The sequence below is a fragment of the Colias eurytheme genome, chromosome 10 (assembly GCF_061535395.1).
Source record: "Colias eurytheme isolate Ceu_HAF_F1 chromosome 10, ilColEury1 Martin Lab GWU primary, whole genome shotgun sequence".
Classification (NCBI taxonomy): domain Eukaryota; kingdom Metazoa; phylum Arthropoda; class Insecta; order Lepidoptera; family Pieridae; genus Colias; species Colias eurytheme.
This window is the reverse complement of record NC_142989.1, coordinates 1983482-2049577: the sequence shown is the minus strand read 5'-3', so window position 1 is coordinate 2049577 and position 66096 is coordinate 1983482. Positions and strand designations below refer to the sequence as shown.

The 66096-nt window shown below is 35.5% G+C and overlaps 1 protein-coding gene across 1 annotated transcript; it reads left to right on the top strand.

Annotated features, from left to right (window-relative positions):
• The first annotated feature begins 5600 nt into the window (after window positions 1-5600).
• Window positions 5601-64558, top strand: LOC149905023 (acetylcholinesterase-like). The gene is made up of 7 exons (XM_090106145.1): window positions 5601-5753; window positions 29627-30942; window positions 49832-49974; window positions 51363-51515; window positions 60793-60956; window positions 61426-61583; window positions 63117-64558. Exons 2-7 carry the CDS (start codon window positions 29757-29759, stop codon window positions 63227-63229), a joined length of 1917 nt encoding a protein of 638 aa, XP_089962271.1. The 5' UTR covers window positions 5601-5753; window positions 29627-29756; the 3' UTR covers window positions 63230-64558.
• Window positions 64559-66096: the final 1538 nt, after the last annotated feature.

The window sequence follows — 66096 nt, the reverse complement described above, 5'->3', positions numbered from 1 at the left end:
TAAAAGCGTTCATTTTTTCCACATGTTGACATAAAACATTTAATAAGCGCACAGTTTTTAATCACGTCTCCGTCCGTACAGATTATTCAATTTTGTAACCACTCAATTAATTCCTTGTTTTTTTCTTAATTTCATTTATTGGGTTGAAGATTTTATAATGACAATTATTCAAATTTTTTTGGTAATTTTTGGGCTCGGAAACTAGAAAAGAGTTTTACGCGAGATAATGATTAAAATGCCTCTCTTTCAATTCACAGTGACACTTCTATGATCCTTGTATTGTGGAATATTTGATACATATTTATTTCTGAATGACAACGTATAATATGAAATACAGAGTGTTATCTACATTACCCCATTATATTGTAAGAATGTTTTAAAGGAAAGCGAAGGTTTGACAATTGTTATTATTGTGATATTACTATAAGTTGAGACCGTTAAATAGAAACTGAAGTCTCCGCGAAGATAGACAACAACGATTGAATCTAGACTGATTTTCGGGTAGAGGTGTAGGCCAGAAAGATCACAGGTAATCAATAATTAATATACATAATGATTGATTTATTAAAAAGCCAAACGCAGTCTCAATAGTATTTTACATAAATCACTAAGAGAGTTTATTTAATTTTAAACGTAACTTATATCTACAGAAAGTTTTATATACCGATCTTAAATTATTTTTCAGATGTATTGATTTTTATACTTGTCCATATTATACAACGTGAATAGTGGTAAGTGTAGTTAACGTAGATGGGTCTATTAACCGCGTGGTGCTACAATGTGTAAAGATATGTGATAGATATTGTTCTTCAGAGACATTTTATTTATCGAAGCTTCCATAGATAATTGTGACACTCCTAACATAATAATGACGTCAGCAATAATTTTGTTTAGGTTAATATTGTGCGTTTAAGACTATTTTTATTTTGTAATGTATATAATGTTCAGTGCAATGCGGTGTAAGTCAGTCGTTTAGTTACTTCGAAAGGTTTAGTTTAAGTTGAAAAGTTGACCAAATACATTCGTCTGAGCAACAAAATCATATACATAGTCTGGCTTTGGAACTTGTGTAATTATCGATGTCGATATAAATTTGTAAATGTAACAATGGAGTGGCTAGGTAGTAAATATTTATTTGGATTTAATACGTTTTGATGGCTCATTGTATTTATTATTTGTTAACTTGTTTTACGGCTTTATAGGAAAGGGATGTGAGTAGCCACGTTATCCAATAATAATTATAATTATTAATATTTATAACCATTGTAAAATTTTCTTATAAGAAAGCATATTTTCATGTGAAGTTAGTGATAATCTCTTCAGTCCTCCAAGGTACTATGAGAGTTTGTTGACAAGGTTCGTTTTAACAATCATTTTTATATGAAAGTCCACCTTGACGCTGAAGAATCATATTTTACCAAATCGTTTCATTTTTGTTTTTCAGTTGAATTTTATCCTTAGATTTTTTACCTATTATTTTGTTGATAAACTTTTCTTAGTTTAGACTCGCCAAAAATGCATTTGTTTTTATTCTTTTTAAAGTTTTATCACATTGAGTTCTGTCAGTAATGGGTGAACTTTCACTATTTTAACCAACTTATATAAACACATTGTTACATTATATGATATATTTTTTTTACTGGTATATTTCAGATAATTATTACTGTTAACCAAATAAGCCCGTTTTATAGTTTTAACGTGAAGTTATTAACTTTTTATATAGGTATTTTAAAGATTTTTATGTTAAGTACGTGAATCCATCTATACAATGAAACAGTCCATTAATAAAATCTCTTGTCCATTGTCCAAATAACGTAGGCATAGTTTCAAATTTTGTATGTGTTTAATTCACACCTAAATTAATATTGCTAATGTGTAACTTAATTTAAATATTGATGTGCAAAATTATAGTAAATGTCTTGGATCTCTAAAATTAAAAAAAAAGACAAAAACACTTTACGAAATTTCTAAATGTGACATAAATGTGTGTGTTGTAGTGTTATTAGGCGTAAAAATTACTATGAAATATGGTTACTCAATAATATGAGCGACTGTCGATTTGCTCATTTTGTGCGTTTTTGTATAACCATGATCTCATTAGCGGTAACCATATTTTCTAGTGTGTTATATAAATATTTGGCACTTTAAAAAAGGCACATTTTTCTTATTATTGTAATTGAAAAATGGTTTGAAAACGTGTTGAAATGGATTTGTTGAGTACATTAATTTCATAATGAAATATATTTGTTTCATTAATAGAAGTTCTTTTATTTACTCTTTCCCCTCATTTATGATTTAAGATTAAATTTAAGTCATATTAATGAAAGATATTTCGTGGTGTAGGTACCTACTTTTGCTTTAATCGTTGGCTTTAATGGATCAAAATTAGCTAATCATAATTTAAAAGGGAATTTTATCTTATGTCAATTGAAAATTCAAATCATATGAATAATATAATCGGCTCTATTACCATCATAGCATGCGCAGATAAATTTTAAATCAATTTATTTCCTGAGACGCTCGTCTGGTTTTGAACCCCCGACTTATCGATTTGAAGTCTGAGGCCTTCACCACTGAGCCACCTCTGCGCACGGTTATTACATATTGAGTAGGTAAACTCACTACATAATATTTATGACTTATGAGACTTCGTATGCATCGAAAAAGAGGTAACATTCATAAAACAATTAAATCAAGTGCGTAGTTAATCACACTCAATACTTATAATTAGAAACCTTGGCTTCTACAAATACGGAAAACAATGAAGTTTTTAAAAAAAATATCAGGTGATACCATAGTATACATCTATTTTTACTATGTATGTACTATGGCACCTGGTAGGAATTGTGGTATCGTATAATATCAGTATTTTCAGTCTAAATGTACCTATGTGTATTGATAAAATAGAGAATTTTTGCTCTCTAGATAATAGTAATACTCTATAATATTTTAAATATTGAAAATAGTAACACCAATGACTGAAGTAATCAGCGGTTAATAGTTTACAATCCAATGGGTCGATAATACGTTACTACAAGCAAAGATAATAATAGGTACTAGACTATTAGATACCTACTACAAGCGAGAAATAAATAATTTATAAAATAATCTGTCAATAATTTGTATCACTACGTATTGCTTTAACGCTAATAATAGGTTAAAGAACGTATTGAGATTTGAAATGTTAATGTTACTAAGTGTTAATTGACGTGTAAAAATTATCGCACGCCACTTAGAAGACCCAACCGAGTTTTTGTAAAAACATAAATAGTTTTATCGAAATTAGGTGTTAACTTTTAACCACTTGTATACGTTATGATTGATTTATATTGTGAACATTTTTTATACTTTATATTGTAAACATTTTGTAACCTTATATAGCGACACTTTATATATACCCCTTTGTTTATTGTTTAATTTTATTGTAAGATGTTTTTACTTGTATACCCTTTTTATTTTAAGGGGGGAATGATGTAGCGACGACAAGCCAATTTACGAGTTACTGAAATATTTTAAGTGTAGTACCTACTAAGAAAGTTCCCACCATAGGTTCACACGGTAACTCGTATATAAACAGTTCGTGCGCTATGTATGAGCAGTTAAGGGCTTGTCGGGACGCGGGTTGGTCGCATAGGTCGAATATTAATTACATACGAATAAATATATGTATTATGTAGTTAACGAAATATAACCTTTGCGTAGTTATTTCATCTTTTATTACACCCGCACATAACAAGCCCCTACAATAGTATGTGTCCTAGGAGCTTTCAAACACAGCTAGCATTCATTATGAGCCGAGGAAGAAAGGAATTGATTATTACGAAGAAAACTAAATACAATTTTCTAATGTAAAAAATTAATACTTAGTCTGATTAAATAAGCAAACTTTGAAGGTAAAGTAATTTTGAAGGTCTTCAAAGTAATTATTATTTCATATAAAATTTAACGATGTTAGGTAAGAGCCTATAGTAAGTTAGATATTTATGTAATTAGGAGAAAATAATTTTGCGTTAAATTTTTCTAAACAAAAATATTATGATGCTCTTCATTTTGCTCTACCTAACGATGATTAACAAAAATTATTGTAATTATTTATTGAAATTTGTATATTTAAAATCAGCAGTACCTACATCTTTTATATGAAGGTACACTATTTAGAAAAAATATTTCATGCTAATTTGCCTATGTATGCTATACATTACTGGTTTTGCTCGTACTCGTAACGTATAACACGGTATAATCGCTAAAGAACGCAGCAATGTATGACGTTTTACAATTTTTTTCACTTTGTGAGGGCCGTGTGAGGAAGGGGTCATCGCAATAGGGTGCCCGGGCACGCTACCTGTAGGGAGGAGTGATCATCTACGTATTGGGATACCAGTGCAATAAAAATCACAGATTTTACGGGGAAATTAAAAAAAAAGTTTATTTATTTATTTATTTATTCTTTATTGTACATTAGGTTTAATCTTATTTTATAATATCTTAATGGATTTAAATGTACAAAAGGCGGCCTTATGGCTCTAAGCCATCTCTGCCAGGCAACCTTCAGGTAAAGGACAGAGCATAATATTATACCAAAGGCTAGGAAGCCAAATAACTAATAAATTTAAAATAATTAATTTGAAGAAAAAAAAATAATAATAATAAAATAAAAATAAAGCACAACGTCACACATAATTTATAAATACAACATAAATTTATATATAAAAATTACTTATATTTATATACATATAAAATGCATAAACATAATTATACATAAGATTACAATATATAAATACTTCACTATAAATAGATAACATACATACTATATATACATACTATACAAAATATACAATATACATATAATATTTATATAGATAGATAGTAGTCTTTAAGCATTTTTTTAAAGGATCTTATCGTCTGGGCGCCACCAATCGTTTCAGGAAGGGCATTCCATAAACGGATACCCGATACAGTAAACGATGTACCGAATAATTTACTACCATGCACAGGAAAACGGAGTAGAAAGTTATTAGAGGATCGGAGAGTATAGGATTCAGAAGCAAGGTAATGGAAATTGGATTTCAAGTAGGAGGGAGTACTGGGATGAAAAAGAATGGAATAGAGGAGATGGAGAGTGTGAGCATTCCGACGCAGGCGTATAGGTAGCCACTTATATTCTTATGTAAGATGATTTTTCTAGTTCAGTTAATATCATGTGATGTATTATTTTTTATCTCAATCCTTTCGCTCGTGATAACTTAATCTAGAATCTAGATAGCTAGAAAGACTATCTTATTGACAGCGACCAAGAAAATCGACCAAGAAAATTATTAAAACTTGTTTATATTTAAAATGCTTTTATATGATTTTTTTAATGAAACATGTCGATTGTAATGTGTTGTTTTATTCTTTTAATTCAAATTTTATTTTTATTTTTCATATTAGTTATTTCCGTAGTTCAGATCGCTCCTGCATGATCATATTGTCCATGTGACAGAATCATAATCGATGTATTCAATATTCATACAAAAATTAATATTTTTTGGGTAAATAAAGATGTCATCTGGCAACCCCTGTCACCGTCCGCTAAATTCCCTTAGTCTGCTCAGAGACGCAGCTGAATCACATCGTGTCGGTTGTCCTGGGTGACTAGTTCACATAATATTCTTAAAACGCGAGTGTTGCAAGTGAATTACGATTTAAGTTTACCCCAGATTAAAGGTCATCCTGCAGGAGTTGTCCACCTGTTGTTTTTTATATTTGGCACGGTATGTATTTATTAATTATAGATTTGTATACTTATGTCATATTTATTTGTTTATTTGATATGTAAATAAATATTGATGGAGCGTAACCAATGTCCTTATAATATTTTTAAAATAGCTTTGCTCTATAAAATGTCATATTATTATCATCACAATTTGATTAAATAATATTTTGATAGAATAAAAGCTCCACTTGCATGCAAATTGCATTTTTTTGTAAAGTTTGTTATTTTGTTTAAAAAATATATCCTAATTAATTTATAGCGATAGAAAAAACAATTGACGATCAAATCCGTATAAAACATTGAAAAACAAATTCAAATGCAATCAGTTATCTCGATTGCGTCCGATAAAAGTCATTCACTTGTCACAAAATGCTATAAACAACTAGAAATAGTCATATTTTGTTTTCCAACGGCAATTGATATATCCTGCACAGTCGAGAGCTGCTATGGGGCGGCGGAAGCGTCGGATTCATTCAAATAATTCAATTAAATCTCGCAGTGAGCAGAGGGCAACCAGTTTCACAGCTGCAAATCAAAATAGGGACGCGATCTGTCAACGATATGAATATTTTCAAATATATTTTTTACACGAAATACAATTTTTAATCAGATTATTATTATATAGAGACGCCATTTGTGCGTAGAGATTATAATGATATATAAATATGTCATTTGGAGTTTTAGCGTCTTGACTGTCAAATTGACATTACACGCATATCGGTCCACCATGTTTTTTATTGATCTGCGATTGAAATTGATATGTAGAGTTACTCTGAGTCGTTATGGGTAGTATGGTTTGAAAGTGAGGATCCTTCTAAAAAGATCAGCAACGCATTTATTTGTTCCATAATATAATAAAGACGCGTACACTTATAAGAAAAACAATATTCAAATGTCCAAGTAATATAGGTACAGTACTCGCAGCTCATCTCTACATTTCCGTTTTACTTAAAAAAATAGCAAACATTTTACCGTATTAATTTATCGACGTCCGTACAACCCTAGTCATTATGCAAATAATGACACTCCAATTCAAAGCGTCGCTCGGATAATTTTTTCATATTAAATCATATTTCCTTAACGCCCTGTATATTTTCAATTCTGTAACATCATGTACTTCTCTTTCCCTATCCTACCTTCTCATCAAAACCCATTTACGAGTCGTATAACGTCATGAATGCTTAATAGTTTCGTATTTGAGCTGTCAGTATCAGGTTATATGCCAATCTATGCTAATATTGTTTCTATAGTATCATTGAAAATTGAACATATAACATTTTTAAACTATAGTAGTTTTTTCACAGGAATTGAATAATGATAATATTTCTATCTATGATATAAATCGGGTGTATAACAATATTTCTCCTTTTTAATATGTTCCAATAAATCATGCATAGGGATAACGTCTATAACGTCATGAGCAGACTGCAGCTGCTGTTATCCCACGACATATTAAAACTCTCTATATTGACTGCACGTTGGACGTATGTGAAGTGTTCCAAAAGAATTGCCTTTCCTCCTGCTGGTATAAGTCTGGTACAGAATAAGTTCAAATATTTGCAACAGAAGATTAAATTCGTAAAAAAAGGAAAAGAAAATGAAACAAAACTTTACCTAATAATATCTTAGTGGGACTAAAATTTGATTGCAATTATATTACAATGTTGAGCAGCTAGGTATATTTGTTTACAACTTGACCTTCACATTGCTCCAGAAGTTTTCATATAAATGAATAATAATATGTGATATCCTTCTTATTTCTTGATTAATCGTAGGACGAAGTAATTCGCTCAAATATGTGTAGCATAGTGGACCTTCGGAATGAATGGAATGCATTTATTCCTTAACTAGATTTCCGCCCGCGGCTTCGCCCGCATTTTCAAAGGAAAACCCGCATAGTTCCCGTTCCCGTGAGATTTCCGGGATAAAACCTATCCTATGTGTTAATCCAAGTTACCCTCTATATGTGTGCTAAATTTCATTGTAATCGGTTCAGTAGTTTTTACGTGAAAGAGTAACAAACATCCATACATCCATACATCCATACAAACTTTCGCCTTTATAATAGTATTAAGATTAAGATGGAATGTTAGATTAAAATGTTTCCTTCATTATTGACTCTAATGTATTGGGATAATATAAATTGGTATGGGGATGTAGAGTAATAGAGCATATTATAGAGTATTGACGCTAATGTATTTCGATAATAGAAATTGTTATTGGGCCTTCTACATGTAGAGAAATAGAGCATATCATAGAGCTGCTTATATAATTATCCCAAATGAGTATAGGGTGTCTCTACATTTCTTGTACTTCTTGTTTTTTTTTATATTTTCAGCAACCACTAATGATCTGTTGTCTGATCAGTACTAGGTTACATGAAAATTGATAGCTTATATCTGAAATGAGAATTATACTGTCCTGCAGTTTTATAAATTGCAGCTATGCATGAAAAATGTGAAACACTTTCTGCCGGATAAACGATTTTAAAAATAAGTTAACTAGATTGTACGTTACAAACATTATTCGGGTTAAAAATGCAGGATTTATGATTTTGGACTCTTGCTTCGCTGTTCCATTTTTGTTTTTATTTGATGTTGCAATATACATTACATTAGGTATGGTATGTATTATAAAGAGGAAAAGTTTGTAATTATGTATGTATGTATGGTTTTCACGCATAAACCTCTCAACCGATTTTGATGAAATTTGGCACAGACAATCTTTACAAACCCTGAGGAAGAACATAGGCTACCTTTTATTGCGAAATATGTACCACGGGCGAAGGCGGGGCGGACCGCTAGTGTTATATATAACAAAATACTTTATTTATTATATAAGATATTAAATTATATCTCATACATTACAAATGTCATTTTATTAAGTCTCAAAAGCTTCTACTAAAAAAATGGCGGAATATTAAATATGATTTTAATCAAATAATTCTTATGATTTCGTGACCTTTTCCACAATAATTATAATCTTAACGGGCAGTAATATGCTTGGTGAGAGCTATTGTTGAACATAATTAGGGTAATTTCTATCTTATTTTAGTCTTGACCACAGTCGTACTTATCGCAAACAGGATCACTTTAATACGAAAATTAATTATCTAAATATAATCAAACAACACACTTTCTTACAGAAAATGGCATCTCAAATATAACACAATAAGCTTTTACGTTAACAAGCTCGACAAGACATCAAAATTAACTAATATTGAATCTACACTATTTTATTTTTAGACTTTATTATATTTTAAATATGTTGAATCTATACTAATATTATAAATGCGAAAGTAACTCTGTCTATCTGTCTGTTACTCAATCACGCCTAAACTACTGAACCAATTTGCATGAAATTTGGTACGGAGATATTTTGATACCCGAGAAAGGACATAGGCTACCTTTTATTGCGAAACATGTACCACGGGCGAAGCCGGGGCGGACCGCTAGTATTATTATAAAATAAGAGAGAAACATTAATAATTACAATTGTTACTGATCAAGTAAGGATATGAAGACTGTGTAAACGTCTTATAAAAAAAGCGTGTGTGGCGAGCATACGTGTCAGAAGTGAAACTTCTTTGGGAAGATTCAATGATACCAAAATCGTCGCATGACGTGAAAGTTCGTATAAAAAATTAAACCATGGTTAATTCAAAGTCACTTTAAAATCCATAACAAAACCAAAGTAAACATCATAATAATTTAAGTTAAAACTGCGACATTATGTACTGAGCTACTAATTATATGAGGCACTTATACTGCTATGATTTAACAAAAGGTGAGGCGGTTCGCTTGAGCGCCTTTCACGGGATTTAATTTTTCCCTTATTTTCCTTTTGTTGCTACGGAAAATATATAATAGGAAAATAAACAAATTTGAGGTGTGATGATATTTTGTTAGGAAATTGTTTAACTGATTTTATACTTTGAATAATGTTTTCAAAATTGTTATGTAAGTAGATACTTACTATGTATTAAATATGTACCTATTAGCTTTCTTACCGCGACTTTGCTCGTACTTTATCATGCAACAGCTATTTTCCGTGTAAACTAAGATTCTTATTACCCCACCCACATTATTTATTTTCACTACAAGTATCACATACTTTATTTTTTCACAGTATTTCATACAGATAGATAGTAATTGTGAAGCTGTTGTAATTTTTTTTTATTCTAAGAAATTATAGAAGAAGAATATTTTATTTTCAAATACAACAGCCCTTGCAAAAGAAAAACAACATAGTTAACCAAAAATAACACCTCAAAAATGAGGTTAAAATTCCATCCCACACTGAAACAGCTCTCGTTTTACATTAAGAATTTCTCTTTAATCCCATTTCACGAATGCTCGCGGCGTGTTGACATAATTGTTATGATGCCACATATAACAGCTAAATCATTTTGGCTTCACACATATTATAATACTCGATAAAGCCACAATATACAGATACAAACAGTAGGGAAACTTCATAGAACACGTTCGAAATGGCTCACGCACACAAGCAAGCATGTTTACGAGAATCGTAAGGGCACTCGTAATCGCACAATCGACAGATATAAGAATACCCTTACGAATCTTGTAAACACGCTTACTTGTGTGCGTGAGCCATTTCGAACGTGTTGTATGAAGTTTCCCTGCTGGTTGTATCTGTATATTGTGATAAGCCCTAGGGTTCGTGAAAACTCATAAATCATTGTTAATTTCCCTCTGAGGACAGTCACTACCCTTCAACCGTGTACTGAATATTTATTTACAACTTGGCTTTAGTGCCATATCACACTAGCGGATTGCGAGCGGTTTCAAAGCGGAGCGGGTGCGCAACGAATACGTTGCGGGCGCGCAACGAACACGCCGCGGTTGCGCAGCGAATTCGTTGCGGACGCGTCATTTTGTATACTCTCGCACAAAAGCCAGCCCTTCCGCCTTGCCTAACTTCCATTCAATATTTCCATCGTTTCTGTAGCACTCAATTTTTTAACCGTACTGTGGAAATGCACTTACTTAACAGTTAACTAAAGATGTAATAACAAATGGAGTTGTTAAAAAAAGGTGCTATAAAATTGAATTACTAGGACTTTTAGAATGTACCATACATTCCAAAAGTATGTAACGACTGACCAGTATAATCTCTCCCATAGCAACGTATGTTATAAAGAGATTTTGTGAACCTAATTATGAGCAAAGTGATAGTGAGTTGCTGGTTGCTTGATAAAATTTTCTATTCACTGCTATTTATCTAATAATAAGATAGCCCTGTTTTAGTTAAGGAGCTTTAACATTTATTTCACTAATGAACTTTCTTAATGAGCAATTAAGTTATCTGATTGCATTTCGACCAAGATTTAATAGATAAAACAATACCCTAAACATTAACATGTTATGAAACTCGTAAAAAATAATGATCTCATAATTATTATACTATCACAAGTTATAAGTAACAACCAGCACGGATTCCATTTTGTTAATGAGTGTACATGACTGCGACGTAAACGTTGCGCATCTGCCACGCGTCCGCAACGAATTCGCTGCGCAACCGCAACGTATTCGTTGCGCACCCGCTCCGCTTTGAAACCGCTCGCAATCCGCTAGTGTGATATGTCACTAGACTATCACGTTAAGTACGTGTCAAAATTGCTTTACTAATGAATTATTACTGTGATATTTTAATAATTTTATTTACTTATAAGTATTTTCTAATATTTGGTTTTCGTAAGGAATTTATGATTATTATGTTCTGGGTATATTAATAAAAGTAAATAGATTGCATGAATTAGTGGTTATTTAAATTTTACCTGTTGACGTTTTTGGCTAGCTTCTATTCAAAGTAGACCTTTGGTTCAGATGCCGGATATTGCGGTTACAAATTCATTTACAAATTTTACAGCATTTGTTTGATCTAAATAAAAGATTATTTAATATTTAGTAAAGTCTTGAGTTATCTTATCTAATATTTTTAATATTAACAGTTTTTGTTAACAGGCAAAGGGTTTTTATTCCGTATATATGTTTTATACCTAGTCTTATGATCATCCATCACTAAAAGACGATAGGTTAGGAACTATTAAATTACTTCTATTTCACTACCTACTACTATTTTACTACTTCTACTACTATTCTGAAGTTACCTTTTAATTGCAAGTTACTTTTTGTAATCTCATACCCGCATAAAAACTTACTAAAACGTAGGTAGATATTAAATAGATTTTCAATGTCATTATCGACTAGACAACTTTCTTATAGATATTAAGTCTATTTCCACTTAATTATACTTGAATGCTCTCAAGATTCTAGATAATTTTTGAAAGACAACGTGGGTTGAAGTTTGATCGTGAATCGTGATACTTCATAATTATAATGAGCCGTATTGACAATATCAACAATATAATGTGCGGTGTAAAAAATACACATTTTATTATTTAATTTCATTATATTTGAATGTACAGATGAAGCTCTGAAACTTAGGAATATCTTAAAAGATTATTGAAAACTAGTTTTCCGCCCGCGGCTTCGCCCGCTGTGCCTGAAACCTAATTAATTATATATATACCAAAACCTTCCTCTTGAAACACTCTATCTATAAAAAAAAACATCAAAATCCGTTGCGTAGTTTTAAATGTTTAAGCATACATAGGTATTTAGTGATTTGGGAGGGAAGAGCAGGTAAACCACCTTTCCTGTTCTGGAGATGGGCTGCCGCCGAGGGGGTCGCGGAAGAATTCTAACAAATACCCGCGGCCCCATCATTAAAGCGGCTCGACGGAACACAGTGGGGTTTTAGTCGGTAAGAATCCGACATAACCCACGGCTCCTTCCCCGGGGGCCGTGGGTATCTTTGGAAGATTTCCCCACTATAAAAAAAAAAAGGTATTTAGTGATTCCTAAAAGTAAATCAAATTGACAAAGGCTAAATTTTATTTTTTATTATAGCACGGGTCAACCGGGGCGGGTTATAAAGCCTTACAAACTATTTATTCGGAGACTTAATTTCCTGCCTTTGGTTTAAAGGTCAGTGAATAATATTCGTATATACTTATAACTTCAAAGCAATCTAATTTTGACAGGCTTTTGAAGCAATAAGTTAGATATTGAGTAACTTGGTTAATAAAAGCAATCTAAATTTGGACACATACTTAATAATAAAGCTGAAGAGTTTGTTTGTTTGAACGCGCTAATCTCAGGAACTGGTAAGATTTGGAAAATTCTTTCGGTGTTAGATGGATCATTTATCGAGGAAGGCTTATACTACATATCATAACGCGAAGACCAACAGGAGCGGAGCAGTGCGGGTAAAACCGCGGGGCACAGCTAGTGCTTTTATAAGTTGTGTTTCGACAAACTCAATAGACCTAAATCTGAACCTATTAGTGGAGTAGGTCACAACAAAAATAAGTGTGTTTATGTAACATCTAAATAGCTGTGTGGGTGTGATTTAATCATAGAAATCTAAATAACAAGACACTAGAAGTCGTAAGCGTGCGTGACCTTGTCGCCACTCAGGTGATTTGCACATCACCAGTGCATTCGTCACTGTTCAGTTGCTCTGGAGACCTATGAGTGTATACATGGTGTGTTTCAGCAATTCCCATTGCGGAAATTCTTCCACAAGTTGTAATTATACTTATAAAGGAATAATATTTCATCGGAAAATATTTTTTTTTAGAAATAATGCCGTTTTTCCTTAAAATTATAGAATATTTACAAGTATTACGATTGTCACCATAGTAATCGAAATAACAATGAATGACACAGTCGACCATTCTTATTATCACGTTTGTTCGTATTGGAGCAAAAAGTCTCATATACTTAGGGATGTTATTCTAAAATAAACCGTAAATTCGTGCGTTAGGATACATATTCAAAAGCTTAATTTAATAGATAAGTTAGTTTTCACTAAAATCAAGCTGTCCAATAAAAGGCATAGTTTACTTGTGTGTACTGTTTAGCTTTCGGTTTGAATGTGTTGATTTTGGCGACAGCGGTTTTCATACGAATTATGACATTATAGCCCTTCTATGTGTCTTGTTATTTAGATTTCTATGGATTTAATATATTCAACTAATAATATTGATATTGTTATTATATTGGAGTGCTCTGAATTATAATTACAATAATACTTATCAATCCATAGTCGGAGTATGTTATTGGAAATTATTAACATTATTACTACTCGCTATCGCTACTTTTCGAATTTTCAGTAACTTTTTGTTGTGCTTTCAATATGCCTATGGCTTTATTTTTAAACAAAAACATTTGATAAAATTAACAGATTGACTAATCGCTGTACTCTACATTAAACTCTATCTCATTATTATTTTAGCGACGAGTAGATAGTGTTTGCTGAAAATCTTATTATTTTTTATGAAAGCTAATGAATAAATCAAATAATTAAAATAACTGTCCAATACAGGATAGTTTCAATAAAAATTATTTCAAATTCAAAAAAGAAAAAAAAGACATTATGCAAAACGAAGATTACAATAACAGTATAGGTACATATATAGTTAGAAGAAAAATATTGAACCGTATCATTTGCGACGAATTTTGAAGTTGAAATGTCGTGACCTGAAAATCATGAGCAAGTCGGGTCGGCTGCATAATTAATATTACTAAGGTCAAAGTTTAGACGGTTACAAAGGTATACCAATTTTATGCAATTCTTTTATGGACGATGGTGACATAATAATACATTTTGAACTTGATTCTATTAAAAGTTGGGTCAAACATTATTATGGAAACAAATATGTAAATTCTGTTGTAGTTTTATTTACACATACATAATTTTTACATTCTGGTAAATTGCTCTTGTGTAGGTATTATTATCATTTGTACGCGACTGCGTATTGTAGTTTGGTTTTACTAGCGTAGTAGGTCCTACCACCTAGAAAGTAACCTATGAACCTAGACTCTACCTCTGTTATAAATTGTATTCAGATACATCAGCTGTTTTGGGGTGACAAATTAATACATTTATCCATATACTTTCGAGTTAAAGAATAATAATACCAGGGGGCATTCAGCAATTGTGTCCTACGCGTGAATATTGTCTGATCGATATCCGACTTTCCTCACATAGCTAATTATGTTTCTAGCTTTGATTATTTCATCGTTATCCTGACCTTACAACTGACTATGCTACTAAACGATTAATTTATTTTTACCCTGGTGTTCCCTTGTGGCCAATACTTTCATAACCTTACATGCTAGATTTTTACAAATCATTTTAGAATTCAGTGGCTTTAATTTATTATCAATTTTTATGTCAGTACATCTACTGTGACTTTCTTTCATTTGCTAAATGTTTCTTTATAAAAAGAATTTACATTTATCGCAGACTTGCGCTATCAGCTATTAGATAAAAGAAACCTGAAAACAATTTCAAATAGATTATTTCAACCGTATTTACTATCGAATTTACGAGCGTGACATTGTCTTAAGTAATCTAAAAAGCTCAAAGTGTATTGGAGTAAGGGCAAGTGACATTATTGCGTGACTAAGCACCACCACTCATTCGAAGCTACTCTGTTTCCACTAACACAAGTCAAGTTATATAAACAAAAGAAGTATTAACAGTAACAATTTCGAGGTCATCTTGATTTTTCTAGAATAAAGTACTAATTATAAACCCATAACTTTCCTTTATTGTTTTATGAGCTGTAATTAAACCACGTGTAGCGAATGTTTTGCATTTTCTTTCGTGTGATCGCAATCAACGTTTCTATTTCTACTAATTAAGCGTGTGCTTTAAAAATAGGGTTATAAGGTTTATAGGCTGAAATTAAGGAAAAATAAACTAAGGTTAATATTTAACAGATGTCACTAAGGCCTTTGATGTAAATAAGGTTTTTCTTATCGTACAAAGGGCTGAAATATAATACGTTAAATAAACTTTCAAGGCTTTTGTTTTTATTATGCGAAATTGGTCCTTCAATTTTATTACCTACCACTTCAGTAACTACCTATGTCCTATTTTACTACCATTTTTTTGTTAAACTTTATACTGATATATTTTCTGAACAAATCTATATTATTCTAATTTCTATATTTTAACCGTTACTTTTATCGTACCGTTAAATGCATTGGACACATTTTCTAACCCTCAGAGGCATAACAGTCTATTTTAACCGTAATCTGTACTGATTTGGTCTTTCAGCTTGACGTTGTAATTAAGGTTAAAACGTCTTGAACTTTCTGTGAAAACAAAGCAGAAGAATATTCTATTATTGTCTCTTTAATTGTCATTTTATTTTTGTGGGAATCAATGAATCAATGAATACGCTCATCATTTTTTTGTTTCTACCTCTCGTACTGGTGCATCAGCATTCGATATTAAAAATTACAACAATATAGTTTTTTTTTTCTTATCAGTCCCTCAAACTTCAGTGGTGACGATTATCCGGAAACAAAAAAGATATATGATGATATTTTTTGTACAAATCCAAATTCAATTTTAAAATAATTATTTGAACTTATATTACTAGCCAAATTGGTTTAATGATACTCTTTGATAATAATTATGAAAGAGCCATTATTGCTCCAAGTTTTACAGCACATATACTTACACATGCCATAAATCTCCTCATTATATTATATCGACCTTGTTTCTATTTCGAGCGGTATATAAATAAGTAAAGGACATATTTGAATCACCTACAGGAATACCTAAGGACGTATTTTAAGTCAGCTTATTATACATTATCTATATGCAAATAGGTTATTTCAACGGCATACAAGCCTTTGTGCCCCAGAACCTGACCTGAAAATTTAATTTTTAGTTTCAAACTACAAGATCTATAGAATAATTTAGTAGCGTTCGAGTTTATGACGTCATGTCCTCGCTTCTACCTCTAGAATAGAGGTATACAATTTTAATACACATTAAACGAATTGGAAACTTGGAGATGTAAATTTAATAATTTTATTAATAATCAAATAACAGAACAAATTATTACGTGTATAGAATTTCTAATTCGTTCTATTAAACTCTGTATGTGGAGAAAGGAAAGCAGAATAATAAAGTTCAATTAAAATTGTTTGGGGACTTGGGGAACACTTGGAACCTTTGTTGCTTGTTAATGAGCTGGCAAGACATTAGATGTGTGGTTAAATAATTTATTTTATGTTTGCATTAGATGATTACGAAGTTATTGTTACTTTGGGACTGTTACCTATATTTTGTATTTGGGTATTTGTATGTAAGTGACGTTTTGAATTTAAGGAAGGATTGTATGGAATTGATTTCTTATAATCACAGCTTATAATCTTTATATGATTACTAGCGGTCCGCCCCGGCTTCGCCCGTGGTACATATGAAAAATAGATGTTGGCCGATTCTCAGACTTACCCGATATGCACAGAAAATTTCATGAGAATCGGTCCACCCGTTTCGGAGGAGTATGCAAACTAACATTGTGACACGAGAATTTTATATATAAGATTCAATATGATTGGACGTTGAGCCAGAAAGGTTATTGAATAATCTAGTAGCTAGAATACCTATTAAATATTTTATTTATTTAAACATTGACGTAGATAAAATTAATGAAAAATAATATTTAAGAAAAATCAAAAACAAACTATTATGTCGGGCATTGTAAAATTAATAATTATTATATAACCTCAAACCGGCCCTCAGGAAAATAATGTGTCGTTGATAAATTGAATTAGTATTCGGTCTTTTTATTATCATAATATTTAATCTAAATAGAAAGAAAGAAAGAAGTTATTAGTTTCAATATTGATTTATATTATCCTGGCATGTATGTTATATAAAATGTTGTTGGTTGCAGTATTGATCAAGTGCAGGGATCGTAATAATATGGGGGTTTTAATTTTTTTTTTGTTTAAACTCTACCATTTTGTCAGTGCCACGGGAAGGTAGTTCATATTGGTTTACAAGAAATAAATATTCAGTTGAATGTATCGTATTCGTGATTGGTTTATTAGAAACATAATGTGCAAGGGGCATTCAATCTACTTAGGGAAACTAATCAATACTTGGGTAAAAATAGAGTAAAGCTTGGAACAGGGAGGTTACTGCGCCAGTCATTGTGATATAATATTCAGAAATAGAACTAGATCATAAATGGTAATTAAGTATTTTATAGAAGCAAAAAAATAATAATTACTAATGATATGTCGAGGAAAAGAAGTCAATTGCTTAATAAGCATGAAAAAAGAAAATTTATAAAACTGATGTCCAAGAGTCCAGGAAAATGCATTTTTTATATAGCTATGTGATGAAATATTATTTTTTTCATTTTTTGTATTTTGAACGAGCAATAGAGCTGATGGTAATCCTTCTTTTTCTATTTTACTGCTAGGTACTGATATGTGATATTATAATATGTATATTTTCAGAAGTAAGTCTTCGTATTATATTTATATTTAATCAACCTTTCTAGTAATACGTTCGCATAACGACTGAGGGTCCTTAATACAGTCTTCAAGAGAACAAAAAGAAAACTCATTGTTTGAAGAAACAGTAGGCATGTACTTACCCGTACACAATTGAGAAATTTTCGTGGTTTAGTAACAGAAATGAGCTTCAATTATGTAATCTCTCTTAATTGTATCCTGAATTTAGGTTTAGGTTAATCTTATTTAGCGTTGGTTGGTAAATATTACCTACATATTTTCTACAAAATGACTTCAAATCCATTTAGAGTAATTAATGATAATGTTAAAACGGCCAAAATTGAGATATCTAAAAGATATAATCAAAACTATAGTAGGTATACATTGAATTATATTGAAAACATAATGGAAATATTTTATTAAGTCCATCACTGTTACAATTGTATAAGTACAAGATCAGTGTTTCTACGAACCTACATTGTGTACCATCTTAAAGATTTTAAAACTTTCTAGCATTTTCCTATGTATCTAAAGAATAATAAAACTTATAGCACAAACTGTTTTCCGCGAAACCGCTCCTTACTCCGATCGATACACTCCAGACTACGTTGGAAGGCCCGGCGTAAATCGTTTAGGATTTCAAGACGCATGAATTTGCCTTATGGGACCTTTGAGTCACTGTGAGCTTGACAGGAAATAGTGAGACACGAGGAGAGTTTTTAGAACTGGGTAAATATGTGAAGTATTTCTTTTTTTTTTATGATCCACTGTGTCTCTGTTGCTAATAGACGTTCGTCTGTAATTTTTCTGTGTGTAACCACAATCGGTAAAATTGAAATTTTGGATTTAAACATATTTATTTTTATATAAAATTAAAGTTTAAGTATAAAATTAAAATTAAAGTGAAGTCATTAAACTCGATTACACTGTCGAGCTCTTTTTAATTTACGCGAAAATTCAACAGCAGGTTACGAATAGAAACATGATAATTGATAACATAATATACTTCACCACTTGTAAAATATAAATACATATTATACTCTTTTTTTATTTCTATATTAAACTAGCTTTCCGCCCGCGGCTTCGCCCGCGTTTTCAAAGAAAAACCCGTTCCCGTAGGATTTCCGGGATAAAACCTATCCTATGTCCTTTCTCGGGTATCAAAATATCTCTATACCAAATTTCATGCAAATTGGTTCAGTAGTTAAGGCGTGATTGAGTAACAGACAGACAGACAGAGTTACTTTCGCATTTATAATATTAGTATGGATTAGGCACTGTGTGGTACGAAGATACGCAGCCAACAAAGTTAACCGACATTGGAGTTCTTAGCATGTTGTTTGTTGTTTGTTTCCTCTTATTTATTGATCTATTTATTAGCCTATATAAACGTCTTTCGTATATCATAGTACTAAATCTTTATATATATTTTGTTAGAGAATTACTATGTATTCATTATATAGGTCTTTTATTGCGTAATTACTCAGGGCTTCAGAAGCTACTTGGATATACTTATATAAGCTTTCTTTCACTCATCTTCAAGTACCTAAGTATTACCGGAGTAGCTATAGTTAATAATACGATTATTTTATTGAAATATCTTTCTGATATTTAGAGATAAAATAAATAAAATAATTATTTAATAATCTTCACCCACTGTAAAGTCAGAATGGTAGAGATAAAAAAAAACACCATCACCAATGTATAAAACTTTATTAGAATTAATCAAACATTAACACAACAATAATAGATCAATCAATTCTATAATACGATATAATAACATGGAAGTAATATACACTCTGTACAATTACGTACATTTGATATGAATATTAAACTATACATTACAAGCGTTTTGTATCAAATAACATTCATATTCATAGTTGTATTAATACTGCTTTACGTTACATTCTGCATTTGAATGAGGGACATCGCGTTAATTAATAATTAACAAGCAAAAGAGCAAATTACTCGAGTACTTCAACACTTTATTTAATTAAAATATTTTTGAACAGTTGAGTCTCATCTGTCGTATACTTCGGAATTTATCCAGGTTATAACTTTTACATACTTTAATTTGATTTATACACTTTATCGTGTTATAAAAGTCTTAATTTTTTATTTATAACTGCATAAAATCTGTTATTCTATTTTATATTAAATTATAAAATAAGCATTATAAAATTAAAAGTAAGTTATTTTTTCTAAGATTTTAAGTCACTTTAGACTGTTTAGTCATATAAAGACGAAGATTGTTAGAAGTAGAGTTCATAGAGCATCTTTACATCACAGTTTTACCCTTGAACCTTGGCTCGTCATATATTGTTTTATCTTGAATAGTTAGATTAAGAACTAGTGCATTAAGTTAGATTAAGAACTAGTGCATATATATATATTTTTTTTTTCTTTCTTTTCTGTTTTTATTCATGCATGTGGATTGTTTTTTATTTATATTTGGTACTTTAAATCTGTATTATCAAAACACTAGAGGCTTACGAACTAAAACGCACGAATTTTTCAGACAATTGGCATGCTCTAATTATGACTTAATTATACTTACAGAGACCTGGTTAAATGATAATATCAAAAGTAGTGAGCTTTTTGACGACCGTTATACTGTCTATCGAAAGGATAGGTGCGATTCCAGTTTCTCATCAAAAAAAGATGGAGGTGGGGTACTTATTGCTGTTTCTTCAAAATTAACTTCGAGGCGTAAACCTGAATGGGAAACTAAGCTTGAAGATCTCTGGGTTATACTGGACTGGCCTTTGTCGCAATCGGTTCATCATATTGCAATATGTGCCGTTTATTTGCCTCCTCCGGTGGATCGTTCGATACTGGAACATTTCTTAGATAATTGTAATAGGTTACTTGAATTGTCGTATGGTCACTTAATACTTGGAGACTTTAATCTAGGTCATATTAATTGGGACTTAGTTGGTACACATGAATACATTGCGCCCAACCATTGTCAAATTTTACTCGACTTCTTATTTCTAAACCACTTAAAGCAGCACAACAATGTCCTTAATTCAACAAATAGAATTTTGGATTTAGTGATCTCTAATAACGTGCCGCTTTGCAGCGTCATTGAGTCTGTATCTCCACTGTGTAACCTTGATAAGTATCATCCTCCTCTCGATATAGTAGTTACCAATAAAATTGAAGCTAAACTTCCTTATAATAGGTTTGCTTGTAAATTTAATTTCTTTAAAGCAGATTATGAGTCTATTAACAACGAACTTAGCACTTGTGATTGGAATGAACTGTTTTGTGACCTTGATAACGTAGATTCAATGTTGGATATTTTATATGCTAAGATTAGGAATACCATTCATAAATACGTGCCTAAAATTAAGTCCAAAAATAATAAATATCCTCCTTGGTTCAATAATAATCTTAAAAAAATGTTAAAGGAGAAGTTCAAATTAAGACAGCGTTACAGGAAGTACAACAATCCTAGAGATAAAATCGAATTGCACATAATTAGCACTAGATGTTCTAAAACTGCAAATATTTGCTATAATCTATACATTAGATCTGTAGAAGATAAAATTCATTCTAACCCTAAATACTTTTGGTCTTACATTAAGTCCAAACGAGGAGGTAATAGTTCATATCCACCTTCCATGTCTCTAGGTGATGAAGCCTCCTCAGATAGTGTTCGTGTATGCGAGCTTTTCTCTAAATATTTTGGGTCTGTTTATTCGAAGAGAGATCCCGATGTTGAAGAACAGCAGCCATCAACTATAATTTCCGTGAATAACGACCTTCTCCTGACCTTACCGCGTATTGAGTATGAGCCTCTTTTAAAGAAACTCAAGGCTGTCGATGTTTTTAAGGGCGCTGGACCGGATGGCATACATCCTAAGTTCATTGTTGCATGTGCTGAAAATCTGGTACAGCCACTTTTGAGAATCTTTAACTTTTCCTTGAGTTATGGTTTCTTCCCTACAAACTGGAAGGTGGCTAAGGTCATACCTATTCATAAGTCTGGTTCAAAAGAACTAATAAATAATTATAGGCCCATATCAATTCTTTCCACCTTTGCCAAGATATTTGAGTCTTTCATTTGTCCATCTCTCACTAGGCATTTCAAACAATTCCTCTCTTCTCACCAACATGGTTTTGTTCAGCATAGATCTACTATGACCAACTTGACAGATTTTACCGAAACGATTATCGACGAGCTAGATTCAAATAAACAAATTGACACTATTTACGCTGACTTTAGCAAAGCTTTTGACAGAGTTCCACATCACATCTTGCTGCAGAAATTATGTAGATATGGACTCTCACCTTTGTTTTTGAAGTGGATAAAGTCCTATCTAAGCGATCGTTCATTTTTTGTAGCTGTTAACGGGTTTGATGCTTTGCCACACAATGTTACTTCGGGAGTTCCTCAAGGTTCACACCTAGGTCCTGTTCTTTTTAACTTCTTCGTTAATGACATTCCAGAAATATTAGTTAATTCACGTTGTTTCATGTATGCTGATGACCTTAAGTTCTGTAGAATTATTGATTGCTTTGAAGATGCACTGAAACTACAAGAGGACCTTGATAAGTTAGCCTTATGGTGCTGTAGGAATGGTATGGAATTGAACACTGAAAAATGTTTTTCCATCCGCTATGCTAGAAAGTCTAAAACTATTCGTTTCAAATATCACATAAACAATATGGAAATCCAGGAGAATTCTGTTACTAAAGACTTGGGAGTGCTATTTGACAGTAAACTAACTTTTGTTAATCACCTTGAATATGTTACGAATCGTGCTTCAAAGATGTTGGGTTTTATTGTAAGAAATTCTAAAGGATTTCATAACTCCAAAACTAAGATTATGTTATACAACAGTCTCGTACGTAGTATTCTTGAATATTGCTCGGTTGTCTGGAGACCACATTACGCGACTCACGTTTTAAGACTGGAACGCATACAAAAGAAATTCTTATGGCACCTGAGTTACTCCAGCAGATTATCTCATAAAAGGCTCACCTCTTACCAAAGGCGCTTGTCGCATTTTGACATTTCATCCCTCGAAAATCGTTACATATTTTCAGATATTGTTTTTGTAGCCAAAATTTTTCAGAATAAAATTGATTGTCCGCAATTGTTAAATAAATTTAATCTCAGAGTTCCTTCTAGATACCCGCGCAATAAAATTACACCTTTGGTTCCTCCTCTGCGTAGGACCATTTTTGGCCGAAATTCCCCCGTCTGTAGATTAAGTAAACTAGTCAATGAGTATGCCAATTGTATTGATATTTTTCACGACAACTGTCATAGAATACGTAAATATTTCAAAGATTTGTCTTGATTTGGTTTGTATTCTTTTCCTTTTGTGACGTGACTTGACTCAAACGTAATTATTAGATATTACTTTTTTTTTTCCATGTTGTGTTGTCCTATAATTGTTTGTCACAATTGTCAAAATTTTTTATTGTAACTTGTACCTATATAATAAGTATTGTTGTGACAAGTGTTGGATGACCTCAATAAATAAAATAAAATAAAAATAATAGTTATCACATAACATCTTGCCTATCGTTATCTACACTGTTACCTAATCAACCATGTTTATTTAATTTCATAAAAAGTATATTTTTTCGATCGTATCAAATTACATTAAAGAGAAAAATCAAATAAAATCTGTACCTAAGACTGTTAAAAGAATTACCTACTTAATCGTTCACAGTACTAATTAGCCATATTATGATGATTCTAAATAAATTCCTACGTTCAATTTAATCGCTATATTAACATAAACACAGCACGTAAGAATAACCAGCGTAGTAACGAGTGGCTGAATTGGTCAGGCATCCGCCCCGGAATGGCGCGAAAGGATGCGGGTTCGAGTCCCACCTCGTGATCGAATTTTTTCTATTCTTTATAAATTTATATTTATAAATTTATATAACCAGCGCGGCGTAGCTTGAAAAACTACACGTGTTCCGCGTAGTAAATCACGCATAAGTGGACTGAAAGCTTTATAATTTATGTGTCAGGATAGGCGAGTTGGCAATGAACTTGGGAGTAGGGCGGAGGTGTGTCTTGCAGGCTGCAGCGCCAAGGCCGTCGCGTCGCACGGCATTGTATTAGCAGCATCGATTTATCGAGCGGCGCGCGCCGACTCCCCCACCTCTTGGAGCAAGTCGCGTTATACCGCGACTTTATCACCACTTCTGTGGGGTTTTTAAGAACGCGTTAGGCGGTTAGGACGGAGTACGGACCGGTCAAATCCTGTTTGATTGTTGACAGCGTTCAGGTATATTGGAGGATCCATGTAGACACATGGACATTAGCGCGATTGATTATTAATTATAATTAAGTTTATATTAAAAGTATACAATGTTATCATTTTTAAACGATAGCGTTTAGCGTTAAACAAAATATATTTACAAAAGAAAGAATCGCGCGTGATTAAAAATTTAAAAATGATACATACAATACAATGCAATACATTCACGTATCATGGAATCACAATAATTGAGAATATAGTACGGTTGTATCTTCGATAGCGAGGAGCTCTTGCAAAAATTGAGAAAATAAAAGAAACCGAGAAAATAAATAAAAACAACAAAAAGAAATACCAAACCACCGCTATCTACTTGCGAACGGAGACTAAATGCTATTTGCAATAGAGCTAAGCTTTTTCCGTTACAATCCTTCTTCATAAAAGATACATACGATATTATGAGGTTTCGGTATAGGACCATCTGTTTATTACCCCTAGGAAGCCTACGACTTTGAAGCTCAAACATTTACCGCAAAATTGCTGATTCCTGTGACGAGCGTTTTGAGGTTACCCACAAAGTCTTGTTACTATGTACCATCTAGCTTATACATTCCGTTAATATAATAGTACTTTACTTGTTTCTTATACAAAGGGTAGGGTGTTATGAAGCAACAGTCTGCATACAGAGTAAGACTAAGTTAATTTACGAGGTCTGGTCTCTGAAGACCCGCTCTGATCACAAGCTACTGAACTTTGGACTATCCCTAACGTAAACTGAATTTATTTATCATTTCATCAACGCGCTCGGACTTAATTGTATTGAGTTAATTACTGGTGGTGGGAATCTAATTAATTATTCAGCTTGTTTTGCCCAAAATTCGAGCATCTTTAACCGAGAACTTTGATGTTTCTAGTTCTATTATTTGTCAGAGTTACGGACAAGGTTTTAATCAAGATTATTAATTACTTGAAAACTGCTGAAATGATAATCAGCTCATAAAACTACTTAAAATGATAGAAGCAAAATAAATGGTAATTAATATTTTCAAACTGAATTTCGTAAAAAAAAAATTGAACACGCTGTACCAGCAATGTACCAGCTTCACTTCCTTTATATCTTATTTCAATCAACTCACTTACTCGTCATGTAATAACGTGTTTCACCCCGTTATATCTGTCGTAAAGGGTCTTCGCACGGCACACCACATATCACCTGCATAATGATTTTGTCGTCAGGGTTGCCAATAAAAATAAAATGAATTACGCCATCACCGCTGTAACCCTAAAATACGGTAATTTCTCGTTTCCACAAATTTTCTTTATTGGCTGGTCCGTTAGAAATGTTCTCATTTTTACTACATAAATTTTTCAGATCACGTCTTTGAATATCATTTTACTTTTCTTTGAGTATTTTCTTGTTTGTTCCGGACAATGTAGATTGTAAAATCAAATTTATAATAATTCTAATAAGATTCTGGCTGTCTGTTAAAACAAAAGTGAGTATCATATACCTTAAGCATAATAAAAAGGTAAAAAAACAATGGTCTTTTCCTATGTCTTTCTTCGTTTTCTCTATGCCACCGTGCCTTTTTGTAGTGGTGAAATAAATCATAATGAACCCATATTTGTTCTTATTGTCGAGACACATGCCTTCTATAAGGGTTCAGGCCATAATCAGGTCAAATATATGAGATACGTCTGGACTTATTCCAGCTATACTACTATACTCTCAATGTTTTCCACTCTTTGCATGAACACCCAGTTAACCGTGCACAACTCACACGTCTAATGATATTTTTTTAGACTAAGTATAAAATAAATGGTCCCTAAATTAATGTCTTTGAGTGATTTGGATTATTTCGTTTCTAAATATTTCCTATAACGATTAGGAAACGCATAACCTAAATATAAAGCTGTACGTGTCTCATCAAATTGAATAAGATTGGGAATGGTGTGGGATTATAACATACAAAGGCTTAACCATGGGTCTTGACGTATGCGCCCAAATTGTGATATTACATTCGTTGAAATTTCAAGCTATTTTTATAACAGATGCTTCCTGAAATGAAGGTTCTTCAATGTATATTTTCTTCTCTTTGGATATTTTTCGTTTCCTTTCGTTTGGTCAAAGGTCGACTGGAATAATATAAGCGTATAAATACTGGAGTAAATTGATAATTTCAATTCTAGTCCAGGTGAAGTTTCTAGTTTCTCCTTTCCACGGTCGTAATGTTACATGTTTTTACAATGTTATTAAACTGTATCTAAGTACTCGATGTTTTCTAATGTCAGGCAGCGACAAAGCATTGCAAAACGTAGCCACATTACCGTCCTGTATTCTTCACGTTTCATGATCTTCGTGTCACTGTCCTTCCCTACCTGTTAAAACATTCTAACGTAAATATTTGTTTCGTTTACTCCTATTGATTCAAGAATTTATTGTTTATTTTCGTCAATTTCATTAGTTTAATAGAATGAAAAATAGAATCACTATAGAAGTATGTCGATCTTAACTTGGAAGCGAGTTATATCGGTACTTTGTCGGTTTTTAATTAAAATTGCTATCATACGTCGACATGCCAATCTCAATCTTCTTTAATGGAGGCTTCAATGCAGATAACTATCTCATTGGATATGGATCTTCCTCTTTAATCTATGGAATACATTTATTTTCGTCTTCAAAATGTTTAGAATAGTTCAAGTCCGTACAATTTTTTTTTGTATTAAAAATTTTAACCTGTGTGAATTTAGCTTCAAGTCAGCGTTTTTTGTTCTTAAAATTGACCTTAGACGTATACTAAGTTTAATTGATTATCTTTTTTCTTTAAAAATGTATTATACATTTTTTAAAAGAGAATACACAGACCAGTTTTTCAATATTTATAATTCCTTTTTTTGAGTATATCACCGTCCTTATAATTATTGCAGTAATAATAATTATCAAACGTGATTTGGTACTTCAGAAAGGCAGACATTTGAATATTTAAGTACTTTATAAAATTACATAAATACTAAGATCATTATTGTATGTCGTATATTCCGCAGTTTTTATTGTTTACAAAAATATCAAACAACATTTACAAAATAGAAAATAAAAGCGATGGAACATTCTGAATTTAACAATTCAGAATTTTTTCTTTAATTATCTACTGGGCCCAAAATTGGTTTGGTGTTATTTTTGGGGTATAATTAGAAAATGATTCGTTTATTATTTTAGACTTTTTTCACTGTTTTCAATAGAACTATCTATTTTCTTGTCAGGTATTAACGACATCTCACGTGTACCTTTATGTAACAACAATTCAAAATTAATTATTATTGGTACACAAAATACGTTTTATGATTAATATTCAGCCACGAGTTAATGGACTATTCCATTAACTCGTGGCTGAATATGTTGTGAGTGGGGTTTTATCATATTATCTTGACTAGTCAATTAGTTTCAAAGTCATGACGGAATTTTATTACAGCATTTTTTACGTAGCGTGCTATGTCTGATAGTTGCATTTACTTAGAACAATGTCGTATGTGGTGTTCTATTTACATTAGAGGCTATTTGAATTGGCTGCATCAACCTTCGGCTTAGAAAAGGGTACCGATGACTTAGTAAAGAACTATAATTAGAATACATTTGATGGTACCTTAGATAAACTTGAATTTATTGCTTATACTACATAATGCAGAAGATTCTCAAAAGTGACTTTTTCAATTGGTGATATTAAAAAACAGTAAATTATGAAGGTATCTACGTCATTACTTTTAGCAATTTTAATTACATTATTAGATTACCCACACAATGATAAATTGACCCTGAATTGTATTTTGATTGAGTGCAATTGCAATATATTATATTATTTATAAAGTTAACAGAACTGTCATTCGCATTTAGTATGAATTGGGTCAGGTTCACGCTGGTTACCACACCCTCACAAAAGATCGACATTATATTGGTAACATATTAGAGCTGTGATATCATACTGTGATATACGGATTGATCTATTCTTTCTGTTCCTTTATTATTAAGGATTCTGAAGTCATATAAAAGCATAATAAAATAGTAGGTACCCGGATGACCAATTACTACTCTATATTTTTGGATATTTCCTCAAAATTTATTCAAAACTATATCGCTTTATCATCTTTAAAACCGATCTATAAGTATGTGAAACAATATTTTAACTATTCCATGCTCGTAACATAGGAAGAACACAATTTTAAATTAATTATTACTTACCCATACTGACCAGGCACAGACAACAGGTGTTCGTGACATGTTTTGAAGTTTAATTAGCTGCCGATCGTAATTGACGTAATAACATGCATTCTAATAATGCAACCACTAAACTATTATGAACTATACACGAATCGTTTGTTATTCTGATACATTTTTCACCTGTTGAATTTTATTTTGTGATTTGACCTTAAAAGAATATTTGAATTTACTGTATAAAAAACATGTTTTGTGTAAAGTTGATTTCTTCGTTTCATTTTTTTTTTGTTTAGAATAAAACATTAACATTATAATGCCTCTAATCGGTCTTCAAGGGGCAATTTTTAGTTTACATAGATCGATTTTGAGTGACCGCTTGTCCGACCCACTTCTACAAACATTGATTTCCCATTTCAAGAGCTGTATACTTTGTACCTATAATAACGACTCATTTATTTGCTGTCGAAAGGGCGGTTATTTATTATTTTGCGTGCGAGTATTCGAAGTTAATTAGAATTTATGAAATTTACATAAGACCTGCATTTTAGTGGAATTTACCTTTGGAAATTTATGTTTCGTTTTAATGGCTGTTTAGGTTAATATTCAAATTTTTACATAATTTGTGATTCGGCACAATTAGTTTATCATTGTTGTTTTACAAAGATTTTACAGAAAATTATGGTGATTATTATGCCATATCTGTTAAATTATAATATGACCACTGTTTACTTGAGAATACGTATAGAAGAGAGTATACGTATAGAATTGAGAATACGCTAACGCGTTTGGTAAATGGTATCTATAGAGCTATACAAGTTAAAAGAGTAGCCGTTTATATATTATACTAACAAAAAATACGCGTAACACTCCATATTATTGTTGGTATCAGAGGGATGATAAATTTAACCTTGAACGCTTGTCCCAAAACCCTTAACTGTGAATCTTCTCGCACTTGACCTTTTCTACAGGAAAGTTTGTAAAGAAAATAAACAATCTATTGTAAAGCTCTTATTGATGTAATATTGTTTCTTGAATATAAGTGAGATTCTAATAAAATATTTCTTTTCAGGTACATTTTGTCAGCATCGAGTCGGTTTGAAGAAATGAGTTTTAATAAATACTCAATAATTAAGCTTGCGGATTACTTCAGATTACATCGCAATACGTCTCAGTAAATTGTAGAGGACTTTATTGTCGCAATGACGTCTCAAAACAGAATTGTATTTACTAAATTGTTGCTGTGTGGTTTGGTGTCCGTAGCTTGTGCGCGATCATGGGCGAATCATCACGACACTACGACGTCCACTACACACACCACTCCAACGACTAGTCAAGCACCAAAAAATTTTCATAATGACCCCCTTATCGTCGAAACTAAAAGTGGTCTCGTTAAGGGTTACGCAAAGACTGTGATGGGTAGTGAAGTACATATATTTACGGGTATTCCCTTTGCTAAACCCCCATTAGGACCGTTGAGATTCAGAAAACCTGTACCGATCGAACCGTGGCATGGTGTCCTTGAAGCTACTGCTATGCCTAATAGCTGCTATCAGGAGAGATACGAATACTTTCCTGGCTTTGAAGGCGAAGAAATGTGGAATCCAAACACGAATATCTCTGAAGACTGTCTATATTTGAATATATGGGTGCCTCAGCACTTACGTGTGAGGCATCATCAGGACAAACCCCTCGCTGAGAGACCTAAAGTGCCAATTTTAGTCTGGATCTACGGTGGAGGGTACATGAGTGGAACGGCTACACTTGACCTCTATAAAGCGGACATAATGGCGGCTTCTAGCGATGTGATAGTCGCATCTATGCAGTACAGAGTTGGCGCATTTGGATTTTTATATTTAAATAAATATTTTTCACCTGGAAGTGAAGAAGCGCCGGGAAATATGGGCCTTTGGGATCAACAATTGGCAATCCGCTGGATAAAAGACAACGCGCGTGCATTTGGTGGTGACCCCGAATTGATAACACTTTTTGGTGAATCTGCGGGTGGTGGTAGTGTTAGTTTACATATGTTGTCACCAGAAATGAAAGGTTTATTTAAAAGGGGGATACTTCAATCAGGAACACTGAATGCACCGTGGAGTTGGATGACTGGTGAAAGAGCGCAGGAAATTGGAAAAGTTTTAGTCGATGATTGCAACTGTAATAGCAGTCTTTTAGGTGTGGATCCGAGCCTTGTGATGGATTGCATGCGCGGCGTAGACGCTAAAACCATATCCGTGCAACAGTGGAATTCCTACACCGGAATATTAGGTTTTCCGTCTGCGCCAACTGTTGATGGTGTATTTTTGCCCAAAGACCCTGAGACAATGATGAAGGAAGGCGGTTTCCATAATACAGAAGTATTACTGGGAAGCAACCAAGATGAAGGTAAACACATTTTTCTATTATTATTAATTTATTAATGATTACATCACCTTATATCACCTTATTAGTTAACTACGCACTTTTGTATCAACTTATTCGCTACTGAGTACTATTAATTTAATATTGCGGTAAGTGGTATGGTTTATCAAGGATTATTGACCATATTATTTTACATACATCTATGTTTATATAAACACGGGCAGACATTGGAGAGGTCATTTAATGTTTTTACGATTCCTTTTATCCAAGCTTAAGGCGATCCATCAATATCGAGCACAGAGTTCGAGGTCGTTTGTCCTGTACACCTGCCGCGAGGGAGGCACGCCTGCGCAAACAGTATAAACACGGCAATACCATGCCGTAGATTTTACTCGTACTACCAAGTACTACAGACGCGCCCACGTACTTGGAGTTTAATTCCCTCCCCTCCTGACCCCCCAGGCTGCCTAGCTCCGCTCTATACACCCCCGTCTCTACAAATTATTATTTTGTATTTCGCGCGTGTCTACGGATCTTCTTTAACGGATAATAATGTTTGAATGTTGTATTTTTTATTTGATATTATACAGTTTTCATGAGAGGTAATGAGGGTTGGAATTGAAATTTAAATCAAAATTGAGTATCATTATATCGATTCATAATAAAGAGATCTAAAAAACTAACAGAAGACTGAGAAAACTAACAGGTACTTTAATAGAAGTATTTTATTCATAATACTTTTATTAAATAAAGATATACTCACAAAATATATTAATACGACACATAAAAAAAAAAGGTTTTCCATAGCAACCACAAATAAAGTAATAAATTGTCCATAATAGCTTTATGAATTGTTAAAGTTATAAATCCTGTATGTAGATGATATTATACACGAGGGAGCTTAAATTATAGTGAATAATATTCCCTGAGTTCAAATATAACGTTTGCCTATGAGATTACTGTTTAAATATGTATCAAATGGTTTTAAAGATTGAAAAATGCAGCTCGCGTTGCAACAGTTTTATAAAAGAGTAGAACGGCCTCGGTTTCATCCCTAAGGAGTACTTCTAGGTACTTTTTAATGAACTCTTACATAACCTTGCTTTATAAAAGAACCTATAGTATTTGTTTGAATTCTTTGTGAGCGCGGTTGATGCAAATATTTTCTAGATATTAACATAACATCTTTTAATCATAAAAATGTTGGATATTTTTGTAGTTTAGTGAACGTTTTAGTTTCTATGAATATATTATTTTGTTTAGTTTTTAAAGGTTAGAGCGACACAATGAAAAAATAAACAAATTTGGGGTTTTATTGCTAATTCTAGTAGGTAGATAGCCTTGATCAAACAAGGCGCCTATTTGCCCATTAAGAATGCTGATTAACGGAATAGATTTCGAAGACTTATCCGAATTCCGTAATTCCAGAGGTATTTTCCTTTTATAATGTTGATTATTATCAATAAATATTTCATACATTAGTCTTCCTAGTACAGGCAAAAGGCACACAATCTCAACCTCTTATACAATTACAATTCGAAGGGTTATCACATATTTCAATTTCAATAAAACCAACCTTGACAATTACTAACAATTCTTCCGTGCTAGCATGCAAAATATCTCACTTTTAACAACATTAAATGCATTCAAATGCAATTCCTTAACACGCGACTGTTTCAATGTAAAATATAATTGCGTTATGGGAATGAGAGGAATAACAGTTTAACAAATAATTCCTCGTAATATTTCAAAATTTTATAATGCCTTAAGGTAGAAAATTTCTCTATTTGTTTTTCATTTTCAAGCAAATATTGTCCCAGCGTTGGCTAGACTCGCTTTTTCTTGAAAAGAAATGTAATTAATTTTTATAAGGCGCCTAATAAAGTAGCCTCAAACTATGTTGAAGAGAAGGAGATAATTTAACTAGCGGTCCGCCCCGGCTTCGCCCGTGGTACATATTTACGTTTTCTCTACATAAAAACCATCCTCGTTCTTCAAGGAATATAATAAAAAAAGAATTATCGAAATCGGTTCAGCCGTTCTCGAGTTATGCGCTTACCAACACATTTTGCGATTCATTTTTATATATAAGACTAGCTGGTGCGTTGTGCGCGGGCTGCAAGCAGCCCGCGAGCCCCTTTTGCCCCTGGGTTGAAGCAATAGGGCAGTCATTTGAAAATGCATCAAAATACCCCGTCAATTTGTTATTATTTGTCAACAGCGATTCCACAGTCAATCGGAAGTGCTTATACATTCCCAATTCAAATATTTTCTATTCTGGAATGCTGTCGACCTTCGAAGGTGCATTGTGCGCGGGCTGCAAGCAGCCCGCGAGCCCCTTTTGCCCCTGGGTTGAAGCAATAGGGCAGTCATTTGAAAATGCATTCGAATTTTCTGTCCATTTGTTACATCTGCTGCAACAGCGAATCTACAGTCAGTCGGTAATGCTTATAAATTCGCCATTCAAGTATTTTCCACTCCGGGAGGCTGTCCACCTTCGAGGGAGCGTGGTGCAGAAGTATCCCAGGGCAGAAATCTTCAGTCAGTTGAAAATGCATAAAAATTCCCCGTCAATTTGTTAATATCTGCTAACAGCGATTCCACAGTCAATCGGAAGTGCTTATAAATTTCCCATTCAAATATTTTCTATTCCGGGGGGCTGTATACCTTCGAGGGTGCGTGGTGCGCGAGCTGCAAGCAGCCCGCGAAGCATCCCAGGGCAGAAATCTTCAGTCAGTTGAAAATGCATAAAAATTCCCCGTCAATTTGTTAATATCTGCTAACAGCGATTCCACAGTCAATCGGAAGTGCTTATAAATTTCCCATTCAAATATTTTCTATTCCGGGGAGCTGTATACCTTCGAGGGTGCGTGGTGCGCGAGCTGCAAGCAGCTCGCGGCTCATCCCAGGGCAGAAATCTTCAGTCATTTGAAAATGCATTTGAATTTCCTGTCCATTTGTTACATCTGCTAACAGCGATTCTACAGTCAGTCGAAACTGTTTATAAATTACTTATTCAAATATTGGTTAAATTCTTGAAACGTGATCCCCGAATTTCATCATTTTGAGGTGTCTAATCGATAGCGGGCAGTGACTTTTCATAATAAACTGTTAAAGAGTTTACTTAACACGCTCGTCGCTTCGCTCCTCGCTACCTATTTGAATATTTAAGCCGGCCGCTGACGTGACTTGCTCGCTTCGCTCGCTTGGCTAGTGCGGTAGTTCAAAAGTAACCTAACTCGCTCGTCGCTTCGCTCCTCGCTACCTATTTGAATATTAACGGCGGCCGCTGACGTGACTTGCTCGCTTCGCTCGCTTGGCTAGTGCGTTAGTTCAAAAGTTAACCTAACTCGCTCGTCGCTTCGCTCCTCGCTACTTCTTTGAATATTTACGCCGGCCGCTGACGTGACTTGCTCGCTTCGCTCACTTGGCTAGTGCGGTAGTTCAAAAGTTAACCTAACTCGCTCGTCGCTTCGCTCCTCGCTACTTCTTTGAATATTTACGCCGGCCGATGACCTGACTGGCTCGCTTCGCTCGCTTGGCTAGTGCGGTAGTTCAAAAGTTAACCTAACTCGCTCGTCGCTTCGCTCCTCGCTACTTCTTTGAATATTTACGCCGGCCGCGGACGTGACTTGCTCGCTTCGCTCGCTTGGCTAGTGCAGTAGTTTAAAAGTTAACCTAATTCGCTCGTCGCTTCGCTCCTCGCTACTTCTTATTTACGCCGGCCGCTGACGTGACTGGCTCGCTTCGCTCGCTTGGCTAGTGCGGTAGTTCAAAAGTTAACCTAACTCGCTCGTCGCTTCGCTCCTCGCTACCAATTTGAATATTTACGCCAGCCGCTGCCGTGATTCGCTCGCTTCGCTCGCTTGGCTCGTGCGGTAGTTCAAAAGTTAATAAATATTTTCTACTCCTGGAGGCTGTCGACCTTCGAGGTTGCGGGGTGCGCGGGCAGCAAGCAGCCCGCGGCGCCGTCTTTTGCCGTTGCTATTCAATTACCCTTCCTACTATGGAAATTTCCATACAAAATTTTTGAAAAAAAAAATTTCGCTTTTTACCAAAAATTATTATATGCCTGGAAGCGGACCAGGTTTTGAAGCATTTTTTACTTCGGCGACCCCGACCTAAGTGCCACCGGTTCAGAGAGCCGTTGAATTTCGTGATGTATGGAAAATGGAAACCAGGGGTCGGAGAGAGATTCTGAGTATGCAGTATTGTAAATATAGCCGATTAGAGCACAGAAGTCAATTTTCAGACCGATCGTAAAGTAACCGGCGCCACCATCTTGCTTTGAAAAATTGGCCATTTTTGAAAAAAAAATTGCGTCCAATTTGAAATTTCTCGATTGCCCTGGTAGCGCCCCATCTTCCTGATCATTTTTTAGTTCTACACCCCCCACCTATCTGGCGCCGTTTCGGAGAGCCGTCGAATTTCGCGTTGTATGAAACTCGGAAACCAGCGATGGAAACTCGATGATGAGTATTCCAACGTAATGTGAGGCTCGATTAAAGCCCCTGTGCCAAGTTTCAGCGCGATCGGACCAGCGATGGCCGTTTTAGCATTTGTATGGCGGCGGCCATTTTTTCCGCCATTTTGAATTTTTTTCACTATCTGTGGTAATTGCTCGAGGTCTACTACAAGTTTAGTTCGAGCACCCCAGATGTAGCTGCTACCGTTTGCGCGGGCCGTTGACCGTCTCCGCGGGCTGTGAGAAAGTTCAAAATTTCGGATTTTTCTGGATATCCTGGGAGCTGGGCGAGTATGAATGCATCATTGGTGTGTTTCTCCGTTGCGCCACCTCGTCTAAATTTACGTTTTTATGTTTGCGCCAAAAATGGAAAAATTCCAAAATCGAGCGTCCCACTATGGCTCCCTGGTAGCGTCCCAGGGTGGTGATCATTTTTAGTTCCGACACCCCCCACCCAACTCGCACCGTTTCCGCGGGCCGTTGGATTTTCCAATGTATGAAAGTCAGAAACGGGGGCCCGGAGCCACTCGAACGGGGCACCGATCGATTCGCCGGCTCGAACAGAGCACGTTTGCCAAATTTGAGACGTAAGGATTCATAAACGGCGATTTTGGCAAAGTACGGCGGCCATCTTGTTTTCGCGAAAATCCCCATTTTTCCACCACCCCTGGTAATCGCCACCAGTTCCGAGCATTTTTTGTTCAGACACCCCCCCTCCAGGTATCACCGTTTTTGCGCACCTCCAGGGGTCCACTTGGTTTTCGAAGATGATCGAAATCGTTATATTTTTCCTCTGGTCGCTCGGCGCACCTCTACACGATCAAGTCGTTATCCCCCCCACTTTCCACGTAGTTTCCGAGAAAAGCGATGTCAGTCAGTCAGTGGTAGTGTAGCTTTATATATATATAACTAGCTGGTGCGTTGTGCGCGGGCTGCAAGCAGCCCGCGAGCCCCTTTTGCCCCTGGGTTGAAGCAATAGGGCAGTCATTTGAAAATGCATTCGAATTTTCTGTCCATTTGTTACATCTGCTAACATCGAATCTACAGTCAGTCGGTAATGCTGATAAATTCCCCATTTAAGTATTTTCCACTCCGGGTGGCTGTCCATCTTCGAGGGAGCGTGGTGCGGAAGCATCCCAGGGCAGAAATCTTCAGTCATATGAAAACGCATTAAAATTCCCCGTCAATTTGTTATTATCTGCTAACAGCGATTCCACAGTCAATCGGAAGTGCTTATAAATTTCCCATTCAAATATTTTCTATTCCGGGGGGCTGTCCACCTTCGAGGGTGCGTGGTGCGCGAGCTGCAAGCAGCTCGCGGCTCATCCCAGGGCATAAATCTTCAGTCATTTGAAAATGCATTCGAATTTCCTGTCCATTTGTTACATCTGCTAACAGCGATTCTACAGTCAGTCGAAACTGCTTGTAAATTACTTATTCAAATATTGGTTAAATTTATGAAACGTGATCCCGAATTTCATTTATTTGAGGTGTCTAATCAATAGCGGTGACTTTTCATAATAAACTGTTCAAGACAATAAATGTGTGAAGATGTATAAAACATATTGAAAACTTCAAGTATTTAAAATCAAATTCATTATGCTTTCGGCACTAAAAATATCTAAATGCAAGGCCATAGGACTACAGTCAACTTACACTATAAAAATAACTACTTTAAAAAAACCGACTTCAAAAACGGAAAAGTAAAAAATAATTAATTACTACATATTATTTAGTTGTGTTATTCACTATATAGGTTTGAAGTCGGTGCCAAGCACTAAGCACTTATTAAACTACGCTATTTTTTGATACAAGAACTACCTACTTGCAATTCAATTACATTATTCGCAATACAAAAAATTGGCTATTTTCGATATAAAAACTACACTACTCTTGGTGTAAGTCCTACGCTTATAAAGCGTGAACGATTGGCTCATTCACTCAATAAATGTGTGAAGATGTGTATATTATTACGTATTGAAAACTTCAGTCTTTTTAGTAAATAAATAAATAAAATAAAAATTTCTTTATTTGTTTCAAAAATTTTCGTAATTTTTAGTAGCTTCGTTTAAAATCAAATTCAGTATGCTTTCGGCACTAAAAATAAGAACCTACTTTTCCGTTTTTGAAGTCGGTTTTTTTAATGTAGTTTTAATAGTTTTTAACCTACGTAGTTTTTTTGTTTGACTGGGAATCGCCCTAAAGTCGCTTCTGTTCAAGAGTTTACTTAACACGCTCGTCGCTTCGCTCCTCGCTACCTATTTGAATATTTACGCCGGCCGCTGACGTGAATTGCTCGCTTCGCTCGCTTGGCTAGTGCGGTAGTTCAAAAGTTAACCTAACTCGCTCGTCGCTTCGCTCCTCGCTACTTCTTTGAATATTTACGCCGGGCGCTGACGTGACTGGCTCGCTTCGCTCGCTTGGCTAGTGCGGTAGTTCAAAAAATAACCTTACTCGCTCGTCGCTTCGCTCCTCGCTACCAATTTGAATATTTACGCCGGCCGCGGACGTGACTTGCTCGCTTCGCTCGCTTGGCTAGTGCAGTTATTTAAAAGTTAACCTAACTCGCTCGTCGCTTCGCTCCTCGCTACTTCTTTGAATATTTACGCCGGCCGCTGACGTGACTGGCTCGCTTCGCTCGCTTGGCTAGTGCGGTAGTTCAAAAGCTAACCATACTCGCTCGTCGCTTCGCTCCTCGCTACTTCTTTGAATATTTATACCGGCCGCTGACGTGATTTGCTCGCTTCGCTCGCTTGGCTAATGCAGTAGTTCAAAAGTTAACCTAACTCGCTCGTCGCTTCGCTCCTCGCTACTTCTTTGAATATTTACGCCGGCCGCTGACGTGACTTGCTCGCTTCGCTCGCTTGGCTAGTGCGGTAGTTCAAAAGTTAACCTAACTCGCTCGTCGCTGCGCTCCTCGCTACCTATTTGAATATTTACGCCAGCCGCTGCCGTGATTCGCTCGCTTCGCTCGCTTGGCTCGTGCGGTAGTTCAAAAGTTAATAAATATTTTCTACTCCGGGAAGCTGTCGACCTTCGAGGTTGCGCGGTGCGCGGGCAGCAAGCAGCCCGCGGTGCCGTCTTTTTCCGTTGCTATTCAAATACCCTTCCTACTATGGAAATTTCCATACAAAATTTTCGAAAAAAAAAATTTCGCTTTTTAACAAAAACAAATATATGCCTGGAAGCGGACCAGGTTTTGAAGCATTTTTTACTTCGGCGACCCCGCCCTAATTGCCACCGGTTCAGAGAGCCGTTGAATTTCGTGATGTATGGAAAATGGAAACCGAGGGTCGGAGAGAAATTCTGAGTATGCAGTTTTGTAAATCTAATCGATTAGAGCACAGAAGTCAATTTTCAGACCGATCGTAAAGTAACCGGCGCCACCATCTTGCTTTGAAAAATTGGCCATTTTTGAAAAAAAAATTGCGTCCAATTTGAAATTTCTCGATTGCCCTGGTAGCGCCCCATGTTTCTGATCATTTTTTAGTTCTACACCCCCCACCTATCTGGCGCCGTTTCGGAGAGCCGTCGAATTTCACGTTGTATGAATCTCGGAAACCAGCGGTGAAAACTCGATTATGAGTATGCCAACTTAATGTGCGGCTCGATTAAAGCCCCTGTGCCAAGTTTGAGCGCGATCGGACCAGCGATGGCCATTTTAGCATTTGTATGGCGGCGGCCATTTTTTCCGCCATTTTGATTTTTTTTCACTATCTGTGGTAATTGCTCGAGGTCTACTCCAAGTTTAGTTCGAGCACCCCAGATGCAGCTGCTACCGTTTGCGCAGGCCGTTGACCGTCTTCGAGAGATGAGGGAAAGTTCAAGATTTCGTATTTTTCTGGATATCCTGGGAGCTGGGCGAGTATGAATGCATCATTGGTGTATTTCTCCGTTGCGCCACCTCGTCTAAATTTACGTTTTTATGTTTGCGCCAAAAATGGAAAAATTCCAAAATCGAGCGACCCACTATGGCTCCCTGGTAGCGTCCCAGGGTGGTGATCATTTTTAGTTCCGGGACCCCCCACCCAACTCGCACCGTTTCCGCGGGCCGTTGGATTTTACGTTGTATGGAAGTCGGAAACTGGGGCCCGGAGCCACTCGAACGGGGCACCGATCGATTCGCCGGCTCGAACAGAGCACGTGTGCCAAATTTGAGACGTAAGGATTCATAAACGGCGATTTTGGCAAAGTACGGCGGCCATCTTGTTTTCGCGAAAATCCCCATTTTTCCACCTCCCCTGGTAATCGCCACCAGTTCCGAGCATTTTTTGTTCAGACACCCCCCCTCCAGGTATCACCGTTTTTGCGCACCTCCAGGGGTCCACTCGGTTTTCGAAGGTGATCGAGATCGCTATATTTTTCCTCTGGTCGATCGGCGCACCTCTACACGATCACGTCGAAATCCCCCCAACTTTCCACGTAGTTTCCGAGAAAAGCGATGTCAGTGAGTGAGTGGTAGTGTAGCTTTATATATTATAATAACTAGCTGGTGCGTTGTGCGCGGGCTGCAAGCAGCCCGCGAGCCCCTTTTGCCCCTGGGTTGAAGCAATAGGGCAGTCATTTGAAAATGCATTCGAATTTTCTGTCCATTTGTTACATCTGCTAACATCGAATCTACAGTCAGTCGGTAATGCTGATAAATTCCCCATTTAAGTATTTTCCACTCCGGGTGGCTGTCCATCTTCGAGGGAGCGTGGTGCGGAAGCATCCCAGGGCAGAAATCTTCAGTCATATGAAAACGCATTAAAATTCCCCGTCAATTTGTTATTATCTGCTAACAGCGATTCCACAGTCAATCGGAAGTGCTTATAAATTTCCCATTCAAATATTTTCTATTCCGGGGGGCTGTCCACCTTCGAGGGTGCGTGGTGCGCGAGCTGCAAGCAGCTCGCGGCTCATCCCAGGGCATAAATCTTCAGTCATTTGAAAATGCATTCGAATTTCCTGTCCATTTGTTACATCTGCTAACAGCGATTCTACAGTCAGTCGAAACTGCTTGTAAATTACTTATTCAAATATTGGTTAAATTTATGAAACGTGATCCCGAATTTCATTTATTTGAGGTGTCTAATCAATAGCGGTGACTTTTCATAATAAACTGTTCAAGACAATAAATGTGTGAAGATGTATAAAACATATTGAAAACTTCAAGTATTTAAAATCAAATTCATTATGCTTTCGGCACTAAAAATATCTAAATGCAAGGCCATAGGACTACAGTCAACTTACACTATAAAAATAACTACTTTAAAAAAACCGACTTCAAAAACGGAAAAGTAAAAAATAATTAATTACTACATATTATTTAGTTGTGTTATTCACTATATAGGTTTGAAGTCGGTGCCAAGCACTAAGCACTTATTAAACTACGCTATTTTTTGATACAAGAACTACCTACTTGCAATTCAATTACATTATTCGCAATACAAAAAATTGGCTATTTTCGATATAAAAACTACACTACTCTTGGTGTAAGTCCTACGCTTATAAAGCGTGAACGATTGGCTCATTCACTCAATAAATGTGTGAAGATGTGTATATTATTACGTATTGAAAACTTCAGTCTTTTTAGTAAATAAATAAATAAAATAAAAATTTCTTTATTTGTTTCAAAAATTTTCGTAATTTTTAGTAGCTTCGTTTAAAATCAAATTCAGTATGCTTTCGGCACTAAAAATAAGAACCTACTTTTCCGTTTTTGAAGTCGGTTTTTTTAATGTAGTTTTAATAGTTTTTAACCTACGTAGTTTTTTTGTTTGACTGGGAATCGCCCTAAAGTCGCTTCTGTTCAAGAGTTTACTTAACACGCTCGTCGCTTCGCTCCTCGCTACCTATTTGAATATTTACGCCGGCCGCTGACGTGAATTGCTCGCTTCGCTCGCTTGGCTAGTGCGGTAGTTCAAAAGTTAACCTAACTCGCTCGTCGCTTCGCTCCTCGCTACTTCTTTGAATATTTACGCCGGGCGCTGACGTGACTGGCTCGCTTCGCTCGCTTGGCTAGTGCGGTAGTTCAAAAAATAACCTTACTCGCTCGTCGCTTCGCTCCTCGCTACCAATTTGAATATTTACGCCGGCCGCGGACGTGACTTGCTCGCTTCGCTCGCTTGGCTAGTGCAGTTATTTAAAAGTTAACCTAACTCGCTCGTCGCTTCGCTCCTCGCTACTTCTTTGAATATTTACGCCGGCCGCTGACGTGACTGGCTCGCTTCGCTCGCTTGGCTAGTGCGGTAGTTCAAAAGCTAACCATACTCGCTCGTCGCTTCGCTCCTCGCTACTTCTTTGAATATTTATACCGGCCGCTGACGTGATTTGCTCGCTTCGCTCGCTTGGCTAATGCAGTAGTTCAAAAGTTAACCTAACTCGCTCGTCGCTTCGCTCCTCGCTACTTCTTTGAATATTTACGCCGGCCGCTGACGTGACTTGCTCGCTTCGCTCGCTTGGCTAGTGCGGTAGTTCAAAAGTTAACCTAACTCGCTCGTCGCTGCGCTCCTCGCTACCTATTTGAATATTTACGCCAGCCGCTGCCGTGATTCGCTCGCTTCGCTCGCTTGGCTCGTGCGGTAGTTCAAAAGTTAATAAATATTTTCTACTCCGGGAAGCTGTCGACCTTCGAGGTTGCGCGGTGCGCGGGCAGCAAGCAGCCCGCGGTGCCGTCTTTTTCCGTTGCTATTCAAATACCCTTCCTACTATGGAAATTTCCATACAAAATTTTCGAAAAAAAAAATTTCGCTTTTTAACAAAAACAAATATATGCCTGGAAGCGGACCAGGTTTTGAAGCATTTTTTACTTCGGCGACCCCGCCCTAATTGCCACCGGTTCAGAGAGCCGTTGAATTTCGTGATGTATGGAAAATGGAAACCGAGGGTCGGAGAGAAATTCTGAGTATGCAGTTTTGTAAATCTAATCGATTAGAGCACAGAAGTCAATTTTCAGACCGATCGTAAAGTAACCGGCGCCACCATCTTGCTTTGAAAAATTGGCCATTTTTGAAAAAAAAATTGCGTCCAATTTGAAATTTCTCGATTGCCCTGGTAGCGCCCCATGTTTCTGATCATTTTTTAGTTCTACACCCCCCACCTATCTGGCGCCGTTTCGGAGAGCCGTCGAATTTCACGTTGTATGAATCTCGGAAACCAGCGGTGAAAACTCGATTATGAGTATGCCAACTTAATGTGCGGCTCGATTAAAGCCCCTGTGCCAAGTTTGAGCGCGATCGGACCAGCGATGGCCATTTTAGCATTTGTATGGCGGCGGCCATTTTTTCCGCCATTTTGATTTTTTTTCACTATCTGTGGTAATTGCTCGAGGTCTACTCCAAGTTTAGTTCGAGCACCCCAGATGCAGCTGCTACCGTTTGCGCAGGCCGTTGACCGTCTTCGAGAGATGAGGGAAAGTTCAAGATTTCGTATTTTTCTGGATATCCTGGGAGCTGGGCGAGTATGAATGCATCATTGGTGTATTTCTCCGTTGCGCCACCTCGTCTAAATTTACGTTTTTATGTTTGCGCCAAAAATGGAAAAATTCCAAAATCGAGCGACCCACTATGGCTCCCTGGTAGCGTCCCAGGGTGGTGATCATTTTTAGTTCCGGGACCCCCCACCCAACTCGCACCGTTTCCGCGGGCCGTTGGATTTTACGTTGTATGGAAGTCGGAAACTGGGGCCCGGAGCCACTCGAACGGGGCACCGATCGATTCGCCGGCTCGAACAGAGCACGTGTGCCAAATTTGAGACGTAAGGATTCATAAACGGCGATTTTGGCAAAGTACGGCGGCCATCTTGTTTTCGCGAAAATCCCCATTTTTCCACCTCCCCTGGTAATCGCCACCAGTTCCGAGCATTTTTTGTTCAGACACCCCCCCTCCAGGTATCACCGTTTTTGCGCACCTCCAGGGGTCCACTCGGTTTTCGAAGGTGATCGAGATCGCTATATTTTTCCTCTGGTCGATCGGCGCACCTCTACACGATCACGTCGAAATCCCCCCAACTTTCCACGTAGTTTCCGAGAAAAGCGATGTCAGTGAGTGAGTGGTAGTGTAGCTTTATATATTATAACTAGCTGGTGCGTTGTGCGCGGGCTGCAAGCAGCCCGCGAGCCCCTTTTGCCCCTGGGTTGAAGCAATAGGGCAGTCATTTGAAAATGTGTTAGAATTCCAAGCCCATTTATAATTTTCTGCTAACTGCGATTCCACAGTCAATCGGAAGTGCTTATAAATTCCCAATTCATAAATTTTCTATTCTGGAATGCTGTCGACCTTCGAGGGTGCGTTGTGCGCGGGCTGCAAGCAGCCCGCGAGCCCCTTTTGCCCCTGGATTGAAGCAATAGGGCAGTCATTTGAAAATGCATCAAAATCCCCCGTCAATTTGTTATTATTTGCCAACAGCGATTCCACAGTCAATCGGAAGTGCTTATAAATTCCCAATTCAAATATTTTCTATTGCACGCCTCATAAGCGAAGCGTTGAGGTGGGTACTACTGTCACTTCGCGCAAAACATCTGATTTTTCAAACTTAAAATGTCTTTATGTATCATACATTGCACTTGTAAGATAATACATACACACACATATTAAGAAAAAACACTATTTTTAACATTCATGATATTTTTGATGTCATTTTTGTTATTTAAACTAATTATTTAAAAACAGTTTAAAAAAGTTCTGTCTTGGACGTCCGTGTGTCTGTATGTGCCGAGGATTTTCTTGTTAACACGATAGCGACTGAAATACTTTACTAATCGAGTCTTTTTTTTTCTCTTACGCTTGAGTATGCTCAGGAATAGAACCCTTTCATTTTTCAGGGTCTCATTCGATGTGGTTTAATTGTTATTAAATAAACTAAAATAATAATTAATAAAAAATAATTATTAAAAAAAAATTATGAGGCGTGCACTTTTGGATTTTCCAAACTATTTTGAAATGCTGTCGACCTTCGAGGGTGCGTGGTGCGCGGGCTGCAAGCAGCCCGCGAAGCATCCCAGGGCAGAAATCTTCAGTCAGTTGAAAATGCATAAAAATTCCCCGTCTATTTGTTAATATCTGCTAACAGCGATTCCACAGTCAATCGGAAGTGCTTATAAATTTCCCATTCAAATATTTTCTATTCCGGGGGGCTGTATACCTTCGAGGGTGCGTGGTGCGCGAGCTGCAAGCAGCTCGCGGCTCATCCCAGGGCAGAAATCTTCAGTCATTTGAAAATGCATTTGAATTTCCTGTCCATTTGTTACATCTGCTAACAGCGATTCTACAGTCAGTCGAAACTGTTTATAAATTACTTATTCAAATATTGGTTAAATTTTTGAAACGTGATCCCCGTATTTCATCATTTTCAGGTGTCAAATCGAAAGCGGGCAGTGACTTTTCATAATAAACTGTTAAAGAGTTTACTTAACACGCTCGTCGCTTCGCTCCTCGCTACCTATTTGAATATTTACGCCGGCCGCTGACGTGACTTGCTCGCTTCGCTCGCTTGGCTAGTGCGGTAGTTCAAAAGTAACCTAACTCGCTCGTCGCTTCGCTCCTCGCTACTTCTTTGAGTATTTACGCCGGCCGCTGACGTGACTTGCTCGCTTCGCTCGCTTGGCTAGTGCGGTAGTTCAAAAGTTAACCTAACTCGCTCGTCGCTTCGCTCCTCGCTACTTCTTTGAGTATTTACGCCGGCCGCTGACGTGACTTGCTCGCTTCGCTCGCTTGGCTAGTGCGGTAGTTCAAAAGTTAACCTAACTCGCTCGTCGCTTCGCTCCTCGCTACCAATTTGAATATTTACGCCAGCCGCTGCCGTGATTCGCTCGCTTCGCTCGCTTGGCTCGTGCGGTAGTTCAAAAGTTAATAAATATTTTCTACTCCGGGAGGCTGTCGACCTTCGAGGTTGCGCGGTGCGCGGGCAGCAAGCAGCCCGCGGCGCCGTCTTTTGCCGTTGCTATTCAATTACCCTTCCTACTATGAAAATTTCCATACAAAATTTTCGAAAAAAAAAATTTCGCTTTTTAACAAAAAAATTTATATGCCTGGAAGCGGACCAAGTTTTGAAGTATTTTTTACTTCGGCGACCCCGACCTACCTGTCACCGATTCAGAGAACCATTGAATTTCGTGATGTATGGAAAATGGAAACCGGGGGTCGGAAAGAAATTCTGAGTATGTAGTTTTGTAAATCTGGCTGATTAGAGCATAGAAGTCAATTTTCAGACCGATCGTAAAGTAACCGGCGCCACCATCTTGCTTTGAAAAATTGGCCATTTTTGAAAAAAAAATTGCGTCCAATTTGAAATTTCTCCATTGCCCTGGTAGCGCCCCATCTTTCTTATTATTTTTTAGTTCTACACCCCCCACCTATCTGGCGCCGTTTCGGAGAGCCGTCGAATTTCGCGTTGTATGAAACTCGGAAACCAGCGATGGAAACTCGATGATGAGTATGCCAACGTAATGTGAGGCTCGATTAAAGCCCCTGTGCCAAGTTTCAGCGCGATCGGACCAGCGATGGCCGTTTTAGCATTTGTATGGCGGCGGCCATTTTTTCCACCATTTTGAATTTTTTTCACTATCTGTGGTAATTGCTCGAGGTCTACTACAAGTTTAGTTCGAGCACCCCAGATGTAGCTGCTACCGTTTGCGCGGGCCGTTGACCGTCTTCGAGAGATGAGGGAAAGTTTAAGATTTCGTATTTTTCTGGATATCCTGGGAGCTGGGCGAGTACGAATGCATCATTGGTGTATTTCTCCGTTGCGCCACCTCGTCTAAATTTACGTTTTTATGTTTGCGCCAAAAATGGAAAAATTCCAAAATCGAGCGACCCACTATAGCTCCCTGGTAGCGTTCCAGGGTGGTGATCATTTTTAGTTCCGGGACCCTCCACCCAACTCGCACCGTTTCCGCGGGCCGTTGGATTTTACGTTGTGTGGAAGTCGGAAACTGGGGCCCGGAGCCATTCGAACGGGGCACCGATCGATTCGCCGGCTCGAACAGAGCACGTGTGCCAAATTTGAGACGTAAGGATTCATAAACGGCGATTTTGGCAAAGTACGGCGGCCATCTTGTTTTCGCGAAAATCCCCATTTTTCCACCACCCCTGGTAATCGCCACCAGTTCTGAGCATTTTTTGTTCAGACACCCCCCCTCCAGGTACCACCGTTTTTGCGCACCTCCAGGGGTCCACTCGGTTTTCGAAGATGATCGAGATCGCTATATTTTTCCTCTGCTCACTCGGCGCACCTCTACACAATCACATAATTATCCCCCCCACTTTCCGCGTAGTTTCCGAGAAAACCGATGTCAGTCAGTGAGTCAGTGGTAGTGTAGCTTTATATATTATAACTAGCTGGTGCGTTGTGCGCGGGCTGCAAGCAGCCCGCGAGCCCCTTTTGCCCCTGGGTTGAAGCAATAGGGCAGTCATTAGAAAATGCATCAAAATCCCCCGTCAATTTGTTATTATTTGCCAACAGCGATTCCACAGTCAATCGGAAGTGCTTATAAATTCCCAATTCAAATATTTTCTATTTTGAAATGCTGTCGACCTTCGAGGGTGCGTGGTGCGCGGGCTGCAAGCAGCCCGCGAGCCTCTTTTGCCTCTGGGTTGAAGCAGGGCATAGGGCAGTCATTTGAAAATGCATTCGAATTTCCTGTCCATTTGTTACATCTGCTAACAGCGATTCTACAGTCAGTCGGTAATGCTTATAAATTCTCCATTCAAGTATTTTCCACTTCGGGAGGCTGCCCACCTTCGAGGGTGCGTGGTGCGCGGGCTGCAAGCAGCCCGCGAAGCATCCCAGGGCAGAAATCTTCAGTCAGTTGAAAATGCATAAAAATTCCCCGTCAATTTGTAAATACCTGCTAACAGCGATTCCACAGTCAATCGGAAGTGCTTATAAATTTCCCATTCAAATATTTTCTATTCCGGGGGGCTGTCTACCTTCGAGGGTGCGTGGTGCGCGAGCTGCAAGCAGCTCGCGGCTCATCCCAGGGCAGAAATCTTCAGTCATTTGAAAATGCATTTGAATTTCCTGTCCATTTGTTACATCTGCTAACAGCGATTCTACAGTCAGTCGAAACTGTTTATAAATTACTTATTCAAATATTGGTTAAATTCTTGAAACGTGATCCCCGAATTTCATCATTTTGAGGTGTCTAATCGATAGTGGGCAGTGACTTTTCATAATAAACTGTTAAAGAGTTTACTTAACACGCTCGTCGCTTCGCTCCTCGCTACCTATTTGAATATTTACGCCGGCCGCTGACGTGACTTGCTCGCTTCGCTCGCTTGGCTAGTGCGTTAGTTCAAAAGTAACCTAACTCGCTCGTCGCTTCGCTCCTCGCTACTTCTTTGAGTATTTACGCCGGCCGCTGACGTGACTTGCTCGCTTCGCTCGCTTGGCTAGTGCGTTAGTTCAAAAGTAACCTAACTCGCTCGTCGCTTCGCTCCTCGCTACTTCTTTGAGTATTTACGCCGGCCGCTGACGTGACTTGCTCGCTTCGCTCGCTTAGCTAGTGCGGTAGTTCAAAAGTTAACCTAACTGGCTCGTCGCTTCGCTCCTCGCTACTTCTTTGAATATTTACGCCGGCCGCTGACGTGACTTGCTCGCTTCGCTCGCTTGGCTAGTGCGGTAGTTCAAAAGTTAACCTAACTGGCTCGTCGCTTCGCTCCTCGCTACTTCTTTGAATATTTACGCAGGCCGCTGACGTGACTTGCTCGCTTCGCTCGCTTGGCTAGTGCGGTAGTTCAAAAGTTAACCTTACTCGCTCGTCGCTTCGCTCCTCGCTACCTATTTGAATATTTACGCCAGCCGCTGCCGTGATTCGCTCGCTTCGCTCGCTTCGCTCGCTTGGCTCGTGCGGTAGTTCAAAAGTTAGTAAATATTTTCTACTCCGGGAGGCTGTCGACCTTTGAGGTTGCGCGGTGCGCGGGCAGCAAGCAGCCCGCGGCGCCGTCTTTTGCCGTTGCTATTCAATAACCCTTCCTACTATGGAAATTTCCATACAAAATTTTCGAAAAAAAAAAATTTCGCTTTTTACCAAAAATTTTTATATGCCTGGAAGCGGACCAAGTTTTGAAGCATTTTTTACTTCGGCGACCCCGACCTACCTGCCACCGGTTCAGAGAGCCGTTGAATTTCGTGATGTATGGAAAATGGAAACCAGGGGTCGGAGAGAGATTCTGAGTATGCAGTTTTGTAAATATGGCCGATAAGAGCACAAATGTCAATTTTCAGACCGATCGTGAAATAACCGGCGCCACCATCTTGCCTCGAAAAATTGGCCATTTTTGAAAAAAAAAATTGCGTCCAATTTGAAATTTCTCCATTGCCCTGGTAGCGCCCCATCTTCCTGATCATTTTTTAGTTCTACACCCCCCGGCTATCTGGCGCCGTTTCGGAGAGCCGTCGAATTTTGCGTTGTATGAAACTCGGAAACCAGCGGTGGAAACTCGATTATGAGTATCACACCTTAATGTGCGGCTCGATTCAAGCCCCTGTGCCAAGTTCCAGCGCGATCGGCCCAGAAATGGCCGTTTTAGAAATTGTATGGCGGCGGCCATTTTTTCCGCCATTTTGAATTTTTTTCACTATCTGTGGTAATTGCTCGAGGTCTACTCCAAGTTTAGTTCTAGCACCCCAGATGTAGCAGCTACCGTTTGCGCGGGCCGTTGACCGTCTTCGCGAGATGAGGGAAAGTTTAAGATTTCGTATTTTTCTGGATATCCTGGGAGCTGGGCGAGTACGAATGCATCATTGGTGTATTTCTCCGTTGCGCCATCTCGTCTAAATTTACGTTTTTATGTTTGCGCCAAAAATGGAAAAATTCCAAAATCGAGCGACCCACTATGGCTCCCTGGTAGCGTCCCAGGGTGGTGATCATTTTTAGTTCCGGGACCCCCCACTCAACTCGCACCGTTTCCGCGGGCCGTTGGATTTTACGTTGTATGGAAGTTGGAAACGGGGGCCCGGAGCCACTCGAACGGGGCACCGATCGATTCGCCGGCTCGAACAGAGCACGTGTGCCAAATTTGAGACGTAAGGATTCATAAACGGCGATTTTGGCAAAGTACGGCGGCCATCTTGTTTTCGCGAAAATCCCCAGTTTTCCACCTCCCCTGGTAATCGCCACCAGTTCCGAGCATTTTTTGTTCAGACACCCCCCTCCAGGTATCACCGTTTTCGCGCACCTCCAGGGGTCCACTCGGTTTACGAAGATGATCGAGATCGCTATATTTTTCCTCTGGTCACTCGGCGCACCTCTACACGATCACGTCATTATCCCCCCCACTTTCCGCGTAGTTTCCGAGAAAACCGATGTCAGTCAGTGAGTCAGTGGTAGTGTAGCTTTATATATATATGATAAAGAAAGTTATACTTATACTTATATTACACTATACTTATATTACAGTTTCGTATTAATATGATGTCAAAGTATTTTGAACCGAGTATCATCAAATAATAAGTTCTTTTTTGCAGGTACCTATTTTTTGCTATACGATTTTCTGGATTACTTCGAAAAAGATGGCCCTAGTTTTCTGCAACGCGAAAAGTTTTTGGAGATTATCGACACAATTTTCAAGGAATTCTCCAAGATCAAAAGGGAAGCGATTGTTTTCCAAGTACGTATAAATAAATATTTTATTATATTATGTACTTACCAATAAATTGGACGTGTTGATGTGATATGATATTTGAATTTTTTTCAAACCATTACGTCAAATCCTTATATATTTAAAGGAGAGCTTCACGTGCGTGCATATAAAATATAATTTGGAAAATCCAAAAGTGCACGCCTCATAATTTTTTTTTAATAAATATTTATTAATTATTATTTTTGTTTATTTAATAACAATTAAACCACATCGAATCAGACCCTGAAAAATGAAAGGGTTCTATTCCTGAGCATACTCAAGCGTAAGAGAAAAAACAAGACTCGATTAGTAAAGTATTTCGGTCGCTATCGTGTTAACAAGAAAAAGGATCCGCACATACAGACACACGGACGTCCAAGACAGAACTTTTTTAAACTGTTTTTTAACTAGTTTAAATAAAAAAAACGACATCAAAAATATCATGAACGTTAAAAATAGTGTTTTTTCTTAATATGTGTGTGTATGTATTATCTTACAAGTGCAATGTATGATACATAAAGACATTTTAAGTTTGAAAAATCAGATGTTTTGCGCGAAGTGACAGTAGTACCCACCTCAACGCTTCGCTTATGAGGCGTGCAATAGTTTGCAATGGTGTAATTTATGATGTAGATAGAACCTATTTCCAGAAAATCACAAATATATCATTAAAAAGGAGCCTAGATTATAATTATTTACACTTTAATTTATTTCAACGATTCAGAACGTTCCTTTTAAATTATGAAATCCATTGAAAAAAAAAATTGCTTTAAACCAAAATAGTGATATTGTGCGATCCGCAAGATTCACGTCATTACAGAAACAAATAATAAGGATGTCCCATTTGGAATGACTTCTAATAATGCCGGTGCCTTGCCTTGTTAACTTCTCAGTAATTCGACACTTATAAGATGATTAACTTAAGAGTACTGTAATGCATGTACATCGACTGGCGCTAAAGTCAATTTTGTAATCATATCTTAAGAAATATCAAGAATTTAAATATTTATTATCCATTACATAGAAAAAGAATAAATGAAATTTGCAGAATTGAACAAATATCAATATGAAACATTTATTCTGTGTTGGATGGAAAAGTAACAATTAAGTATTCAGATTTTCACCTCCTAACGTTTTGTTAATAACAAAAAAAAACAAACATCATTTATTAATCTCACAATATTATCTAATATTTTAGGCCTTACAACTGCATTGGATAGCAAACGTATCAAAAATTAAATTATCTATTAGAATTTCGTTAAATGGACCGTCTCAAAACCAAAAAAACATAGCATTATATTAATCTAACAATAACTGCCATCTTAGGGCTTAGAACAAAACCGTTATTTACCGATGTTTATTCTATTATCGTACAGTACACCGATTGGGAGGAAATCACAGACGGGTACTTGAATCAGAAGATGATTGCTGACGTCGTGGGTGATTATTTCTTCGTCTGTCCGACGAATTACTTCGCAGAAGTGCTCGCTGATGCTGAGGTTGATGTCTACTATTATTACTTCACACACGTAAGTACATTGTTGTTTATGTTTTGGTAATTGATAGCAGACATCATGCAGGTATGAGTTTAATTGAGGAACAATTAATATTATGGTTCATTTTAATGAATTTTCGGAATGACACCTAACATTGAAGTATTCCAACATACTTCCCGGTATGGTAAGTAGTATATTCCTTAAGCGTGTAGCCTAATAAAACAATATATAAACACATTCTTATATAATACTAGCGGTCCGCCCCGGCTTTGCCCGTGGTACATATTTATGTTTTCTCTACATAAGAACCATTACGGTACTTCAAGGAATATAATAAAAAAAGAATTATCGAAATCGGTCCACCCGTTCTCGAGTTATGCGCTTACCAACACATTTTGCGATTCATTTTTATATTATAGAATGACACAAACATACAAGACCACATGTGAGCAAAACGTTAACAAATACATCAGTTTGTCTTAGCATTGAAGTATTATCAATATTACAAAAAGTAAACTCATAATTGATGAAGGAAACTAATCAATTAATAAATTACTTTTTAAAACGCGATTCATCCATTATATTATTTCACCCATCTAATCGTCACGAATACTTGGAGGGTACTAAGTCCCTTCAAACTCATACTCAAACATTTATTTGATCAGTTAAACTTCTTCTAGAAATGCTTTTGAATGGTCAAGATAACTACATAATAATTTATTTTTATGGAAAGCTTTCTACAGAGGAGAGCCGGTTAAAAACTCCGTAGTATTAATTTCATAATCATCAACTTCTTTAATTCGCGTAATAAACATAAATAATCCTTGAATTAAACCCCTCAAGAACAGCAGGACCAAAATTTGAACATTAAATAAAAACACTTCGCATTTCCAAGCCGTGTTCACTGAATCCTACACGTGGACACATGCGTCATTTAATTTAACTCGCTGCAGAAACTCGACACATGTCACAAAGTATTCACACAAATTGCGTCAGCCTCAAGCGTGAGGAAATTTGGTTTTGCAGGATAGAAAGAGGATAGGACGACCTGAGGAAAAGGGAAATTGTATTGTAAAGTTGTGTCTAGAGAGCTAATGTTTCTAGTACCTACTATGTTCTTATTGTTTGGTTCTTATTTTAGTAACGATTTGTGTGTATGTGTGTACTTCATTTATAATATGAAGATTAAAAATTATCAGTCTAGATATTATATTCGTTTTGTCATAACTGATTGTGATAGAGTTATTTTTCTTACATGAATTTGTGAAAAAAAGAAGACGAAATATGATCGAAGTTAAGATATAAAAATATCGATATAACCGATTGTTATATAGCTACCTATTTTATTTACATGTGTTTAGAATTATCTACGTAATTTTTACCTATTCTGATAGGGCAACAGTGCATGATAATGATTAATGAAGATTAATGCAGTACGAAGGATTCAGTCTAAATGAATACTTGTAATGTATGTAAGTATTCCGTATTAAGTCGATAAAAATTAATTAAACAATACGAGGGTGCTGTGAAAAAGCAGAAAATACGAGACATATACGATGAGTATTATCAGGTTTCCAAAAAAGGAAATGTATAACAATCACTTTTGTAATTCGAAATCCCTTTTTGTCTTCCAAATCGGAAAGACAAAAAAGGGAATATATCGCTATAATGTAGCGTGTTCTCGTCGAACCAGTTTTGGCAGTCAAAATTATCTGCAACGTCGCTCAGGTATAATTTGTTTCTTTTTAGGGTTTCGAAACTGAATAGAAACGTAATCCTTAATAAATAATCTGTCTGTTAGCATGTGTGTCTGTAGGAACGAGTGGATCAAAACGAAATTTATATCAAATACTCAAGTTTATCGTGATGTGAAAAAAATGAAACTTCTAAGCCAACGCCACCAAAAGATACAGCGGTTTATTCTGCAAATTTTCGACATTCGCAAAGGCATCGAAACCCACAAGTTACTTCCTGTAATCTCGAAATTTGGTACGAAACAACGTCTTACTACAAGCAACGTCTTGTAACGCAGATAAAGGAAAATTTGTGAAAAGTATAAATTTTAAAGTTACCTACATACAACATAATATTAAAAACAGATTTGTACGGAACCCTCGGTGAGCGAGTCTGACTCGCATTTGGCCGGTTTTTTATAGCAAACAGCAATCATGTGAGTCATTAAAGTTCCGCAAACTTCTCAAAACATTCAGAAAATTAGATGTAGGTACCACTAATGTCTAACCTCCCTTGTGTTTGAAACTTGAAATACAATAATGAATGAATCGCGTGCCGAATCTATTTCACTGTTTTCATAGGTGCTAAAATAGCAGCTATTTTGCGAGTTATAACTTTTTTATGAAGTTTTAACACACCGTAAAAAATATATAAAATTTGGTTGGTTTTATCGTGAAATGCCTATTTTAGGTAGTACTTTATAAAAGTTGATAAAATTATCTTAGTAATCACTTAGTAAAAGGATCGTAATTTTTTATATTGGAATAGGAGTTAGAGGTAATTAAAAAAAAAATCCTACGTCAACAGCTGAAATATCTTTGGAATTATTATATTGAAGTAGTTGTATAAAAGTTTATGACACACGCTCTCAAACCACATGTCATTATTTAATTGCAATTAAAATTGAATGCTTTTCATTCAGCGTTCTGTCGTAACTTCCATTTTATAACAACTGCTGTTATGAAAAGCCAGGCAAAATTTCCACCATTTCCCAAAAATATAGTGACTCCAATTTGTATTGTATTGGTTTTAATTTTTAAACAGATAAGTCTCAACTTTCTGACTCTGGTATTTATATACTATTTGTATGTTTTGTATATGTTACAATTTTTTTATAAAACGAAGGATGTTCAAATTACAAAAATACCCGTTGAAACAAAACAATGATGATAATTAGTTAAATCTTCACAATACAATGGCATAAGTTCACCACAGTGCAAGTGAACCTACAAAAACTACAGATGACACAGTCATACGAATCCCAAGGTTGCTAGTTACATATAAAATCACAAACTCTTTGCCAAGACGGCGAACGAGCAAACCGGTACTAACACGTTAATTTGGGTAACGAACCAAACATAAGGGCTCTTTTAAAGGACCGCTCGGCTACGTTCGCTTTTTGCTAAACTCTTCAGCATAGCTCAAAGGAATCAGTGAACGTTATAAGCGAATTTTGATTCAATTTAAAATTATAACGTAGCTTGAATTAATAAAGCTTTGACTCACTTGTAATTTTGTGTTTGATCTGTTTTTTATGTTAAATTTATTGGACCAATTATTTTGAATTATGCTTCTTCGACTATAATTTTATACTAAAAACCTATATTATAAAAGAAAAAGAAAAGATTTGATTTCATGATAAGCTCCTCAGCGATTAGAATGTCTTCCAACATAATATAATATTATGAAATACTTCAATTTGTTTTATTTCAATCATTTTCAAATGCTAGAAATTGTATAGGTACTTTGTAACTCACATCTCAACATACAATATTTGTTAGTAAAACTAATATAATAAATTCAGATAGTTATTTTAACTTTACGAAGTTCCAGAATGATCCTCAATACTCGTAAATAAATATTCCATTTATATTAGAAACTCGAAGTTTTATTATCCTGGCGAGACATGACACATGATACAATTTTCAAAGATTGATTTTCTTCACACTACAAGCCGGTCACTTACCTGACCTGCTGTGACCCCTCAGATCGAATCGTCTTAGCTATTGAACAATTGAATTTGAACATTGTAACACCTTTGCCCAGGTCTAGCTGAGATTTACATCAAATATGTTTCGAAGATCTATTTTTTAAAGGTCTTTCACCTTTTGTGTCCTTCTTTTTATATATTTGGTAGTCTGAAATTGGACGCCTGTACTTTTGGAAAAACGGCTTTCGAATATGTTGGTGTACTGAAAAACCTCTGACGGCAGTTTTTTACAAATTTGAATCGAATTTTTCAATAGTTAATATACCCATAGATTCCCGTACTAATGAAATATCGGATACAAAATCTGAATATGAAGAATATTGATCTGTAAATGCAAATGCTCAAATTAAAAGCTTTCACAGAAATGGTTATGAAATGCATCTATCTAATAACTTAGAGAGACAGAAATTCTGTTTTACGTAGAGGTAGAATCAATTTGAAGTGTGCGAAATCTTTTAGGTCGTATATTTGAAAGAGTTTTCCAAATACGAAACATACACGGTCGTTGGTCTCCAATAAATTCAGTCAACATAATCCAAATATTATAAATTGGTCTATGGACAATATAAACACACAGAGAATTAAATATTAACAAATTGAAAAATTAAAAGCATACCATCTACTTCGTAAGTACAAAGGTTCATTATTTATGTTGGCTATAGACCTGGATGAAAATGTAACTATATCACAGTTCAGTAAGGAAATGTGAGGAATGCGCAGCTTAGTGCTGCATATTAGATTTGCCATTGACATGTGCGTCATACCACTTGCACAAAACGCTATTGTTCGTGATCTCTCTCCCTTGAGTATCCTATCTTTGTTATTCAATTCAGTATAGTTACTGCAGCTATTCTTTCCTTTGAGATTACACTTGAATAGATGTGCATTCTATATTCAACGTCAATTTTAGAACAATGCTTCTGATCGTGTGTGAGCTGCCAAACATAAATTTTGAAGCACCAGTGCAAAATCAATTTAATTCTGCATATTGACTTGAAATTCATGTGGCGCTTTGGAGTTCTGCCAAGTGCTTATTAAGTATTTACCAGTTACTAGTTCAGCCTCTCGTTTGACGAAGTTGCATCCTAGAACTATGTATGCACGTTTAGGTCGTCCATTTTTTATGGATCATTCTTGTGCATGAAGTTATTTGCCAGAAGAAGTAAATTTTGAATGAACTTAAATATGGCTTTAGTTTGTAGATTAGCTCGTATAAAAGTTATTTCTATTATATTCTGGATATTGCAGACAAGAAAATACGAAATAATCATCTTAAAACTTTACAACTTATTACTTAATATTTGCATTGACACTTGAACTTAAAATATAATTAAGACATGATTCGAGTTATTAATTAATCAGTAGATACCGGGAACTCTATAGCGACACACAAATATGGTGCAACGGGAGCTGGTTAAGTTGGCTCTGATCATAAGGTTATATTATGATTGTTCATTAGGTACACCCCAAACATGTTATTATACTAGCCTACTATTACTCAGTCTTCGTAATAAGTAAGATAATTTTTTAAGCAAAAAAGTACATCCATTAAGCGTAATATGAAAAAATGTGAGGTAATAAATCAAGTAGTTAGGAAGGGCAGCCGTGATGGTGATTTGTCGTTAGACGGCCGTGCATTTAGGTCACCTGTAAAAATAAATATGACCTAATCAATTTGCGATTGAATTCGAATATACATTTTTCCTCTGAATTGAGAATTCATCTGAATCAAGAAAATCAAGAAAATACACGAACATTTTCTGGTTTATTCATTGAACAAATATTTACTTCCTATAAATAAATCTATATGACCAGGCCATTTTATAACCGCATTCCAAATTTCAGTTTCAGTGGATTTGCAAAATAACTAATATTATAATACATATTATGTATTTCTACGGTTATTAGCTACGGTTTTTCTTATTTCTACAGAGAAATAAAATACATAATTGAATTAAATAATACTTAAAAAAACTCACTACTTAGGGAATCAACAGTGCTAATACAGATTTCTTTATTTGATTCTGTTATAAAAATAGGGCTCCACAGTCACTGACTCAAAAAGAGCACTTAACATCGCGCCCCTATCGTTGACGACTTGACATCCTTCATTATTTAATGGGTTTTATTATTAATATCATACATACTAATTTATGTTATTACTACATACTTTGAAATCATCATAAATTATTCTATACTTAAAGAGTGAATGATTTGAGCTTTTAAAGATTTTAAGTTTAGTGTCTGTATTTTAAAAATTGTGTTTATAATCGTTTGGTTATCTAACAGTCACCTGGATTTTTGGCCTGAAGTTTAAGCAAAAGTAAGATCGACGATCTTACTTTTGCCCAGTTATTTAACTCTAATATAATAACTAAGTAGACTATGAGTTTCTTATTCAAATATCCTAGAGATTTTTATATCATAAGAGCAGACATGTGACAATATTAAATTAGAGTCGGCGAAACCAAAAGGCAAAGGTCAGCAGATTAACAACGCGCTATTTCGAGACGTGACAGACGTTCCGTTTTCGTTTAGTAATTTTATTGTAGCTAGCTTAATTATTTTGGCTGATATATTTGTTTAATTTTCCATCGAATTCTTGTAAACAGGTCTGTTTGTGTTTTTGTTTAACTGTGTAAATACAATTCAAGTGTTTGTGAGCAGTAACAGCTAGCAGTAGTAATCAATTGTTTTTTGGATGTTTGCATTACCTATATTATGCGTGATTGCGTGAATGAGTCTATGAATGGAAGATATTATCTAGATAATAGTTAGTTTTAAAGCTACTTTTAGAAGTACCAAATCTGTTTATTTTTTTTTATTAATTTTAAAAACCCTATTTAGATTCGACCCCCATGCTTCATGGCATTAAACATTATAATATCAAACAGTTCCTCTATTGCAACGTGAACACAGACACACTTCCTCATTTATAACAGTATGAATGCTGACTGACAGATTGAAATAGACTGACGACGAATAACTTTTATTATTAAACATGTCACTGACTTTCTTAGTGACGTCACATAAAACTGTCTTTGAACTCGTGCTCGAACTCTTTGAGCGTGTACGTAACAAAATAAAAAACAGGGAATGAAAAGCTTTTACTTCATATGACCATATCTCTAGAGGACTGTTCTAGATACCGACTCCATTTGATAATATTTTCAAGATTGAATACATAATGCGACGGGAAAATACCCTTGCTAAAGACAAAAATAGCGCTTTGAAGACAACCCACTCTTTGTCCATCAAGGCTTGTTACAAAAAGAATGGATAATGAACTGAATTCAAGTCCTTCATGATAGTGTAGGGAAGTGCACTTTTCTTTGATTTTATGTTGTTGTGCATTATTTGCTTAGCTACTCAAGCACCAAGACGTAACATTCGGTACTGATGACAAGTGTGTTGTTGTTTCTGGTATTAATTTATAATTAAATACTTAGGTACCTAAAATCCTATAAGATAAATAAGATTTTAATTTAATATTACTTATTTTATTTTAATATATCAAAGTATATAAAATATTTTAAATGGAGAATGATACTGAAAAATATATAGTAATAAAACAACATCTATTTGTTCTATTGTAATATATTGTAAGTCAATCAGCTTAACAATTTTAATCTATCTCAGTTAAGAAAGACTGAAGTACCCACACAAAAAGGATCGATATACTCAGTATCTAGTAGATACTTAGTTATACACATAGGCTGTAGGTACAACTTGTAGTTACGAAGTTAGACAATTATCTAATCAATAAATTACGAAAATTGGGCATGAAAATTTAAACGTGTAACGTGTAGGTACATTATAATATTATGAAGTTCTTATCCTGATGGAGACATGTAGCGTGACTATTGAAAATATAATTAAGAAACAAGGAAAATATTATGTTGTTTGCTGTGAAATAGAGTCATTCATATTGTAGGACATGTGATCAAATATTTAACCCCTAGTTAACAATAAGATGTGAAATGACTCCATTTAACGTTTTAGTATTTATCGTTTTGTAATACAATAGATAAAATTATGTCACAAATCGATAAAACTTAACAACTTTTCAAAATATGCCTATGACTCCGTCAGATCCTATTTGTAAGCTCTATCTAAAAGATTATAATCGTACTAGCTTTCCGCCCGCGGCTTCGCCGCAATTATATATTAAAACCTTCCTCTTAAATCACTCTATCTATTAAAAAAAACCGCATCAAAATCCGTTGCGTAGTTTTAAATATTTAAGCATACATAGGGACATAGGGACATAGGGACAGAGAAAGCGTGTTTTATACTATGTAGTGATGTGAATATTATGCAATTTCATAACTACATAATATTATGTTGCATGTGAAACCATCAAACCGATTAAGTACAATAAAGTAATACACTTCCCACTTACAAGTGTTTAAAAGCAAGTACCAATTACGTAAGTAGATAATAATATTATACTCCGACCTTTAAATGGAGTTAATGTTTCGCTGACTACATACGAGCACCAGGCTGTGAATTATTAAAGAGAGCTCACGTAACCACACCTTTTAATATGGAACAATTTCAGCAAACCTCTGTACCATTTCCTGGTTTTAATTTACAGAAACGCTATGAAACACCAATTTATTATCTCAAATTTTGTTGGAGTTCTATTAAATTCTCAATTTACAAAGTGTTTTATGATTTTGGAGTATATAAATGAGAAAAGGTTGTCACGGTGTTATTTGAGTCAAACGGTTTAAGCGCGTCACACACGGTGAAGATTTTATCTTAAGATACTGTTATATTTTATATTACAGTATCTTAACGCATCCGGTATCAGCGTTCGGACCATCATTTTTCTTTTTGTCATTGCGTACTAAGACTCCTGTAGAACCGCCATCCTGTTACAAATGACCCACAAAATTTCGCGTCATTTGTAACAGGATGGCGGTTCCACAGGGGTGGGTGGTACGCAATGACAAAAAGAAAAATGATGGTCCGAACGCTGATACCGGAAGCGTTAAGATACTGTAATATAAAATATAACAGTATCTTAAGATAAAATATTATAGTATCTTCACCGTGTGTGACGCGCTTTATACTAGTATGTCATTAATACTACTTTTTAGTATTAGATATGTGTCGGCCCTAGTGTACTATTTAGGGTGCAAGAATGCGTATGCCCTAATGACCTATCGATATTATTACGTATAATGTCAACTCTTTTCCATTATTATATCGATAGGTTCCACCATGATAAGGTGGCCTTGTGCATTACATTATGTATAAAGTATTATCATACCTTGATGCGTATCTTGATAAAAAATTATTGAGGACAACTGAATTTCATTTGTGTATTACCTTAGATCCTCATGGTTCTGAACTAGGCCACAATATTGATTATTGATATACTGTGATCTTTTTCTTTTTCTGGTATTTTCCTTTTATGTTATCTTTGATCATGATGAGCAGTTGTAGCGTTATCGTTCATACTGCGTCTTCATAAACTTCGTCAACATCCTAGTCACCGATCACTAAAAAGTAAAAAGTATAGCATTAAGTCGGGTTTTCTTTTTCTTTCTTTAATCTATTATTATTTAAATATTTCAGCGCACAAGCACAAGTCTTTGGGGCGAATGGATGGGCGTGATGCATGGAGACGAGATGGAGTATGTGTTCGGTCATCCCTTGAACATGTCCCTGCAGTACCACACCAGGGAACGTGACCTGGCTGCTCATATCATGCAGTCGTTTACTAGATTCGCACTTACTGGGTAAGTTTCTTGGACTATTAGGGGCTAGTTATACCAATTTGTTAAAAGTTAGTAGTTAGAAAATTAACAGTCTGGAAATAAAGAGTAGGTAGCTTAGAGTGAATTGTCGTTTGACGTGTGTGTTTATGAATCTTACTAAGATTTTCCATTATTCTCACACTTTATATGAACGTGGAATATTTTTCTGTAAAATTTAGATACCTATTTCTAAATAATATATCTTCTATACCTACTTATCTCAATGAAACTACATATAATTTATTTTTTTGTTATCAATGTAATATCTTTGTGTAAGTTCACAACCATACTTACTTTTTATTTAGACATAGCTCAGAAGTAATCACAATACCAAAGAAATAAATGCTAATGAACTCAACATCTGATGACGCAACGTCTATAAAGCAACATAGTACATCAACAGTTTACAACTTTTTCCATTCATATAAAAACGTAATTGCCTACGCTTCAGGAAGCCTCACAAACCGGACGAGAAGTGGCCTCTGTACTCGCGGTCGTCGCCCCACTACTATACGTATACAGCTGATGGTACTAGCGGCCCCGCTGGGCCCCGGGGGCCCCGCGCATCAGCGTGCGCCTTTTGGAACGATTTCCTTCATAAGCTTGATGGTGAGTTTTTATGCTACATATAAAGATAGATCCTACAGACACATTGCCTAGTATTTTTATACTTTGATAGAAATAGAGATAGAACAGACGCGGCGCCTGGTAACAGTGCTATTTTTTTCCTTTTCCAAACTATTCCACTTAAGATTAAAAGTTTTATGAAGTGTCGTTATTGCAGACGGCTTTATACCAATTTCTTAACCGTTAAAGCAGCAAACACTGATAAAACGTCTTATCCTAAGAATGTTATAGGCGTAATAATTAGAGTAGTTGATTTTATTACTATTGGATAGTCTACATCCAGACAATTATAGTGTAGTAAAACAATAAATAATAAGTACCTATACATTTAAGTTCTAAAATCGATTCACTTGATTGCCACCATGTGCCCTAATTACCATACCTTCATTAGTATTGTCCTACAATAAGACTACTAGGCCTAGTATTTCAAGGTTTTAGATCAAAATCAACGTCGCGTGACATGTAGGATAAGCTAAAATCTATGTCGTACTCATTTCTATTCAAAATCATTGTATATTCTTTTGTCACTTCTAATATACACCAATATATCGATGTTTCTTTAACTTCTTTTACAACAAACACAATTATAATGATTGTTAATTTCACCACGCAATTTTGGTGCAAGAATATTCAAACAATTCCCAAATTTAATTAGTAGCTGGTAAAAAGCCTACATATCTATTCAAATGCCATTTAGAAAGGCTGCTTAAATAAATTTTAATTCCGTGTCACGTCTTTTCACGCCGCCCTCTTGAGTTTACGTAATTTGTTATGCTTCATGCAATCTCGTTAAGGCTGACCTTTGCTTTGTACTGAAAAGTGTTTTCTCTACACAACTATTTTTGTTAGAAATGTGAAATTGCAAAAATGTATTACGTTGGAGAAGTGAAGTATCGCAGATAATTATTTGAAAATTTAAAAAAATAGAAAAATAAAAGATTGCTTTGCGGCTTCGAATCCGCTTGGCTTTATCTTTGCCTTAGACCGCAAATTTTATTATAGGCTGCTATTAACAATTTTGAGTCAAACTTTGTGTAAGTTATAAAAGAGAACATCTATTATACTTATCATCGAATACTTAGTTTAAATAGGCTATAGCAATATGATCCACACGTCATCGTTACAGGAAAAATACCCAAAATTCTTTTTTTTTAATTCCCATAATACGTATGGTATTGTATTTCTATTCAATATTATACGAAGCTATTCTTCCTTCAATTTATATATCGATATTTTTGGTATATTTGATATGAAACAATAAGAAATATACTACGGTCTACAAATATACAATTCTTATACTATAACTACCAGCTATTCTTTGAATAATCACAATGGACTCTACAATTTCGTTAAATATTTTGTCCAAAACTCAAAGTAAATTTTAAATTGCCCTTTTGCAGAAGGAAGTAAATGGCTCTCTTGCCCATCTTATAAGGGTTGTTCATTTCTATTCACACTTGAAAACACAACACAATATTTGATTATATTACTAAGTCGATTATAATACATTTTCAGAGCTGGAACATGTACCATGTGACGGCGCAGTGACGGGCCCCTACAGCAGCGTCGCGGGCACCACTCTGCCCATAGTCCTGCTCACCACCCTCGCCACATCAGCGGCTCTTTAGACGTTTAGCACATTCGTAGCAACAGTATTGTAGAAAATATATCCAATTATAACTAAGTTTCACTCAACCTAGCGTTATGTTGACGCAATCAATATTATTGAAGTTATAGTTTCGCTCCTGCTGATTCTATGTTTATATTACGTTGATCCTTTAATATAGTTTATAGTTATCTTATAGTTCAGTGTGATAAGTAGTTGAGTTTCTTCGGATTAACTCCCGTCGAGGGAGGCTAGTTAAATATAAGTTAAATTTATTTTAATATTTAACGTCGTGTTGTACTTGGGTATGTTGTTTGGGTGTTGGTATTATAGAAAGAAATATATGTGAGCTTTAATTGTTAAAGTGACGCTCCGCTTTCACGACATTTAATCACTAAACATATCAATGTGTGCCTCTGCTTAAATAGCAATTGATACATATCGTAATTGTAGTGGATTTTAGATTTTTGTATTAAAAACATTTTCATAGATATTTAGAAATAATGAATACGATGTGAGAATTTTTATCAATATATTTACATCTATTTAGGATGCTATCGACTATACCATTCGTAAATCTTATGAATTCCGATTATCTTATGACTTCGACAAAATAATAGCGTATTTTGTAAATGTTACCTTCTAATTAGATCGCCGTATCCGATCGAAAACACTTTTCTATACTATACCAATGTATCGTTACACGAAGTACCTACTGTAAGCACTGAGCCTAGGGTAAAAATATATTGTGTAACTTTTCTAAGTATACAAAAATCGGCACATTTCTGCAAGAATTTAAGTACATGCTATTAATAGATAGTAGTCTATTTTGATTCCCTTTAATCTATAAACGGTAAAGCTATATAATATTTATATTCTATGGGATTATTTTATTAAGTAGGCATATAACGATAGAACGGATTCACGGGATATTTAAAATAATGAGAAAAAACTCTATCAAACCTGACTTAATAAAATAGTGTCACATATTTGTGTAGAAATAATGCTTTAAGTGGAAATCATCTTATGAATTTAGTAAAATTGAACAAAATATTTATAGTATGAATCTTTAGCGATAGATTATAATATTTTACCTATGTCAATTAATCTTGAACAAGTTCGGAAAACTATGAATGGAACTTAAAGTATTACATATCGTACTTATTAAAAGTGCATGCAAATATTATGTCTTACACTTAAATACATATTCTAATTTATTGAAGGCATTTGGGATCAAAACCTTGGTTTGGAGAACGTAATAATAATTTTGATTCAAGTACAGAACTGAAAGTGAATAAGTATTAATATTTGTTTCTATATTATTCTTTACCGATATTATTTGAAAAGTAACTCTATCCTAGATATCTCTCTATCTCTATACTAGACAGTTATACCTTTAATTTTCTTTTTATTTCGTATGGAAAAAAGTATTTCTCAGATATCAATATATAGAAATAAGTACACCTATTATCACTTTGATAATTTTAAAGTATGCTTATATTTTCATTCACTTATAAATTTAGATCAATACATATCAAATTAAAATAACAGTAGGTAAATAAAAGAATATCTATTAAAATAGTTATATTATAATATGCAAAATGTGTAATTTATTTGGTTGAAATTGTATATTTATTAGACGAATAATTGAAAAATAAACCAAAAAAACTAGCACAATTGCTTTCTTGTTAAAATGAGCACAATACTATAAAATTGTCTGGGATAGCTTTAATTAGTTAATGCGAGACAAAATATTAAAATATAGTTACTGATAAATAATTTCATATCCATATTTTGTTGATATGATTCAGAAATAGTTAATAACCATGCTAATAAACAGAAGTTTATGAATTATTAGCAAAATTGTTTGCTATTAGAGATTATTATAGTGCTGGAAAAAGTGAAAAAATACATCACATTAACGCGACTAATTTAAGACAAATTACTATGATATTTAGTGTTAAATAAACACAATTGGTATCGTTTCAAAGATTATGTTTCTATGTTGAATCAACAATTAAGTTTATAAGTATTGTAAGTTTTACAAATAAAATATATTTTGTAGTATGTGACTCTTCTTCTAAGGTTGAATATAGTAGTTATAAATATATCATTTTATAATTTCTATCAACACTAGTATTATAAAATACGTGTTAACACATCACTCCTTTTTAAAAAAAAAACAAGACCTTGGAGATTATTAAAACATAAAAAAGCTATGAAAAATTGTACACTTTCATTCATATTACATGTGCAAGCCAATTGAAATGTATTCATATACTTAGCTGTATTTTTATATTTTCTTATCCTATTAATATATTATGTACTTCATATATCTATTGTACGGCTAACTCAAATTCTATCATTAGGTAAAACTATGATTTTATTTGTATTATAATATAAGCCTTAATAAAACATGACCTATCTATTTGAATATCACGCAACCTTTTCGAAGGTTTGAACAATGATCATGTGCACTGAGTATAAATATATTATTTCGACGTGTTAGCATTCCCTTTTACAGTAATTACTTCTATAATAATTATCGCATCTTTCCCTTTTTTATATTTACTCTGATAAATACCTAATTTTTATCTACTTATTTTTGCAAAGTTTCCTGTGCCAAATTGTATATCAAAATTAATAAACTGCCTGCTCTTAAATCAACCTATTTTTATTCGATCAGTAGAATTCAGTCTATAATATCTAAAATATACATATAATTTAATGGATATAATATTAAAACCTCAATATAGAGCGAATATGTTGCCTGTAACATTTCTGATGTTTCGTATAATTTTCGCAGTTACTATAGCAACAAACGTTATAAATTAAGCTGTGCATTTGATAGAAGAATTGTAATATCTGTTAGTATATAGTTAGTATACG

Coding starts and splice junctions, on each gene's coding strand:
- LOC149905023 (XM_090106145.1), top strand. CDS start 29,757: ATGACGTCTCAAAACAGAATTGTATTTACTAAATTGTTGCTGTGTGGT. Junction 51,516..60,792: donor ACTATTATTACTTCACACAC/GTAAGTACATTG, acceptor TAAATATTTCAG/CGCACAAGCACAAGTCTTTG. Junction 61,584..63,116: donor TTTCCTTCATAAGCTTGATG/GTGAGTTTTTAT, acceptor ATACATTTTCAG/AGCTGGAACATGTACCATGT.